The sequence below is a fragment of the Hippoglossus stenolepis genome, chromosome 22 (genome assembly GCF_022539355.2).
Source record: "Hippoglossus stenolepis isolate QCI-W04-F060 chromosome 22, HSTE1.2, whole genome shotgun sequence".
NCBI classification, from domain to species: Eukaryota; Metazoa; Chordata; class Actinopteri; order Pleuronectiformes; family Pleuronectidae; genus Hippoglossus; species Hippoglossus stenolepis.
In genome coordinates, this window is record NC_061504.1 from 3,081,904 (window position 1) to 3,151,497 (window position 69,594).

Below are 69,594 nucleotides of genomic sequence, written 5' to 3' on the forward strand. Positions count from 1 at the left end.
ACCTCACACAGGGGCGGGGGACGGGGGGGAGGGGTTCTTGTTATCTCCCAAGAGGAAACAAAAAGGAGAAACTATTTTTTTTTTTTGCAAAGTTGAACAGCTCAGAAAAGGCACCATAGGAGATTTCATTCTAAATAGATCCCACATGTCAAATATTGGTGCAGGGTACAGATAGGGATTAAATGTGATACCTGCATTAAAAGTTCCAGCAGTGCAAATTAAAACTTTGAGTAGCAAGACGAGAAGGTTAGCATTGATCTAAGTCTAGTTACAGGTGGATCCTTAACACGACAGTTAATTTTTTTGCCTCCACACTGGTCAATTCTTTCTTGTACAAAGCCCAGATATAAAAATGGACGAGATGGCTGCTTCACAAAAGTGAAGCCGAACCCTACCCCCTTCAAAGTAAAAGCAAAATGATCTTTTTCCCCAAAAGGTCTCTGTAATTTTAAGTAGTTATTATCACACTGATGGGCAGGGTTTGTGCATGCAGGCAGGTGAGTTAGTGACAGACAGGTACGCCAGCCAATCATGTAATTCTGTGCGAATTTCAACAAATACGACATAGTGTTTCAACAACTCACCAGCGTTACCTTTAATTTGTCATAGGATGCTATAAAAGGGGTGAAACGTCATGTGACACAGCTGAGACTGACTCACACGTGTATCGCCGGGACCTCGATACATCGGCCTCCACGATCACTAGAGCTTAGACTAAGGCTTCAACTGACGTTTAAAGTGCAAGATGGCAGCGCCCCCATTCAGGGTGCTTTGGGTTCGTTTTAGTCGGAAGAAGTGGAGATGAGTCGTCCATCTTTAATTACAGTCTATGGTCTTTTACAAGTGATTTGTTCCTGGTGCTGATGCTGGGGGACCCTGAACATCCACAGCAAATGTCACAGAAATCCAACCAATTTGAGATACTTGACATCCTCTGGCTTTTTCCATTGTAGATGTTATGTCAATATGGTCCAAAGCACCAGGTCATATTCTTGTACTGCAGAGTACCATTCAAAGTTCTGTATTCGACTTTGTCAAACCACCACCTACAGTTCGTAAGCGAGCATGGCCCCATTCCCAGCCCTTCCACCAGCACCCCGCAGCCAACCTTCTCCCAGGAGTTTTTCATCTAATCCCACGTTTTTCCCCCAAGCTGAGAGCTCACATCTCCTTCCTTCCACAATTAATTTACTCATTTATCCTCTGTTCCAGTCAAGGTCAAGGCCTGTGATTTCTTAATTAAAGAAGGAAAGCAAGAAGAAAGTTTTCCGTCTTCAAATGAAGCCTGAAAATTTGTGAGCTGTTCAATCAGATCTTTTAAACTCACTTAACCCCTGATTAATCCCCAGCGCTCCTCAGTTGGACGAGCTTCCTGCTCATGAAATTAAGAGCAAAGGAAGCCTCGATAACAGATTCAGCACACATTGCCGGTGATAGGTCGGAGACTTGACAAGTGTATGCAAAAATCCGACAGGCGGCGTGGACCAGAGGCTTCGCGGATGTGATCGAAGCTCTGCTGGCTTCTTTCCAGGGTTGAGGTACATGGGGAAAGGAAACACTTTGTGCAATCTCTAAGCAATCCAATGTGTCAATTAGTTTTTGTATTTGGAAGAACAAAAGGCGTGGGAGACACATGTCCACATATATTATCTTTTATTTCCAGGGCTGGAAGTTTACATTTCAAGACTTTAAGGAAATAAAAGACAAAATCAAATTGATAAACATTCTTTGAACTTGTTTTAAACGTCGACTGCATATGAAGATGGATGACGTGACAACAATGACTCCTCCTTGTAAGCAGATGGGACATGGACCCAACGAAAAAGTCAAAAAACATGTCAAATAAATGTTTCTAAAAGATGTTTTTTGTCATTTTAGGTAGTTCTTATCACGCTGAGGTTGACTCATGATTGGTTGAGCGTGTGTATCAGTGAGACCTTGAGACAGTAGATCCATCCCATGATCACTTCCATCCCATGATCACTATGCACAGACTCCGTTTTCAAGTGATTGAAGGAAGTGGAGACATTTCCATCTTGATTTACAGTCTATGGTGTCAATTTTTAATTGATGAGTCAGTGTGTTGCCTGGGCAACCACCAATAGGCTTGTGTGGCAGGTCTAAGGTTTTGATTGGTCATTGAAGAAGGAAGTCCACCGCTTCAGGCCATAGGCAGCTCGTGATAGGCTGCATACTGTCCAGACACGTGATGATAGATCTGCACAAACAAGAACAAATGTAGCATAACAAAGTTTCACAAGGTTCTATCTAAAATGTCAAATAGTAACTTATAATTCCACAGTCATAATTGAGGAAAAATAAGTAATGTGTGCTGTGCGTACGTCCTCACCTGTCTCTCAATATCAGCCAACAGGCTACTGGCTCCCAGGCGGAACAGGTGAGGACACAGCCAATCGTTGCCGAGCTCCTCTTTAATCAGACTGAACCACACCAGAGACTCCTGAGCCGTCCGGATCCCCCCTGCCGGCTTAAAGCCCACCTGAGAGAACACAAGGACACACACTTCACTTAAAGCTCGATTACACTCTAAACCTAAAGGGTTTAGTGGCTTTAATAGTTTAGCTGCTCTGTAGAAACGAGTCAAAACTCTAAAATGATTATTAAAATTAATGATCAAGTGTGTATGTGAAGTTTTTGTCGAGCCATGGGAAGAGAACAAGCTAAATGGCACAATTATGCACACAAATTGTTCCATGTAGTTTGCCAGAGAACAAAAACAATGATGTTCCTCTATAACGTGACAGAACAAAATACTCCCTGACAAACACTCTCCAATGCAACACTGTCAGATGTTAAACTGCAGCAGGAGGAGCCGTCACACTGTGTTCTCTACCAACTGGAACGGTTTGCTCAGACCAAATGCGGAGCAGGTTTATGCCTCAGTTACTCGGGTAAAGCCCAAGAGACTGTTTTCTGAGGAAAATTGTATTTAATTTCTAATAATGAAGGAAATTTATTAACAAAATAATTGGCAATAATTCCCAAGTTGTCATTAATCAAACCCTTAGGACATAATTAAGGCTTGAAACAGAACACAACCAAATAGAACATGAAGAAAATATTGTTTTATGTAAACATAAATACACACAACACACAGCAATGTCTTGTTCAAGTTAACACATTTTCAACTTGCTCAGATACCTGATTTATGTTTCGCTGCTGAAAATGAAGTATCAACACATTATCCTGTTTGATGAGGGGAAAACTTTCTGCGTCTGCCAACAAACACACAAGCCACTGTCTGGCTGGGAGTAAAGTGGAGTTCCTATTGTGTTAACAAGTAGAATACAACTGTGTGTGTTTATATCAAGCTGTATATGGTTATTATGGTTTTTGTCCCATCCATACCTCACATCCAATAATGGCTAATGGTGGAATTTTGCAGGGGGCACTTGCACAACGAGAGCAAAGTGTTTAGAATGTGTTTTAGCACAACATTAAATGTCCTTGTGTAAAGGCCTGAGTAGAGTTTTGGTCTTGGTCTCTTCCGATGTTGGCGTCTCCATTTACTGAAAATGATTTACAAGTTCCTGCTCCTATGTTATAGAATCCTAGGTTAATGGAAGTAATAAATTAGACAATGCTGCTGGTAGAGGCGCCAACGTTCACGCAGCTGATCTACAATGTGCGGAACCACTTTTCTCTTCACCTCATTAACCAGGAAATATTCACGACCCACAGAATGGCAGGAGTTAAGTACTGTACCTTGTGGCCTGTACACAAGAAGTAGTCACGGATGGCTCTCACCATCACTATGGCAACTGGGTAAGTAGCGTTGACAGACTCCTTTCCCGTGGACGTCTTGATGAAGTCCGAGCCTGTCGGATTTAAACAGGTGACATGTCGTCTTGTGATACAGTCCTGCAAATATTCACTCATCATTCATCCGTCAGCATGTTTTCTATTACGCTGCCTCACAGTCAAACCTGTAAAAGGAGGATTGAACATGTGATGAGCTGCTTAAAGTAGGCGAGCGGAGTCAGCAGCACAGTGTCGGTGTGAGGGCGCAGACAGAGGACGGACGGCGCATTACTCTGATAGTCTGGCCTGGCCAGGCAGGAACATATGCTGCTGCTGATGGCTAACAGAGGGCAGCTGCATGCTCATCAATAAAATCCCTTAATTTTTCCTTCCCTTCCTTCACAGCCAATTATGTTTTATCTGCTTTCCTGATAAAAATAGAAGATGAAATGATGCTCTTTAATAGATTATCCACAAACTGCAGGCTGCAGGAGAGAGAAGAAAAAAAAAAATCACCCCTTCTGCCTCCATGGTGTATAATGACTGTTCATTACTGAACAGAACAAGATGAACATTTTCCATTTCATTAAAGACATGTTCTATGTATTCTTCCAGTCAGGTCTTTTTTTCAGCCGCTCTCCTCTCCTCAAACTGGCATAATCCTTAAGATTCGTTATGGGGAGTCTTAATTACCAGATAATGGATAACGGTTATTAAATGCGGGTGGCGGTAATGAAGCTCTATTCATTTGCATGGGCAGGGGGATACTGGCGGGGAACAGCAGAGTAAAATAGCCTGCATCAGAGATTAATAGGTGAAATTATCATTCAATTTCAGGAATCTCATACGCAATTCATAGGAACAAGAGGAGATTAAGGAGCGAGTGTGGCGACAAAAGCAATGCATTTTAATAATGATCTCTATCAGAGCCCCTGACAATTTGGTTCTGTAATCGGCTTATTATGTGATGGCTAGTTAAGCATACCCTGTGTGTGTGTGCGCGTGCACACGTGTCTGCATGAGAGGGGGGGGGGCAGTGCTCGCCATTTGTAAGAGGTAAAAGAAAAAGCTGAGCAGCAGCGTCACAAACTGGAGGACAGCAGGAATTACACTCAGCCATCCAACTCCTCCGGACTATAGACCTCAGACTTTTTAAATCCTCTGTTACTGCTGCATGACATGAAACAGGTTTCAACAGACAGCAGCCTCTCTCTTCACACGGTACACGTTGGCAGAGCGGCAGCTTGTTGTGTAGCTGTGTCTCAATCTATGCGTGTGCGCGTAACCATATTTGTAAAAGAATCTGCAAAAGAGTGCAGAGATTTGCGGCTGCATAGAGGAATCTGCAAATGTGTATTCAGAATCTGTGTGTGTGTGATCAGATTTGCAGAGTGTATTGAGATTTGTACATGTGCAGACAAATTGACAAAAGTGTGCATTGAATGTGTTTACATCGCATTAAGGTACAGCCCAGAGTGTGGCTGACCCGTATTTCAGCAGCGTTCAGAGCCCAATGATACTGTAATGACTGTGTAGTAATTGCACAAATAGCATGATTAAAACATAAGGCGTTAGAACCTGTGTGGGCATCTTGACTGATTGAGATAGAAACTGTTCTGTCACACGGCCAGCTGAAAAAATACAGCTTAAATGCTTCTTGTGTAGACAAGCTGGGAGTATCTCAGTCATTATGCAGACCCTTTTTTTACCAGTTCTAAGTCTGTGTGCCTCAAAGCCTAAATGTGAAATCAGGTATGGTTATGCCTAAAATCTTTCATGGAGGCCATTTGTGTTTTAGGGGCTATAATAAACAACTAGAGAGCGACTTTAAGCTTTCTCGTGTTGAATGTTTTCGCATGTTAACAAGTTTCTCATCAGAAAGAAACAAAATAAACATATTTACTAAAATGTTGAAACGTTAATTGCCAAGAAATTAACAATTTCTGCATAAAGTGTGACTGTTAGACTGAAACATGCGAGAGCAGGTTGTGAGGACACTGACCAGCCATCATGGCGACCATGCTGGCCTTGTAGACGTTGGTGAAGGTGCCAAGCTCGCCAATAGCCAGGATGGATTTCATGTGGGCGTCGCCACAGGCCTCTCGAAACTGACGGATCTCATCGTACATGGCTGTGGAGGGAGACAGGAAACATGATGATGATCAAAAACTAAAAGTATTCAACCACCAAAGCACAACACACAGGACAGTAAAGTGAGGACAGTTTCTAAACAATTAAAGGAATACAGACATTTTTAAAAAGTTTCAGTTGTGATCATTTGAGAAATATGAAAAAAATAGTTAACTTCTATTTCACAGACACGTTTTATGAGCTGTTGCCCCCCCCCACCCCCCCACATGCTCTACCAGCTTGTGGTTTAACATCTCTCATGAGCACAGACGTAAAGGTCTTCTGATGGCCCCATCTGCCCCTGGTGGGCTCTTTGACTCACTCCTCCAGGAAGCAGTCATCCACCTTCCCTCAGACTTCTGATAACGGACACGGCGAGAACAGACAGTTCTGTGCGTCATCGCAGACTGCGTACCTTTCTTGCCAGCTACCTCCAGCAGCAGTCACTCAGCCTGTTCCACAACACCACCCCTCCCCAATAGCCGACATCCCCCCGTCTGTGCCTCAAGAAACCTGCCAGCTAAACCAACCAGCAAGCAGAAGCGGCAACGATGGGACGCGGTGGATGTGTGTTTCTCTGCATAAATTGCAGTGCACGACCGCACTTTCATGAGACAACCGCTTCACTAACAATTGGTTCTTTGGTGCTTTCCTCTTCTCTGAGTGTTTTGCAACGGTTTCTGCTAATGTACACGTTGGCTGCACAGCACTTGCACGCTCCGTCAACTGTCGAGTCAGTTTCCTCTCACTCCCACACTGTCACAAGCAAAACAGATTTTCAGACTCAAGAGTACACAACAAGCCTGTCCAAAGTCCCGACTGCTCAGCCGTCTGTACATGTTAGAGGTGGTTTCTCTCTTTGGCATGATTCAGATTCTGAAAATGATATCTTGACTGATGTGCATGCCCCCACCTCACCCCCTGACATAGGCTTTTAATCTCTGCCCTCCCATAGGGCTGCGTAGAGCAAACATTCAGCCCATGCAGCGGCACAGAGGGCTCCTCAGTGGCTGTCACTAACGTCCACACAGGTGCTTCAGATGTGTGCTCGCCCACTTACTCAGTGTGACAAAGTCTGCTCGCCATGAACAATTGGAGGGCCAAATTAATTTTTAAAAAAGGGCTACAGTCCTACCTCTCTCCCTCGGGTTCTGGTTTTCAAAAGAATGTTGGAATAAAATCCGTTCTTGATCTGTCCCTCTTCAACAAATCCTCGAGGAAAAGACAGTTTCACTTGCTCATCAACAGTCGGTTCACATCCATTCACCGACAAGGCCCTTACTTGCATGTGCCCATCATCCCTAAACACAGGAAATTCTTGTGTTGTATATTCAGCACAAGAGTCCAGTTTCAGTGAAACTGTTTGCCGTCAGTTGCCCTGTGGACATTCGCCAAATGTGAGGAAATGGCCCTGGAGCCATTACCCAGGAAGGACATCAGAGCTTTATTTCATCTGGACATCCGGATTCTGATGGCCTCCTCCAGAGAAACAGCTCGCCGCTGCCATTCTAAGTTGATAAATGAGAGCAAAACCGTCCCCCGTGAGACTGGAGGCCCATATCCCCTCACAAACTAGTGATGGGTCAGCCACTCTCATGGTTCCTCTGGGTCTTCTTCTCATGACAAATCTCCAGAGGTGATTTGGCATCTCTGTCAAGTGGGAAAACCCCACTTATCCTGTCAATGACGGTTCCCTATGGAAGAGCTACTTCACACATACCAGTATCTACATAGGTGCTGTTAAGGTGGTATGGTATGTGTCTACTGGAAACGGCCAGGAGACTCTTGCTGTGGGATCACGCAAATCTGTGCTCCATCAAAACAGGGTACATTGTTATTGTTGGGCGAGATGTGGCTACCCCCATGACGCAAAGTTGGTCCCCCCTGCGATAATTTGATCCAGCATTTCTACACTGATAGGCCGGCGCCAGGCCCCCGAACAGGAACACTTGGGAGGGCATAGGTTTGCCACCTGCAGCAAAATGAAAAACCCTTACGCAGCAAAATGGCCTGCCTTTCAGCACTATTGTGGTGGGGGTATGATATGGGATCCATGCCGTTATCTCAGGATCTGACTCTGCTCCAGCCGTTATCTGGCTCCGTCCATGATGGAAACCTTAGCTCAGCCATCTCATCCAGCATGAAGGTTTTGGACAAAGAAGTGTCTCCGAGCATCCACCATTTAAACATTTAAAACAGTAAGTACAAAAACCTGTGATGCAAAGTGGGAATTACCCCTGGTTCTCCCCCCTCCAGAGACTTTGGAGCCCAAAAAAGCAAATCACTCAAGTTTCTTCCTTTTTAAAAAAGCTGCTTCTCTTGGCCCCAAAACTCAGCTAAAGTAGTAAGTGAATTACAGTATACAACAAAACTGCCATTCTTTCTTTTTGTTTTCAACATTTTGAATGCCCATCCTTATTTTTGATCATACATTCGATCCTCCTGGGCATGGCTGATACCAGTTTTACACAAATCTGTGGAGAGATGTTCATTCTTCACAGATGATTCTTTTCAGCTCCTCTTTGCTGGAGGGGTTTTGTTACTTTCCCTTTAAAGTATTTCAATTGTGTTCTATTGGATTCAAGTCTGTCAAATTCTTCGCCGAGCCATAGTTTTCACTTTTTTCTTCTTTTTACAAACTCTTCAGTGGTTTTTTGTTTTTTTTGCAGTGTTTGGGAAAATAGTCAACTTAGAAAATTCCTTTTCTGTCATGCCTCTTGAGAATGAATTTTTTCTCACTCATGAAATCCCATATCAGCCCAATCATTGCTGTGGTGTCCTGACCGGGTCCACGCCAAACACTCTGGACTGCATCTGATTATTTTAGTTTTCATCCAACCCAAAGAAGTTCTGCCAATGTTCACCGGGCTTCTTTTCACGTTCTTTGGCAAAAGTTTAATCTTGTGCATGCTTTGTATGCAATGTTTTTCACGCACTGTCTCATTATGTGACACACGCACAGCAGCCTTCAGGCAGACCCAACAGCAGTCTGAGCATTACAGAGAGCATTCCCGAGGGAAGCCCCTGACAAAACAGCAGCTCTCTTTGGTTGTGCGAGAAAGGACCACCAACATGGCAGTCATGCTCACTCTACGAGAGCCTTGTCCTCCTCCACGGCTCTTTTCATCTGTGCAGCAGCATCACAGACTTCCCCGTCTCTTTTAATCCATCCCTACCTGTGTGACATGTCTGGGTTGTCTTTAACTCAGCCCGTGTTGAGTGAGCGAGACACTGTCAGCTCAAGGCACATCACAAACACACATTTTCATAGAGAGGTTAATATGTATGCATGCAGGCTGTCAGACTTGTTTGTGGGAGCTTCTGGTCTGTTACAGTGCCTGTTTGATAGACTGTATATAAAAAGACAGTTAACATGACAGCTCCCAAAAAAGTAGAGCCAAAACATCTGGATCTCCCCCTGGTGGCTGGCAGCTGTACAGGTCATTAACCCCTCCTCTGTGTCTTGGGACATGGACCAAATCAAAAGGTCACAGAGATGTATCCTATCATACATATTATCTCCAAGTGTTAATGTTTCTGATAAGTTTGGTTTAATTAGTTATTTGATGCCAAAAAACTGGTTAAAACATCATGATTGACAGCTGAGAGTGACTCGTGATTGAACATTTGTATCGCACCCACTCACCGTGTCATATCTCTCAGTTGCACACAACATCAAATGATCACATTAGTATTTGTTCTCTATTGCCGACTGGAGTTACACTGTGAGCACAAAATATATTTTTTGCTAATTAATCAAATTGATCACAGTGCTAGTTTATCACATTTGATTTTGCTTTTTGATAAGAAGCCAATTGTTTTCATTTGTAATGCTAAATTTGAACAAAAGCCCCCCAGGAGAGGCAGGAATGGTTTTGTCAGTAATGACGACCCAGTCACATAAAATTTAGTTTTTTTAACTACACTTTTTATCCTGAAGCAGATGTTTTTTCTTGTGCTTTACTTTCTGTGTCATTCTCGTCATGTGATCTCAGCGTACCTTCCCACTGTCCTGTAAGGGCGAGCGTCCTGTTGATGACAATGTCGATTTCGGCGGCACCGTCAGCCACTGCCAGACGGACTTCCTGCAGCCGGGTCACCAGTGGAGTTTGGCCAGCAGGGAAACCAGTGGCCACTGGAGGAGGAGGAAGAACATACCATCAGTGAGAATCAAGTCAAGTTTTACTCTGTTACTACTAAAGGTACACAGCACTCACACAGTCACACACCTGATCAACTCACCCATTCATTTCTTTCCTGCAGTAAAAAAAGTCATTTTCAGGAGACTTACCTGAAGCAACAGGGAGGCTGGAGTTGGCTGCCTTCAGTGATGCGACAGCGTCAGCCACACGGGACGGATACACACACACCGCTGCTGTGGTCACTCCTGACACACAACACAACACAGACAACAGAGCAGGGAAAAATAAACTGTCATAAACTGGTCTGTGTCGCCCTCTGCAGGTTGAATTCTGGTCTGAACAAATGTCTCAATGGGCTCCAGAGCTGCTGAAGAGGAAAGTTCACTGTTCACTTTCACCGTCTCACCTAAACAGATCCAGATTTCATCACTCATGCCAAAGCTACGTTTTACCATTCATCAAAGTGATTTTTTGTTTTGAAAGTTAAATATCACAGTATGTTGACAGTTGCAGTGACTGAACCCTGGTCTGTGTGTGGTGTTCCTGGCAGTAACTGGAGCAGACCTTTGTCGTGCATATCCATCTTCCGCAGCAGGTCAGGTCTGATTGGCTGGATGGCTTTCAGACACAGCCGGTGGACGTTGGACGGTGTGTCGTCTCCAGCCAGAGTCGTCAGGTCAATACATGTTACAGCCTTCAGCAGCCAGGCGGCCTGAACGACACACATAGGACAACAATGGCAAAATGAAGTGTGCAGAGAAAACACTTGTAGCTATTTAGGGACAATTAATTTGTTAATGATATGTAGCTTTTTAATTGGTTTTCCCCTGCCCTTATATTGTAATAATTGCATTTTGGAGGCCAACATATGTGCAAATAGTTGGTTCACATTGCTGAAGCTTTGTCAAACAGACAGTGTGGACATTAGTGTGAAATCTATATTCATGTCTGTGAAACTGTTGACAACTTCTTTACTCTTGTGGTATCATTTTCCAAGATAACATTGGCTGTGAGAGAAAATTGAGGGTAATGTTTCAAGTTTATGTGCTGGATCAGACAGAGATTAATCTGTCAAGACTTTCCAGAAAGCTTTATCAATCTTAATATACATGAGTAATACAATATTGTGATAGAGTATTAAGGCCGCAGATATCTGAGAGCGTATTTCAAGAATAAGGTCATACATTTACAAGAATACATTTGTTTTATGATAATAAAGTCATCATTTTAGGCTGTGTTATTTCAGAGAAGAAATATCAGAAGATCAGCCTGTCACCTGCATCTTGTTAAGATATACTTTAGCATTGGTTTCAAAAATAACAGTATCAGGACTTTGAAAAGATTGTGTAAGAAACTGTCTCTTCTGAAGAAAGAACCACAGGCTTGGAGGAAATTACCTCTTTTGTGGACGAGGAAATGTTTATTAGTGGTCGACTGAGGTTATCGTTGGTCACATCTGCGCAATATTCAAAAGGGTTTCGCAGTTTCTCAAAAAATTATAAGATTGGTCCAAGATTGTGGATCCACAAGATCCAGAAGGAGTGGAACTCCATTGAGCATGGGTTCTACTTGCTGATTATTTCCTAAGAAATATTTCTTTTCTTTATTCCTAAAGTATGACATTTCTCGTTAAATTACAACTTTATGCTCATGACATTATTCTCGAAATGTCTTCTTCAAAATGGCCCTAATTCTCCATTGTACAATATCTATTACATTCATTGTGTTGGAAGATTGTCTTTTGTCTTTCGACCATGTTTTCAGTGAATGGTTTTTGTTTTGGCGTTTTCCCAGTTGCACAGAATAGATACAACTAAACAGACAGCATTAATACATACAGGTAATAAAAGCACATTAAGGTAATCATTTGTTATCGTAGTGGGGGAAGGAAAGCTCTACCTGCCACTGTTTCTTGAGCAGCTTATGTCCTTGGATCTGCTGCGCTCTCTTCAGGACGGCCTGCGTGTTCACCCTCACTTTGGATACCCACTCCAGGTCTGCAGCCCGTTAGCAAAAAAAAACAAAACATCCATCATTGTGTTTATTTTAGATATTTTTGGAAGTTTTCTTTGCTTGCTCTCGTCTTGGTGTGAAAGTTTAGGCTAAAACATTTGTGACACCTTTAAACTTTCTGTCTTGCAACATCCAATAGAGACGCACCTTGACAGTGTTAGCCTAGCTTAGCACAAAGCCCAATAAAAAAAGAACCAGAGGGAGATGCATAATCTGTTTTAAGCACTGTATTTACCCCAATTGGACAATGCTAACTTTCATATTGCAATAACAACATTTCAAAATGACGCCATCATCTTCGTATGATAACAAATGTTTGATTAATCTAAATAAACAGTTGATCTAGTCTCTAATGTTATTGGAAGCAAAAGCTACACTATATGACGTCTTTCTTTTTTTTTAACATTATGATGAGGTCATTCCAAACTATGCGTCTATAGTCCAATAGAATGCGAAGATACCTGGACATGCATTTTCGAACTATGTGTGACGTCATTTTCATACTTCTTTATGATCTGTTCATGACGTCACTTATCATATGAGATCATGTGATGAGGAAACAGTTTCTGATCAATATGAGCATTAGAATGTCGCAGATATATCTTGGAAAATGTGTTAGGACCGTATTGTTGTTGACCTTCACCTTCGACAGGTTTGCTGCAAAAGTTAATCATTGGAGTTTGGTGAAACTCCATCCATGTGTTGTTGAGTAATTTCTCACACACACACACACACACACACACACACAATATCCTGCTCCTGGCTACACCGGCGTGTTGCATAAATATACAACATAGAGTATGTAAATGAATAGGAAGGAGGAGGAGTTGGCAGCTTGCGATGAGGCTGCAGATTTGTCTAGTATTGTGCTCTTTTCCTTTCTCTAGTATGATTTAGTTTTTTTTTTTTGTTTGCATCTCCCAGGGATATTTTTGTCTTTCTGTTGTTGTACCTTTTTGCTTCTTCAGTATTGCTTTTTTGTTGGACCTTAACATATAACCTGGCTGTAGATCGATGCTTTGTGAAGGTATTGATGTCTGCTACTCATCGGTGGTGATGGCTATTTTGATCTTTTATCTCTTATTATTATCATTTATGCACTTTTGTTTCCTTCTGTTGTACTCTACAAAATAAAGGTATACTTATTATTATTATGATATTGAAAGACACTGATGTGAGGAAAACAGTGTGGGATTACACGGTGTAATAACACAACGGACTCATGGTCAGTCAGTTTACAGAAATGAGCCCAGCTGCTGATGACATGTATGAACCACGTGTATGTCAGAGTTCGTTTGACTGAACTTAACCACCACTGCATCGTGGGAGAACCATGTTTACCAGGTCAGCTGAGCAGAGAGGGACGGACTGTCAGGAGTTCTCAATTACACTGAGTCTCTGACTGTACACAGCATCACATATAACACTATCTGTGGTGCAGTAGTTACTGAGAGAATATAACGTTGTATACAAGTTGTGTCTTTAACCCAGCAGAGCTAGTTTGTCATGTTGATTTGAGCTGATGATAAAGTGACGGTGCTCAGCAGGTCAGTTACCCTCCAACACGTTACTGATTAAACTGAGTTCAGACTCCACCGTCTCTCCTGGATCTACTTTACTGATACAGCGGTGTAAAGACACAGGTGGTGAAACACTAACTGCAGTTATTCATGAGTCACGTGATGTGAAAATGAAAAGTTGAGGTTAAAAACGTATTCGACTCTACACGTGTTGTTAATAACGAGCTGAGCCGCACACACACAGATACACATGTGACATGTTGTGACTCACCGAGCTTCATGCCGGGGTTCCTGGCAGACATGTTGAAGAGCAGAGTTTGATGCTGAGCACAAACTAACAGAGCAGCAGCAGCAGAGGATGCAGCGGACCTGTCAACACGGCACTTCCTGACTACAAGACGGAAACGTGTGCTGCGGGCGGAAGTGAGATCTCTCCGCAGTAAAAGCATTTTTTTAAACCTTCAATTTGATCACTTTGTTCACATATTATGATATGATATTATATGATATAATATCATAAACTTGTATATATTCTCAGTGGAAGTCTTTTTACCCTCAACGTTATCACTTTGTTATTATAATATATTAATCTTCTCAGTGGAAGTCTTTTTTACCCTCAACGTTATCACTTTGTTAACATATATCATGTCATATTGTAATATAATATTATAAAAAATATATAAATATATATCCCTTGGTGGAAATATATATATTTTGTCACCCTCACCTTTATCCCTTTGTTAACATACTGTATATCATATCATATATAAATTTCCTTCATTTTGTTGGGGGCAAACAATTCATTTTTTCAATATATTCCTTCTTTTGTTAGTAAACATTACTTCAGAGCAGAGCCCTGAAAAAACAGAGGAGCATACATTTTGTTCACCCTAGGTATTTCAACATAAGTTAGCAGTAAATACCAACTGCAGAGTAGAGCCGCAACAGAACAAATCATTTCTAATGTATTATTGAAGGGGAACACGTTTAAAGAATTGGCTCTAAAACTAGCATTAAAGCATGTTAGTGCACAACACATTCAGAAAATGTTGCTCGTTATAACAGAAATAGATTTTCTGAGACCTGAGTTTGTACAGAATTCCAAGGGAAACAGCCTCAGATTTGATTTACAGGGACCTGAAACCAAGGATTACTTTAAAGCACCATTCTTGATGTAAAATGGATCATCCAAAAAGAGGTTTGTCCTCAACTTTCACACACACCAACACTCAATATGAGCATGAGCAGAGAGTGGCAGAAGTTATATATTGCTATAGTGCTCTATCCGTTTATCCATTTTTACAAATATACTGACAAAGATAACTTTTTCTATCATCGAGAACTTCATCCTGGTACACCGTTAACAATGAGAAAATCATAGTGAGACATCTTCTGGTTTCAAGTTTCTTCTTGACCTCCTATGTATTTCTGAAGGAATGTGTGTGTGAATGGGTGAATAACAATAAACTGCACTGTAAAGTGCCTTGAGTGGAATGATGGGAGCTGTGCAGTGTATGAAATGCTTGACTGTTTGATTTGTTTCACATCATCTTTCAAATAGCTAAAGTGAGAACATTGAGCACTGACATTAAAAGCTACACATGCCCACAACGTAATATGCTCATCAGATTTTACAGTCTCAGTTTACAGTGGCCTTGTCAATATATAATTATTGTGCTGGCCTGCATTCCACTAATAATATAAGTTCGTCATTTTATTCAATCAATAATATCCACCTGTGCTTAACAATTAAAACTGTTTTGTGCCTTTGTACTGAGCACAAATCACTTAAGAGAAAATATAAAAAAGTACAAAAATCATCATGAACCAGCAACATCTGATCGAATCTGCTGATGTCTGCCTGTTTGAATTGGTGAGAGCGACTGTTGGCTGAGAAGCAGAGGCCCGTGTTTTTCAACTGTTCCTAAAACAGAGTGGAGAGAGATAAAAAGCTTGATAAAAGATTCATTGGTTTCGCAGCTTAACAAATCTAAATATTTTGAACACAGGATCCAAAATAGAGATGATATCCGAACCCGTCTCTAGACCCGACTGAGGTCCACATCTGCTTTCAGCCAAGCCCAGGTTGCATCATTTTGATCTAGTGCAGTTGTGCATTCAAAGTGGCGTGGAAATGGTATTCTGTTAGCATTAATGTCACTTACAATGAGTGTTGATATATGTGTTCGCAGACTGTCCAACTCAAGCAAGTGCCAAGTCCTCAAATGAGTAAAACTAATGTAAAACTCAGACATCATAATAAATACAGAAAACTCTGTCTCTCTGTCCGTCCGTCCGTCTGTCTGTCCTTCAACGACCGATCATGGGATTGGTGACGAAACACACTCGTCGGGTTTGTTGATGGAGGCCTGTAAAAGTACAGTGTTGGCAAATGGTGATGTCTGTAAGAGTTATAAAGATGTAATCATAATAATAATAATAATGAGAAGAAGAAGAAGACGGGAGAGGACTAAAACGGGAAAAGCGAGAGCTCTAAGGTTCAAGTTAAAGGGCCATGATGTACTGACAGGCTTCCTCCCTGCAGGACGGGACCACAGTGTACGTTCACATGTTTGAGTAATTGTTACATACCAGACTTATGCACAGGCACATATCGGATCTGCGGCAGGGAGAGGCCCGGCCTGAGCTGAATCCTGCCCCGTTACCATGGAGCTGCTGCATAATATTATGGAGACATATGTGAGGGAGGCCTTGCATTGTTGTGTAGTCCTTGTGAAGAAAAAACTTAAAGCAAGCTGCCACAGTATTTATTTTCAGATTTGCTTGGTGGTGACTGTGCCGGAGAGGAGGTGAAACAATCAGTGAAGAAAGCTTATGATTAACTGTGTGGTCGACATTTAACAGGCTGCAAGAAAACAGCATTTATTGTGAGTGTAGTCATTCACACATGAGCAGTCTTATAATATATTCAACAAGTCAAACATTAAAAACGTATATAATTTAAAATAAGTTTAATTTACATAATTAGCTACATTAGCTGTTTTTTAAGTATAAGCCTAAAAATAAGTTCCCTGTCTGACAGAAATGATTCACACAGGCACATGCGACGTTTCATCAACACATGTATTAACACAATAAAAGGACCCTTGATTCCAGAGAACTGATTTGTAATTGTGTTTGCATTGTTTACTGTCGTACCAATGATGATGTTCCTGACTCTCCACTAGATGTCAGTGCAGAGCTGGATTTTGGCAAATAGCTCTGCAGCTTTTAATGCTTTTAATGTTAGTTGTTCTGGATGATTTGAGAAATGAGACTCAAAAAACAGACTTATGTCCTGATTTACATTTTAATGCACAGCTATTTGACCATGCAACTAAAATGTGTTCCAAACACCTGCAGATAAATCCAGTGTGTCAGACTGAATTTAGGGGAAATCTGTCCAAAAATAAAGAACACTAACATTTCCAGCCTTAAAAACATGCTTGTTTTAAGTGATAAGGTGTGTGAATCTAAATTAACTTAAATGTGTTTTTATTACAAATCACCTTTTGGAGAATTTTCCCACAGTTTTTCTTCTCTGTTAGGTTTCAGAGTTTTTGACGATTCCCCAAAAAAACAAATCTCTAAGCACAAGACTGGGAGTGATTTATGAGTTATGCCTTGCAGAGGAATCGTTTTGCGGTGTAGATAAAGAGCTTCCCCGGTGAAAAGCAGTGAACACTTCCTGGTGTCCCGTGAGTTTGGTCATGACACTGCTGAGGTGGAATTCCCCCGAAAGCAGCTTCAGGTTACCACTGAAGTTTTTTTTTCTTGCCAACAGAAATCTTTGTCTACCGTCGCTGAACATCTTGGTGCAAACCAAACGCATTTTCCACGAATCCACAGAGAATGAGTTTTTCCTTTTTTGTCTTATTTGAACTGCAGCTGCCTGAGGATTTGCAGATGCAGAATCTGCATAGCTTTGATTCTCAGAGAATTGTGAATGGTGGGCCACTTAGGAGTGGTTCTGAGTGGCAAGTGGAAGGGGAGGGAGTGTGTGTGTGTGGGGGGGGTCTCTTCGCTGTTGTGGTTCGGTCAGCCTTCCGAGTCTGTGCTTCATTAAACTGAGGTCATGCTCAAAGGCGAGGGCAAGGGGGGAGGAGGAGGAGTAGGAGGAGGTCCACTGTAAGAAGTGAAGCAGGGGGCAACGTGAGGCCCAAATGAATCACAGGAGTGGGGAGAGAGGAGAGGAGGATGTGGGGGGGGCGCGGTTGTTCTTGGGCTGTGGTGAGAGTGACAGAGGACTGAGTCAGTGAGGGATGAGTGGAAGTGAGTCAGTGGGCTCCTGGTCTTATAGACGGAAACAATCTGACGCTGGATGAGGAGAAATATGTCTCATGCCCCTCCACACACACACACACACACACACACACACACACACACACACACACACACACACACACACACACACCCGACAGAAAAGTACCTCCTAGCATCGGACTGCTCTGTGGATCTTTCTACTGGCCTCTGATTGGCTGATTGAATAGAACCAAAGTGACCCATGCAGGAGACAATGATTAAGTCAAAAGGTTTCACCGGGTAAGGAGAGAATCTAGAACCGCTGTCAGACATGATCTCCAGAGGATGTGCAGAGGATTGGGTCCGGACTTTCTCCAGAGTTTGTCTTTCACACATGCACAACACAGTTAAAACAGTTCCTGGGTAACAGAAGCTACTGTTGGACAGAGGTTGAACCTACTCATCTATAATAATAAATAATAATCTATAATTTCAGTATGCAACTATCACGTGGAAGCAGGGAAATACTAATATCCTGCAGATCCAGGTCGGAAACTTCAGTTGATGTTCATATCAAACAGACTGAGGAAAAAAGTATGTGATCTTTGTGAAGTTGACTGATTTGAGTGTTTCTGAAACTGCTGATCTGGGATTTTCACAGTCTCCCATTTGTAATAGCCCACTTCACCATAAATCTATTGCACTCTGCAAGAAATGTTATCATTGATTTAGATCTGTGCTTTGATGCTCAAGTGAGACTTCTTCTTTCAACTCAATAAACCTCTAAAATCAGATCATTCACGTCTCCTACTGAATATCATGGATACATTTATTTTCTCTCATCATAATTATTGTAACGCATTTGTGTTGGCAGCAGTCAGAGCTCCCTCCACTGACAAGAACATATGTGTGTGTGTGTGTGTGTGTGTGTGTGTGTGTGTGTGTGTGTGTGTGTGTGTGTGTGTGTGTGTGTGTGTGTGTGTGTGTGTGTGTGTGTGTGTGTGTGTGTGTGTGTGTGTGTGTGTGTGTGTGATATTTCATTGTGAAAAAAGATTTTTTCCTCAAACAGTGTCTCTGTGGCAGCAAGGCGAAGGTCTTTATTTCTCCACAGTGCATTGTCGAATCGTCCCACGCTTGATCAGAGCCCCAACCTGAACAGGTCTATGTGTCTGTATTTAGTCATAGTTATAGCACCACCTACTGGTAACAGCAATCGAGAATAGTATGACAACTTTCATTCGTTTGCATTAAATCTTCATGGTGTGGTCTAAAGCCCAAAACCTTAGACTGTAGCTAAGCTAATAACACAACAACAAAGTTCAAGATTCATCTGCATGGTTACAAAAAAGAATAGAAATCAAAAATACTCACACATCAATGTTATGGATGCCATACATTTTATTGTGCTGAATAAAACACAGTGAATATCTATAAAGACTTTGTTTAGGAAGCAAGCAAAATCTGTAGTGAAGTCAAGACAGTAATATTAGGTGGATAGAGGAAGCGATAAAAGTTAGACACTGAAGAAGACGTTTGAAACGATACACAAGGAGCGAGGCAGACGGAGAGCTGGGACATCTCTCCACCCACCCCACAGGCTAACTACATAACATTGTATAAAGTAAGAAAATTCCTTTTCAAAGTGTAAATGTCCAGTCTTACCTAACGGTGACTGAGAGGCAGAGAAAAGCAGTCTTACAAAATGCATCCCCCACAAAAATAAACTATATATATATGTGTATATATATAGATATAAAACTTTAAGATGTTCTCAATACGCTCTCAGACACCTGAATTTTTAAACAGTATTTAAGGTTGAAAACGAGGTAAAAGCAGGCCTTTCTGGAGGTAGTAATGTGTATTTGATTGTACTAGAACATGATATCATGAAGAGAAAAAGATCGACTTCATTAAGACTCCCGGAGCTGGGAGCTCAACAACAGAGGCTTCTACAGTCATTCTGCCAGAGAACATGAGCTGGTGTTTTATACTCCACTGAAATCAAGTCCACATCTCTGAGGGAAATGAAGAGCTCAAAACCTGGAGCTGGTTGAGCTCCGTAGATGCCATTTACATCTGGTATTACCATGTGATCTGTATCTGGATACACTGCATTGTGAGCGCAGAAGAGAAACTACACCCCAAGTTGACATTTTTGAGCTGCACACATTATCGCACAAATCCTTGACGGCATAGGATGTCAGATTAGGTCATTTTTCGAGCAAAACCCTTTTTTTTTTTTCTTAAATGCTCAATATGAAAATTCAGTTCAGCTGAATTCTCTGGCCGCTTCCTGACCATGACGTAACTTAGTGATGTAAGACTCTGAGGAACAAGAGTACATACGGTGGTACCACAGCCCCGGTTTGCGCCGCTCACACATATTGTAACTGTTGGTGGCAGGTGGCAGTTAACACAGCTCGTGGGCCGACCACCTACATTCAAGGCTGAACCAGTTGCTCTCAAAGGGCCAGAAACAGCCTTGAGTTGCTCACCTTTGTTTGTCAGTAGGATTTTTGCAAAATCCTCAAAATGGATTTCCGCAAAACTTGGATGAGACATAGACCAAGAAAGAACCCGATACATTTCTGCACGAGTGGATCCAAGAATCTGTATCACTTTCTGTTGTTTCCTTTTAAAAAGCTTGACAATTATTTGTACTCACCCAGATACCTACAGATCACATAATGATACCATGTGCTATTTAATGATGAAATGTTAAAATGATGAAGCCTGTCTGTTTCAAAGCCATTTGTTAAAAGCCACTGATAAGCCTGCCTCAACAGGAGCGCACAGTTTAGCTCATTTAACATTTAGCAGCTTGGGATTCTCTCTATTTAGACTGTATGCGTAGTTAGAAACAGCGTCACCGGCACAGTGTTTGGATTCTGTAAGTTAGTTATTGAAGGCAACACAAATCTTTCTTGGTTTTGTCATTATTGATGCATTTGAAGTCCCTCCTAATTTACACAAGTTCAGTTTTTTCAAGCCTTATTTAGACTGTAAGTCCTACTCAGATACTGAGTCCTAACACTCACTGAACTGCTGCCACTTGTGTGCACTGCCAGCTCTATCTTTGTACTTCTTGGATAATGGCCATCAATAATACATTTATTATAATTTTATTATAAATGTAATTTATATCTTGGATCTTAAGAGGCAGCTACTCACTGTCTACTTTTTGTTCGGCCCTTTACTAATGAAAAATAGGGGGGACACCATGCCTGTTACATGCCGGCTGTGTGGCCGCTCTAACTTGTTTACATGGGTGGTAAAAAGAAAATGAAGAGGTCCCGCGGCCAACACACATGAGTGAGGTAAGCGGTGTGGCCCCGGGCCTCAGCCAATCAGCCTCTGACCATGGCCATGACAATTATTCAAGGAAAAACATGAAAGGAGCGGGATGAGGCCAGACGCTGTACTGTCACACTATCACAGACACACACTGTACTTACAGAGTGTCAGTAATGTTGCTATGTTGACTGTTTGTGATGAATAAGCACAAACAGGGCTCAAAGTGAAGTGAAATTTGACTGAAGGCTCCTTTACAGTCCACAACACTGTGCAGGTGGTTGGTTTAGAGAGAGTTCCCCACAGGCCGCAGCTCCTCTGAGGTTCTACCTCTGGCCACATTCAAAATACCATGTTAACGTTTCAAAAAGGTTGCCATGATGACAGGTGAAAATATAATCTATCACTAAGTGAAAAGCAATTCCGTATACATCTGGTTTAACCACATAACAAGACAAGAAAATCACATTTGTGTGAAGTACACAAAACAGCTAATCAAGTATATTGATATCTACTAATTAAAAACAAGAAAAACATATTCATGAATGAAATATACAGAATCCAAACGTATGTTATAAACCTGAAGGTCACTTTGAGGGTGAGAATCCAAATGTACTGAGATTGGAAACTTGAAAGATACGATACACAACTTGTTAAGTAAGGAGCTTCTGTAGTCCTGATATAGATCATATCACACGTCAAGGTAACTCACACTGAAAGTAAACCGGCATTATCGTTCCTTTTCAAGACTGGAGGTAGGTATTTGTCAACTGATGAGTCCATTTTTATCTGTCTATTTGAGGTACTGTACACATATAGGTAGTACACATAACTCAGGAGAGACAACTATTCAAACCCCCAAAAAAACAAAGACATCTGAAACTATATCATGAAGTGTCATACAAACACTTGATCCATATTAAACCACTGTGTAAATCAGTACAAAATAAATTCAAGTTAACACTTTGTCGAACAGAGGTCCCAGTTTGCAAAGTTTTGTTTCATTAAAATGTTTAGACACAAATTAACATTGAGGTGAGAGAGAAAAATAAAACAGTACTTATAGATCGGTTAGCTGCGTTCGTGTTTTCAGTATTTAAAAAAAAAAGAAAAAAGAAACTGACTACTGAATCTGTAGGCAGAAGGAAACGTCAGGTACGAGTGTGGATGAGACAAACTCTAAAGACTGCGTCTCCAAGTCACCTGTGAAGGTTAATTGAACTCATAGGTAAACATTACATTTATCATAAATTCAACAATAGATTTCATATTCAGAATTTTTGTATTAAACCAAAGCTGAAGCTAAAACTACAATAAAAACTGTGACTAAAATTTGAAGCATGATCTTAAAAAATATGGTCATATGGAAACTTTGAACATGATGGACAGCAGGCTTTAGAGTCTGTCAACAATTAAAGGAAAACATTTTCAACGTAAACTATCGTCACAGTTTTGACCATCACGCCAGAATTTTTATCAAATTATTGCTACGTGATCAGAATCTTCAGACTTTCTGCTCACTTCATGTGAAAACACTTGTCAAGCCGAATAAAAAAACAGAATGTTCCTTTAACGTTGACCCACATGACTCTGATGTATTTGACGTTTGCCTCTTTGTGGATTATGTAGTGTTTACCTGACTGAGTCAAACAAAAACAGTTGAAGACAAATTGCCGTTTCCCCTCGCGTTACAAGCACCACTGGCATGACCTCGCTTCAATGTACAGTATAATGTCACAACACGTTATCAAATATCGGAAACGCCCTCTGCCGCCCCGCTGGCGTCGTTTTTTTGTTTGTACTGAGCAACAGCGTTCATGAGCTGGTTGTGCTGAGTCAGAGGTAGTTTGAAGTCATGAGAAGATATTGCATATCAGTGACCAGAGAGCGCTGGCACGCCATCAGGTTTCCGCAAACCTGAGGCTCCCTGGGGTTACAGTGCGAGATGAGACGTTCAGTGTCACACTGCCGCTGAATCCAGGTATCAAGTGTGTCGAGAGGTAATGTGTGGTTTGTTCTTGTGGTTTTTCTTGAGGTTTTTTATTTTTCTCCAAGCCTGTGGATTTTCTTTGCAGTGTGACATCAATGATGGAATCAAGATTTTAAAGCTATGTTGTGCAAACAACAAACTGAGTGATGCTATGTACATAAGTGTGTTAATGTAAATCTGGAAAAAAAAAACAGTAGTCTGAGCTGGGTTAAGGGTGTTGACAGGATGTGAAGAGTCATTCTGTTATTTTCTAGACAAATAAAAGAGGCGTGTTGAGTCCACCAAGAACAGGGAAAACAAAGCAGGGCTCTTGTAGTGCTTGGATGTACTGGTCTACCAGGCTCAACTGAAAACTGACTCTTTCCTCTTGATGATCTCAATAGTTTGCAATCTTGGTTACCTCCTATAAAATGCAATGTTTACTTTTCAAATAAACAGTTTGGGAGACATAATGGGCTCTAGTTTATCGATTTAAACACGTGGTCTGAAGTGAGAGGGACATATGCTTTTAGGGTGTGTCCAAATCCGACAGGTGCATGTTTCAAAGGGGCTGTGCTCAGTCTCTTAGTTAACCATGGGCGTGTATTGGACGTAACATGCCATAAACCAATCGTGCCTTCTCCTATTCCCATACAAAGCCAGGTGTGGTTGCACCTTGGCGAGAAACTGTCAGTGGAATGAATCATATTTTGCTTTGTGCAAGATAAAAGGAGTAACAACCATTTGTTAGCCTCAAGGGGTTGTATTTTGTCACAACTATCATTTAAAGCTGCACTGATTAGAGGTATTGAGAGTTTTAGTTGACTGAAATGCCTGATGCAATACTAACCTGTGATCTAACACGGTCTGATGCTGAATACAGGTTATCTATGTTCGACCATCACTGCCGCTAGATGTCGCACTGGAGCAAACAAATGTTTACGTAGGTTACGGCATAGCAGTGCTAACACAGAGGGAGTGGGACTGCGAACTCCACCCAGGATGCCATTACTCCATTATATCTTTACATAGAAAAGACTGCAGTTATTCGCTGCTATATTGATGTGTAAGATCTTAAACTTTCCAGCGTGGACACAGCGTTTGTATTTTCGAGCAAATACATTAGTAGAATTCACCTGGACAGGATTAAGAATTTGTCCTTTTTTCTTAAATTAATCCGGGAATAAAAACTGGTTTAATTTCAGTAACAAATTGAAACAACTAGTCTAATAAAAATTAGAGACCAGAGCATTTCATCCCATGATGAACCTTTGTAGTGGGTGCTGCAGGAAACATACAGGAAGATGGTGTATTTGTGAGATATAAAGATGATATTTGGGGATCCTATGGGGATGTCAAGCTAAATCTGAGTTAATGCTAACAACTTGAGCAAACTTCTTTGTCGAAATGGCCTTAACCCAACAGGAGGGATAAGCCACTGCCCTGAGGACCCATCTCTGTGTCTCCCTGTCCTTGGTGGCTTAACACCATTTTGGTTTGGATGTTGAGAGGGAAGGTCGAGGTCGCTCCTTTGTTTTAGAGCCAACACTGAAATATTGGAACAGCAGACATTTGTTCTTTCATCCCATGTATGACAAAACCAGACTGCCCCAGTTTCTTTTCTACTGATGTCTGGAGAACCAGTCAACGCCGATGGGGGATGTGATGGGGTCTGCTAATGCTCATTGTCATTTGAAGATGATGATGATGTGTCTGAGGGACCGCAAACCCCAACTGTTGGGGTGAGGGCCACACTTACTCATCATGGAGGTTTCTGTTTGTTTTTTGATGATTCTGACTGAGGAGTGTAGGTTTGTTGTATCTGCTGATGATGTGTGTGTCTCTGCCTGACTGTTTCGACAGGCGGAATGTCTGGAGACGAGCTTCTGATGCTGCTGCGTTCTGAATGACCTGTGTGAAAGAAACGCATCAAAGGGATTTAAAGACGCAGACAAATACTGAGCATTTCCGCCTGTTCAGTGACCGATCAGTGTGGACACACGCAAAAGGCTGAAAACTGAAAGATTAACATTGGAAATTCTCTAATTGAAGTAGAATAATGTTGGGAAAAGGCAAAAGTAAGTGGTCAAGGCAGTCTTTCTCCTTTGAAAGACCTGACAGCTGATTGAGGTAGAGGTTTGACGTTGTGGAAGCTTAGTCGTTCTCTTCAGCCTCCTCTTCTTCTTCTTCCTCTTCTTCTTCTTCTTCTTCTTCTCTCTGTGGATGAACACAAAATGATCTATGTCATTTTAAACTCTTTTTTTTTTTTAAGTTGCTCACACTCTCACCTAAAGATGAGGCACGGCCATAACCGCATCTGCTCAGTGACTTGTTCACAGGGTTAATCGAGCAGCTAATTGCTCCATGGTCACAGAGTCAATGGTTAACCTCTGACAGGAAACGGTCGTGTGCATGACAAGACAGAGCCGTCCCTGATGGAGAACCACCAGACTGACGGGGCGGCCATTCACGGTCCATAATGCAAAGTTGCATTTCAGTCAGTTGATGCTGAAAATGCATTCATCAATATAAGAACACAGATGCAATCAATACTGCAGTCGAAGAACGCGTCATGAATCTGACGTAGTTTTTTTTGAAAACTTCTTAAGAACAAATTTAAGAAAATTCTAAAGAAGTTATTGGTGAATGAGGCCCAATCCTCCTAATTTATATTCTAAAGAACGGATTTCCTTTAACTTTAAATGTTATCCAACAAATCCATTATCCAATAAAATCAAATTATAAGAATTGTTGACATTATGGTAGTTATGTTTGGTTAATTACCCAGCCATGATGAAAAGTCAGTGTGATGTGTATGTGAAGGAACATAGCAAATCCTCAAGCACTCATTTTGTTTGCTTTTGTAATTCACTCAAGTATAAAAACTTTGTGACTCCTGCAGTGTGTTTGTTGTTTTACATTTCTTCATGTAAAAGATTTAAAATGTGTCTATAAAAAAACGGTGAATGTGAACAAACTCACTGCAACAAGTGTTAATGATGGATCCCTACATTTCCCCAGAGATAACGTTGCTTGATCTTTTTTTTTTTTCTTTTTCTAAGTGCACGGTGACCACTGTGACAACAAGCAGGGATGTTCCTCCTCCCTCCACTGACGAAATGGATTTCATTTTCCACATGGCTTCATTTTATGATGGGGAGGCTAACTGATACAATTTATAACCCACTTCCTTTCCCAGACCGTGGCGGTGCACCCATTCAGCAGACGCCCGCTGCCGAAGCCTGTCTGCATCCTGCAGCTCCAACTCCATTCATTAGTGCTCACACACTGCAGCCTTGAGTGCTCCGCTAAATGCTACCATGTGTGACGAGGGCAAATGAGAGCAGGGGGGGGAAAAGGTGGAGGTGGTTGGGGGTGGGAGATGCCCGTGGATAAAACACCAATTTATTCAACCTATAGCGAGGGTGTCTACTACCAGAATGATCCGTCAGAGCATCATCGAGATGTTTCCGACTCAATCGTCTCTGGAGCTCCTCTTTTAAGTTTGTTGTTTGTCAGTGGAAAAAGCAAGACCTTTAACCATCATTGTTACAAAAGAGTTTACACAAGGTCATAGACAAAAGTGTTGATACTTGTTGCAGGTGGCACTTGAGGGTGAGAAGGGTGAAAAGGCAAGAGGTGCACACACCTAATACGACGACGACTAAGAACAGGAACAGCCTGTCATAAACAACTTGGACTCTTGGTAGATCACACATTCACACGTTCTTGACCAATCCAGCCCCGACCTCCTCCAAACAAGGTTTTTGACTCCTGTATCTCTCTGTTGACTCTCCTTTCTCTCTGATCTCATTAAGTAGACTCACATAGACTCGACTCCTGTCGCCTGGAGCCAATTGGCATCACTTTGCCTCTATTTGCATATTTCCATTCCCTCTGTACCCACTCAGGGCTGCAACCTTTACTTAAGCATTGAATACAAATGGCCTCCTTCGTCATTCTCTAGCAATTCACTGATTTCTGGTCGATGACTTTGACCCCTTTCCTGATGACTGATATAAGCTGTGTCCTAATTCAGGGGCCGTGGTCTACGTGGTCCACGAAGGACGTGGTCTTTGTGCGCTGCTTAGACCGCAAAGGCTGAAATGAAGTGAGACAGTCTGATCTATAGAGGATCTCCATGATCACCGTCAACAGCATGTCCCAACCTAGGTAATGTCGCCTAGCAACAGAGCTGTATGGACACGACTAGAACGTTTTGATGCCCCTTGTATTTTTACATAAAGAATGGAAGAGGTTGGCTGTTCGGTTGAGTTGATGCCTTCATCGGACATCTCGTCTTGCCGGCGATTACATCTTTGAAACCAGGCGCAATGAATCGTGGGATAGGGTGGTCGAAGAAGGATCCGTCCATTGTATAGACTGTTTCTGTGGGATCAAAGGAAGCATTTGTCCTCCACATTTGTCGGAGCTTTTGAAATTGGGGAAGCCTTGTTGCAGTGTCCCACTGTCTGTCTTCAAATGCAGCCTCCAAAGAATGCAAATCCTGAATTGAGACACAGCTATAGTATTCCCCACAGCTGTCACATGCCATTTAGCTGTCTTACAGCACCATCATCTTGAAGTGTTGAACGGTTTGAGTGAGTGCTGAGCGCTGACTCCTTGAAGACTCGGGTTAGGTGTTCTGACAGTACAGCCGTGTTAGGGCATTGACTTCTTATCTTGGTGTATTAGCAGAAATGTATGGAAATGTGGCTTTTTGGACCCCATTGTGTTCCACAAGAGTTGTTGAATATTAAGTAAGGTTTCTAACAGGGAGGCAGCAAAAAGTTGCTTTTCATCCTCCATGGAGGGGAACTTTTATGCTAATTTCCTGCTCTATTCTTTTATTCTGGGACTCCACTAGAGCTTTGCATAGATCACAGTTTAAATAAAGTAATTCAAAGTCCTGTCAGTCCCTATACAAACAGAACAACTACCGCACATCAAACCTCATGTTTTAATAGTCAAATTCCACCAAATGGAAGGATGGGGTGTGGGTCAAGGAAGAAACAATTAATGTTTGGTGCAGACTTATTACTGATTACTTTTCACTGATTTCTCCAAGAATAATTAATGGACCTTGATTTTAAAATGTTCAGGAGGCTGATATTTACTGATATTTACTTTCTACTGAGTGTGAGCAATTTAGTGCTGATCTAAATAAATGAATTTGCACACAAATAGATCTGTGATCAGTTCCTGGCATTGATCTTTGGGATCAAACCTTTACTTTATAAAGAGAGAGGGCGCTCACTGTTGTTTTACATGCTCTGTGAATGGCTTTATGCTGAAAAACACCAGAAGATTTAAATGGACATGGTTCTGTTGAATAAAGACACTATTATTATCTCCTCCAATGCTGGAGAAGCACACCTCTTTCCTCTTATGAGCACTGGGGAGCATCTCTACTGAGTGGGTCCTGATGGCTCTGCCAGCCAAAGAGTGACCACTGTGCCACTCTGGGATGAGCGGAGCAGAAATGAGGGTGGAAACAAAAGGGGAGGGCTTTATGCTGTTCTCTTCATTTTGTCTATATCAATTTTTTGCTGACAATTGTGATTTTATAAGTTCCTTTGTGTGCACTGAAGAAATGACTGTGGATTAGACTGACAACATTAGGTTCATATCAGGGGCTTCGTGACTGTTTCTGACCATCGACATTAAGGAAGTATGCATAGTTTTTAGGTCATTCTTTTTAACTGTGGCACCATCTCTCAAGTACACATATACTAAACTATAAAAGACACTGCTGTGGTGCATGTCAGTGCTGATTGTGACCTTTTAAACAACATGTGGTGAACACTCCAGGTTCTTAACGCTCACTTCTGCCAATCACTTTGTTCATTAGCACAGTATTTTTAAGCAGAAAAGAACAAGTGCTCTGATAGCTACAGCAGTAGTTGTAACTTCATTAGGAGACTGGGCTGTGTGCATGTGCAAGGTTGTAGTTTCCGGCGGGGGTCATGCATTAACCCCACTGTGCACTGGAATGAGAGTGGTTTGAGGTTTAGTGCGGGGTGGTGGTGGTGGTGCTGCTGCTGCTGCTGGGGCCGATATAAAGCAGCCTATCAAAGCCGGAGAGAGCTAAATGACATTTTTATGGCTTGCAGCTCCCAGGGCCTCACAGCACCTCCCAACTACCTCAGCACTGTTCCCACACAGCCACAAATCAGAGGCGAGTTATGCATTCACACCAAGAGGTGGCCCGCCAGCCCCCCTCCTTTCGCTGGTGGATTCCTGGAGTGTGAGAGAATGCTGGGTGGTGGTGGGGGGGGGTGGAGGGCCCTGTGTCATGTTTCACTCACTTATTACCAATCTGCTTTCGCGGGCCCTCTGATGTGGGCGCTCGCACCAGTGACACAAAACGACATCTAATTATCTGCTCCATGTGAACGCGCAGACGTGGAAGAACTCCAGCCGGCCTCGGAATTTCTCACCGAGAGCACCAGAGATAACTCACGTCACGTTTCACCCCTCCTGTATTTACAAGACGTGACTTTTGCCACAGTTCTCATCGGGCCTGAAGTTTTCGTGAGTACCAGTGACAGCACTAGTGTGGTGCCGCTTCAGCAGCCATGCACACGGATGTTCCCGAGAAGCATCATTCCATCGTCTAAACCTACAACAAAGCCAGAACGAAAAACACAATAGAGACCGAAATGTGAGACCCACTTATAAAGGGAAAAAAGAAGCGGTAAAATAAGGACCTGTGGTGGTCGAGTCAGTTGTGACTCGTGTGTCAGGAGCAAAGCTGTAAAACCTCTTTTAAAGGGAAGAGCTTAGCACGGTGGTCAACAAAGCATGGAACTTTACTTTGACACAGGAGCCTGCTGGGTATTTTTTTTACTGTTTCCCACTGTCAGTTTGCCAACTTCATACTTTCCTTAATATAAATCAAGTTGGTTTCACATCTAAACCTAACCAAACCTTAACAATAACTCTGTAGATCATAAATCAAATGTCCAAATGTGACAAATGTCCTTTGTTATGGACCGAGAACGCACTGACAGGCAATGCTCGTGTCATTCTGCCGATAGTGGTGAAACATGACAAGATTCTAGTGTGTGTGTGTGTGTGTGTGTGTGTGCCTGTGTGAGATTTTGGAGGAGGTTTTTCCTAGGTTCCCAGCGTAACACAAAACACATCCACAGCAAAAAGCTAAGACATCTTTATCAGTATATGGCCTATAACCTTTAGCAAACACCATACATTTAAAGTAAAAACATCAAAAATATCGAAATAAAGAATAACACAGAGCAACATGTAATTCATCCTGTATGTGTGTGTGTGTTGCATTTGTGTGTAGTTGTCCATGCACAACCCATAGGGTGTCTTACCTGAGCAGGCTTTTTCTGGACGACTTGCTGTGGCTGTAAGAGAGCAGATGGTTCAAGGTTAGTGATGTTTCTCCACTTTCTGTCATCAAGGGCAAGAATAAGCTCCAGCATCAAATGTTTTATTTCACAGAAAATGTCACACAGTGGCTCAAAAAGAACGTCCTGAGAATTTAGGCCTGGCTGGTAAGAGAAAAGAAAGCCAGCACCAAAATAGCATCATACACACAATGTAGAATGCACAGTGTTTATAGGTCTGCTATAAAAAAAAACTATGTATAATTAATTGGATAATAATAATAATAAAATACAATAATACTATAAGGCCTTGTGCGTACTAATGCTTCATGTTTTCATGGTGACTAATAAATGAGATGTGTTGTAATGATATGTGAACAATGGAATATTTGCCCGGTTTAGATGGAATAAGCTTATATAGTGACATCATGTGACCTCCTGACCTGCAGCATCAGCAGAAGTGTTTGCAAAGGTGTTTGATTACGGTATTATAACACAATTTTGCCAAAAGTAAAGCATCTCTGCAAAGCAATGTCTTGTCCGTGTACTTTGTGTACTTTCAGTGAGGTCCATGGTACAACATGTTAGTCATGTTCACGTATCATGAGTGGAAAATTTGGGCATGTACATGTAGTGTATGTTGAACTTTAGTTTAGTAAACACTACTTTTCCTGTAGGTCATAGACTTTAAGCGATCAAGCTTCAAAGTCACGCTCAATATTTAGCTATGACAAATTGATAAGGTTACACTGATAAAGTCACATGCTGCCTGATCTCGTGACGGTCACTGAAAGATTACAATATCACATTCAAAATAAATACTGCAAATTTGTGATAGACTCCCATTGGTATTGAGTTGGATACAGGGCCTGTATATGAGAACGCAAACTGAGAATGGTCGGAAAAGCTCGAAATAGAAACTCCTAGAAAGTCATTTTACCATTTGATTTGGCCGGCACCTACTAGAGCCCTCCTCCTTCACTGGCACAGTGGTGATTCACCCAGTTCCCCCACCCAACCCTAACTGGCAAATGCACAAGATCCACAAATGCGCAAATGAGGATTTGTACTCACAATACTAACCATGTACTCGAGTGTGAATTTGTGCAAATAAACCTACAAAGGTACATTTAATTTAGTTGTGCACAAATATAATTTATAAATCCTATAAAAGTTATGTAACTAATATTTGCACAATACTTTTACGTTCAAATCTTTTAGATCCACCATCGATGTAGAACAACATGTCGATACAACCTGGATTTGTATTTGACTGAGGTCCTATTTCCCTTTTGGCCTTTGACAGCACGCACAGGAAGTAGCTCTGGACCGGAGCTGAACAGCTGAGCACTCCAGCAGCTCCGAGAATGTAATAGGGAAAATTTGGAGTCCCTGGTGCTTGTAAGCCCAACCAGCTGCTGGCCTTAAGAAGAGAGTTCCATGTCCCTAATCCCCCACGCCCACCAGATCAGTTCAAACAGCTGGTGTTTTCTTTGCCAGCTCTGGCTGGAATGTCAGAAGGCTCAAACACAGTAATGGAGTCCATGTCAACACCGGATGGGCCCTGCATTAGGAATGCAAGCAGCGGTGAAGGAAAGACTTGGAAAATCGTGCACACGGACAAGACGCTTCGGACCCTCTGAGCACTGTCAGTCACTGCATCGCTTTTAAACCCCCCCAAGAAAAAAACACAGTGGGCACTCCTCATTTGTTGTTGGGAAATTTGATGCCTGTGCACTTATTCCTAGAAGTATTTATTCCGAAGTACTCCTGTATACACACACATATTCATATATAATTTACATCAAAGCAATCATCAATAATCAAAGTTATGTCCCAATCAAACACAGAACATTCATTTCAATCAGTCCTAACTTGATATCAGTTTCTATTATTTTTATGGATGGATATGAGCTTCAATGCTTAAGCAGTTGGGGGAATCCCTTGCATATTTCCCTATTGCATTAGTGTGTTCACAGTGTGTGGCAATATGCAGAGCACAACAATGGACCCTTCTCCCCCTCCACAGTTGCATTTCTGACCAAATAGTGGAAGGGGAGTCACCACCAAGTTTGTGTAAATGGAGGCAAAGGAATGAGAACATGTCGTCCGTGCCAAGAGTGACGTACTTGTTGCCAATGCTGCCTGGCACGTTTTAATCATTGTTTCTGTTGAGTGCATAATGGCAATGTTGGATTCGGGAAGTCATTACCTTGTTGGAATTAATACACTACACCAGAGAGTATACTGTGTACACAGTGTACTCGAGTTGGGGAATGAAGTCTCAGATTTGAGAAAAAGTGTACGTAGATTCTATTTGTGAAATAAATAGTACAGATCGAAATTTTTAGATAAGAACCAATACAAATACAAGATAATGGCCATTGATGACCCTCTCTTCTACCTACACTGAATAAGGTTGGTTTACACTAAATCCCACGATGAAAAGAAGTCCTTTGGGTTGTCCTCAATATCTGATGTTGTATCTCCCCAATTTCCAATAAACCATTAACAATGAACCTAAATTTTGCTTTATTATTAATATCATGGTCACCTAAGTACCAGCACCAGTGAACAATCCCTTTTTGACACATTATGCAATATAACAAAACAAAAATGAGACAGCAGTCTGACCCAGACAGTGCTGGCTACAAAGTAAGTACGTAGGTGTTTAAGTCAATACTTCCAAAGTAACAACAGGTGTACGATGTGCTTTGAAGAGTCAAACCGAATGACCACGAAGACAAAGGGTGAAGAGTCATCAATGTTTGCAGTCTGTAAGTAATAAAATCTACAGCTGCAGTTGCGGTGCATCTGGGACCAAGTTTTCCAAAATAACAGTGAAACCTACTCTTTACGTACAGAAGCCACTCCTGCTAGTAAACCTCCCATCCCACCAGCCCGGACCCCTCTTCGTCTGCTACACAAAAGGAAAAGCGTTGTCTTTCAGAGTTTCTGGCAGATCTTTGATGTTGCTGGTTCTAGTGTGGGCAGCTTCAACCACTTCAATATATAAAACAAAATTGGGAGCACTACGGTGGAAGCCAGCTGAAAGCCAATCCCTCCGTGGCTCCAAGAATGCAGCGCTGCAGGCTCTCAGCTCTGCTACCACACAGCAGCCTCCTTCCAGAAGTCTTCCTCTGATTAAAGAGAGAAAATTGCCTCCGCTCCGCTGAGCACCTTGTACAGACCACCATTCACAAAAGCCCCACCCATCACGGGAGGTGGGCCCCCTCACCCTGCTCCCTCTCCGTCACCACAGTAGCTGTCCACAACACGTTCCACTGTGGCTGCAGGTGACTGGCTTACTTTATGCGTTCCCCAAACTAGTCATATGCTGCAGTGGTGTCATCACAGCTTCCCATAGACCAGTACAATCCACAATTCAAAAGTAATGGATTTAAAAGTACTGGATGAACAAACAACTTGGTCAATAGGATCCATGGATGCTTTTGTAATTGGACGGCTGTTGATGTCTTCCACATCACAAAGAACTGTGTGAAGGCCCTCTTCGTACAAGTGCACATTCAAAGACCCAGGACTTTACCACGTTTCCTGAAAGTGCCACTTCACTGTGGACTGCTCGAATGGGCAGGCGGGTCAAAAGAAGACCCTGTACCTCACCACTTCACTTCCTCTGCTCCTCACTTCAAATCCTAAAACAATCAGCATCTTCCATTGGTGGCCCCATCTGGTGAAATGGAGTAGTTTCACCACTTTCCAGATCTTACCAGTTAATCAGACCAAACGATGAACTGGTCAGATCCAAGCCCTTTAGGAGCTGAGCATTAAGAGATCTTTATAATAATAATAATTCCTGGTCATTTGCTTGTGATTTCACATGGTCCATAGTTTCGTTAACTTTGAAACATCCATCCCTACCCACAGCTACATCTTTGCATCAATCTCAGGCAAAAAAATCATGTTTCAAATGAGGCTATACCCAAACACCCCTTTGTCTTGGAATGTTCCCCCTGCCCACTTGCGTATTTAAGCCTTGGGAAGTTCTGTTCTCTTCTTTTTCGGGTCAAGTTTCGTTGATTTGTGCCTCGCCATCAATGGTCAGCCTCGGATTTAAAATGAGCGGAAGTACTAGAGGCAGCAGACTTTCTCCCTGACAGAGTTTTGTGATCAGGTTGCCATGTTTTCCACGTTTGACAAATTTATTTTGATTTCTCAACATCTTGCACGTCATCTGTCATGACTATGGAAGCAGTCTGCGTTGGTGCTTGAGGTTTATCTGCTGAATGTAAATCTTCATTCACTGCAGCAGCACAAGCTTGAACTGATTGTCGTTGTTGAGCAATTCCTCTTGTTCACCCAACCACTGTTTAACATCCTCCTCAAATGTGTGGCGGTATTCCACAACGCTGGCAAACCAGTCATTTTGTTAGATGGTTAACATATTATTTGACATGGTGGCATTTTCACTAAAGTGATCATTTTATCCACCGAGATTTTGAGTTCTTGTTGAAGCTGTTCGACTACAGTATATTTTATTATTCTATGGACAGGCAGTCTATGCGTGCAATCACCTTTCTTAGTAGAGCCTAGACTTGAAGGACACCTGGAAGTATTACACAAAAATTACTGACAATAAATAACAAAGTTTATGAAGCAATATTAAGTTGCATAAATCAAATAACCTGCCACTTTTTCTGCACACACACAAGCTTATGTTGATAGAAAATGCAATGATTAAAACAATTAGCAAGTTACATCATCCTATGAGTTTCATGCACCACAAGTTCCTAGGTTCAACTTATCTGTTTGTTCATTCTCAATGTGAAATATAACCAGTCCATTCAGCCTCTCGCTCGCGTCACTCCTCAAAGTTCAAGTTTCAGGTTCCTGAGGTGAATGACTGCTCTGCAGTCACAAGTGGGGTTTTCAAAAACAACACAAAGGTCGTTCAGACATTAATGACGATAGAACTTCCTGAATGAACATATTACAACCAACCACGAGCATTTATCATTTAGCATTTAGCCGGACCATGCATGTTGATCACACAATATTGTGGATGTGTGTGATTTGGTGGTGCATCAAATCAGTTGTGCAACTGCTCGGCCTTTTTCAGTGAGTGAAAGTAAACATTTAACCTTCCAGCAGCTGCAGACTCACCAGAAGCTTCTCCTCCGCTGCAGCTGCTGATTTGGCTCCTTCCTTTTTCTCCATTCACATCTGGTTTATCATGACTGCATCATTTTATTTCAGATTTTGCTAAAATTATGACTTTGAATGCAGCAAATACATTATTTGAGATAATAAAATGATTCTGATTTCCCGTTAGTTGTACAGTCACAACTATGGTTTATATGTTGTGATAGAAACTACTCCACTGTGCAGCCAATAACGAAAAACTAAAAGACTTAGTTTCGTCAAGGCTGGTGACTAAGCCTTAAACTTGTAGTGCCGACCAAGGAAACAGACCAAGACTGTTTGGGTCTCAGGGACCTGATGTCAGGGACTAGAATTTGATTTGGGTTCGGATGATGGTTCTCCAGGATGTAGGTTGATTCCACCAAAGCTGTCCAGTAACCTGTCAGTCGGTGTAACTTTGTGTTTACTCCTTGTGGTTTGTTTGTAAAAAGTCAGTCGAAAACCGGACCAGAACTAAAAGGCAACAAAGTCAAATAAACAAATGAACTAAGTGCTGTGGACGACAGTCTGCACAGGAGGCGTTTCAGCCAAGTCTCAAGTGTCAAGCTCTTCTGACGGAACAGATTCCTGTTTTAAACAACCCTGCTGTCTACACAGGCCTTGTAATGGCTCATGTTTAATTCACACTCAAAGCACATAAACATGATCTTAAGTGTATTTTCACACTTCAACTTCAACTTTTATTCCCTTGCACACTCATAACTACATAGAGGGTTTACGGTCCATTCTTGTTGTCTGTGCTATCAGCTTATCTGTGCAGTATCTGCTCTTTTAAGTCGCTTCCGGATGTAGACAATGTTTGCAAACCTCACATCTCCAAAGTACTTGTCATTACAATGTCAATGTGCATGTTGTTTATTCTATTCTATTGTATTCTATTTTTCAAATGCTCATGTTGCTGTGTCGACACCTTCCATTGCATGTATAACAAAGACAAAGTATTTGATCAATCCACACGTGCACCTGACTGTGTAGACTATGTGCAGCAAACATATGTAAGTGTCCCTGCTCTGCTGTCCTTGCAGTCTGAGCATTAATTAGCCCATAAAATAGGCGCTGCTGCTGTTTGCTCTGGTTAACCGTTAGCGGGCCGGCCAACCTTTGGACCTCCTTTGAAGCCAAACGGATCATTTGACCCACTAAGTTCAACCTCCCATCCACAAACACAGGGCTGCGGGGAAGGAACGCCTGGCTGCAGATGAAATGCCGTGTAGAGGACGAGGCAGTTAAAACCATGGAATGCTTTTAACACTGAAATTGTTAAAATGTAACAACTTTGCCTTATAGAGCACTTAGGTGGGTAAACACAAGGTTTGTAAAAACATCTGGGAATTCAGCTTCTGCTGCAGTGAACTGTTAGTCTGCGAAAACCAGGATGATTGAATTTTTAATGGCGGCTACATTGTGCCAAAAGAATCATTTTTAATTGGTTAATAATATCACGGCAATTATAATTACATAACTGATACATTTATAGCACCAACCTATGAAAGGATTAGAAACATTTATATTTAAATTACACTATTTAGAACTAATTGTTAGTAAGGCCAACCACATGGACCAATAATTGAATGTATTGATTATTATAAAAGGAGCTGTGCAAAAAAGGAGCAGGGTTATACATTGTCAAAGGGGGGCAGAGGGAACAAGTAAGAGTCTTCATACTGTGTAATATAAAGTATTGTGATCTATTATTAAAGGAGTAATGTACAAAGAGCAACTGATTATTGATTAAAGTTAAGTTCTTCTTACTGAAGAATTAACAATGTGATTACATTTTAAAGGTTTAACAAATAAAGAGCAACTAATTACTGATTATAACAAGAAAAAATAATAATTCTTTGTAATGACTAATCAGAAAAACAATGTGATTCATTTTTAAGGATTAATAAGTGAAGAGTCACTGAATAAAAGTGACGATCATAGTAAAGAGTAAAGTAAAGTGATTACTTTTTAGAGAGGGACATTCACTACTGACACAAACTAAACACATGAAATGTGTGTTGAATTCTGAAGACCGCGTAAGACCGACTCTAACTTCAACTTTTTTTACACATAATATCTAAATTCTAAAGGGCCACGACATTCACTGAGCAAATGTATCCTCCCCACAGAAAGAACCTTGGCCTCCAGCCAAACCTATGGGAGTTTTTGCACCACAATCATACGGATCATAAGTTGTCTCCTTCCTTCTCGCACACATACACCCACTCCTTCACTCCTCACATGTGCATGCGTTCTATTTCTCTAGTTCTCTCTTTCTCTTTCTTATTCTTCAAAGAGGGTCATTGGCCCATCAAGTCTTCTTCTACCCCTGATTGAAACAGCATTGAGGAGGTGGCGGTAGCTGACGTACTTTGACCCATTCATACAAACAGGGAAAACAGCACACACCTTCAGACAAAGGCATTGGTCGTGTTGTGATGGAGGTAGTGAAAATGTAGAGGCTGAGAGAGAAGTTCAACATCTGCCTACTTTTACACACTGAACTCACCCCCCATCTCCAGAGAGAGGCCACAGTCGCCAAGTGTTTGCTCATTGTTGGAACCTTTGGATTTCTCGACAATTTTGTAAGGTCTCGACCTCACAATGTAAAGTTGAGGTAGTGATTTGGCGCTATACGAATAAAACTGAATTGAATCTGTTCTAGGGAACAGGGTTTTAGATGTTGTCAGAGAGTCCAACAACAACTTCGACCTTGAGAGATTTTTGGTGCGTGAGTGGTCACTCATGACGTTGGCCTCAAGAAAGCAGCAACAATTATTATGTGCCAAAACTTCGGTGGTCACTTCACTGATGGACACACATCTTCTGTTGGGAGTCTCGTCAGAGCCTGTGGTTGTCTGAGTGTCAACCGATCAGACACCCAACTTGTTCATACACTCAGGTCTTCCTCTGAAGTTTCTAGTATTGATATCAAAAGGTTATGTAAAGGTTATGTGTTAATTTGGGGGATTTATGTTGACTCACACGCTGCTTAACCCCAGAGAGCACACAGAGGAAAAACAATCCAGGAGAAAAGAGCAAACATTCAGTGCGGTGGAAACTACACCTAAGCACCACTACTGTGAAGAAGAACTGGGCCACCCAGTCGCTGTCCTCTGCAGCTAACCACAGTAGCACTGGCCTCATTATCTTCCTGAAATGATTTTTGCTATGTTCCTCGATGGAAGTTGCCCTTCTTCCACGTTGTCCACTGTGCAACACCCCTAACCCTCTCCATTCTCAGACTCTAACACCCCCAACCCCCAGCCAATGCCCCACCGGAGTTATGAATTGCACCTATCAGGGTCCAACTAAATCCTGTGATTAGGGGGAATTTGCCGAAGGGAAAAATGTCTGTCGTTGCAAAGAATGTGGAAAATTCCTAGCAGACAAGCAGCCTTTTGTTGGGAGGGTTTTGGGGAGAAGGGGGGGGCTGCTCTGAAAAGAAAGAAAGGCGCAGACAAATTGGATCGGCTCCATTTAGGGAGTCTCTGCTGTTTGAAGTGAAATCTGTTCCCAAGTATCTCAAAGGAAAAGCGGAAGAAAAGTTGAGGGGAAAAAATGGCAATGTCTGTTCAGACTTCACAAATCCTTCGTTGCATCTTGGTTATTGAACTTTGCATTTACAGAGTTGAAGCACAAAAAAACACAAACATTCTTTTGTTTCGTTCAGTGTGTGTTATGAGCTCAGAAGTCTTCAGTGTCTTGGAACCATTTAATCCAAATGCATGGGGCTGGTTCTCAGTGTGCATGTGTGGCTGCTTTGGAACAGGAAGGACTCTATCCATGGCACTCAGCTCTGCCTTGTTTTAACAGAGCGTCGCAGATGTTATGAATTAACCTGTAGTGTCTGGAACAGCTCACTTCCTGCCTCATAATAGTGGTAGCAGAAATACTATAATGCCGTAAATATCCACATCTATTTCAGGAATTTGAAAGAACTGCATTGTGAAAGGAAGAGGGGGAAAACTCACAAGCTACACAAGCTGCCAGGACAACACGGGACAGCCGTGAACCTTCCTGTGTAAAACAAACAGTGAATCCAGGGGTGCTTTAAGTAAGTGCTCTCCTGCTTTAACTACACTGCAATGTTTATTTTTAGAGTTTGTGAGCAAGTTTGCTCATTTCACTACAATGTACCTGCAGTCACTCGGATTATAATTAGTTTTGTCAGTTGCTTTTATTGGGCTCCACCAATTTTTTCGACCAAAAACCAGTTCACCTCCTGTTCCACAAATAATTTCTCACCCACATATGATTGTGTCTGACATATGAGTGTTAAACCCACAGTGGTGGTGGCCTGCAGCTCCTCCACAGGGGGATTCCTTTTTTTTTTCTCCACACGGTTATCTCGCATTTTGTGTTTAAATTAAAGAACATCTTGTACAAAATAAATGTTTATTTGTGTCCGTTGAGAACATGAGGCTACTGTACGCAAATAGTGAATGGACTGCTCGACCGCAGCGCTTTCTAGTCGACCATTCAAAGTGTTCCACTACTTGCCTTTCACCCATTTACACACACAAACATTCATACGCACTCACACAACAGTACAACCATCAGGGGCCACTTGGTCTTCATTATCTTGCCCAAGGACACTTTGACATGTGGTCTGGGGGAGGATAAACCGCCAACCTTCCGATTAGTGTCGGAACCACAGCCGCTCATACAAAGCCCCATGTGTGCATGGAAATCTTCTCCCTAGGTATTAAAACTAGAGATTCTAGAGGAATTGTGTCACACTGTATCACTGTAAAGAAAACCGCTAAAGTGTTTTTTACTAATTGGTGTTGTTGAATATGACAAGTGAATCTCCCGCTCTTTACATCCCCACCAGCTCCCTGCCATGTAATTGTAGATGAGGACTCAGAGTGAAATGATTAAACACAGGCTGCAGTCGAAAAAAAGGGGGTGGGGGCTGGGGGAGGGAGGCGTAGGTGACCTGTAGACATCCGCTAACTTCCCCGAGAACTCCTGATGTTTGTCGTTTGTTGAGGCCCGGTCTGAACAGAGGCCTCTGGTGGCAGGAATTCATCCCTTCTGCCTGGCAGCAGTCGTGGCTGGAGGAAGGTGGGGGGTTGAGAATGTAGGGAATGAGGCAAAGATGCTGCCCACCCCGCAAGCCCCTAACTTTGTGGTCTCTCTTACAACTAGCCTTAGTGGAGGAGAACAGAGCAGCAGCAGCAGCAGCCTAAAAATAAATAAAGTCCAGTAGAACACAGACACAAAAACCAAGTCATTCCAATGTACTGAACCACGGTCTGAATACTCATCATCTACCTCACTCAAGATCATATGAATGTCTGTTTGATGTAAAACACGGCACAAATATGAAGTAAAGACTGTCAGATCAACTTGAATGCCAACTTGCCACTAAGAGACATTAGTCTGTCCACTATGTGAACGACACACTAATACAATATCATAATAACAAACTTGTTCTATTTCTATAACCCAACAACAAGGTAACAAAGCGCCTCACAACACACACAACACAACAAACTCAATAAATGGCAGTCAGTAGAGTGCATACCGCCACCAAGATTTCAATTTAAATGAACTAGATCTAGATCTGCAGCAAATTGCATGAACTCGTAAATATCAGTCCCATTAACATGCCTGATTCTTTTTTCACAAATTATTATTAGAGAAATCTAAATCTTGCAATGCTAAAGAAAGTGAGAAATAAATTCCTGGACCCATCTCCTGGTCTGGATCTACACCAAAATGTGTTGGTTTCTTCTGTGACATATATCGCATCCCTTCACCAAATGTTGTGGTAATCCATCTCAATGTTTTTGTGTAATGCTTCTAATAATCTTACAAACAGACAGACAAAAGGCAACATGAGGCACTAAAATGTGAGACAAGCACCACCAAGGTCTACGTCTGTCTAGTGGACGTCCTGAATACTTTACTTTGCAGATTATACTACAAACTGGACTCAAACATCACTAACCTCTTTTACCAGCTACAGAAGAATCATTACAGAGAGTCTTAGGAGGAGAGCAACAAAATTACAGTCGAGTGCTCAAAACGGACTTTTCAAGAGGTATGCCAAGCAATCATGAAGATGGAAGGAGGTAAGAGGTCCTGTTACAGCATCCGAAAAGACATAGACCAAATTAACACAGTCGAGAAGAGGTTTGAGTATGTATCGTGATGTGGATATTAAATTATCACTCATAGAATACAAGCTTTTTCTCACAGGTCTATATCCTAGTGGGACATCTTGCACGTAACAAGGAGTCGTGGGCAAATCCTCGATCGCTGGTGTCAGTGGATGACCGATGAAAGCTCAAGATGGATCCGGTTTTAAAAGTTGTTACATGAACAAGATTCATCTTTGTCAAACGTATTCAGAGGTCAAGCTTTCATACTCTTAAGGACTGTACAAACAAATTCAGATTACGCCTTGTCTCGTTGGTGCACCACAGCCCTGATTCATCTCCTGACTCACCTAGAAACCCTTGAGCTCGAAGTTCCATATTTTCCTTGTGACGCATGCCAGGCCTATAAAAAGCTTTTTAATGCGTGACGATGATCACAATATCACAATTACGCCCTGCCTTACACACGGACATATTTATCCTGCCACCCGTTTCTGAAAAGACTTCCCAGGACCCCTCACCACTCTTTTAAAACTGCTGGACAAAGTCTGAATTAAGGTGCCTTCTTCCCGGAGCTCTGATTCCAATGCTTGGCACCTGTCTTCACTCTGACACGAAGCCAAGAGCAGCAAAGCCTTGAGAGATGGGAGCAAACCTCTCCCCTTCACACTACATCAACTCCCCCGAACACATGCTCACGCTGCAGCACTTGCGCTTCCTCGCCCATTCACTTAGTCATTTCCGCACATCTAATGCGGAGGGCATTAGTCTCACAGTGGACTCCATTTAACACCAGGGTTTGCGCTGACACAGAAAGGGGAGATGGGTATAGCGTGTCCTGGATGTGAGTTTCTTTCGGATGTGACGGCGGAGAATCCAACACAAAGAGGCAGCTGTGTGGAGGGCAGGCGGACGGCCCGAGGGCGGCGAAACAGTTTGGCTTCCAAACCCTGGCGGGGAGGAAGTGTCCAGTGGAAAGGGCAAGGCACAAATAGAGGAGGGTGATGCAGAGAAGAATATATTCTCCTCTTTCCTGTCTCCTTCATTCTATGATGGAATTCCTGTTTGGCATTTGTTGGAACATATATCATCCTTGTTTCCTTTGAGCTTTCCTAGATTTCCTACATATTCAGTCAGCTGCAATGGACAATAACCATCCCAATGTGACTTTAATATTAACCATTTGCATTTAAAATGCTTGGTTGTATTTAATTATTCATGTGTTTATTTATGATATACTGTAAGTTGTACTTGGGTGTCTAGAAAGGCACTATGACACAAAATATGTTAATTATTATAATTATTATTATTACTAAACAAATCTTGATTAAATCACGACTAAATTATCTTGACACATAAAGTTAAATAATTTAGGGCAATTTAATGTTTCTAGTAAGTACTATACAGTACAAAGCATGTGGTGGAGGTGAGGGGGCTGGGAGAGCACCTTCACCTGCACCACAGAGGATCGATCAGCACAGGGGAGAGCTGTTAGCTGATGGATCCTGAGGTTTAAAAGGCAGCCTCAGGAGAACACTCAGGACTCAGAGACACGCACAGGAGAGACACTGGTGCTGAGCTGCAACGCTAACACGCCAGCAGAAACTGCTGGCCTCTTTATGTTGAGTGTTACCTTTATGTTTGCACCTGGTCTCTGAATAAAGAAAGTGAAAATGTTAAAGCCTGAGTGGTTTGACCCTGGCTGCTGTGGTGAGAGCCCCGTGGCATGGTCACCTGCCACAGATGTATAATGAAAAGTAAAGCAAGTATTTGCATCATTAGACAGTTGAGTCTTGTGTTAACTTACAGAATACAATAATATTAGCAAATGCAGTATTAAGACATGAATGTTAGAATGTTCTAAAAGACATTATGGAATATACTGCCTTGTGTGTGTGTCCGTCTGCTTATTTGAACAGGAAATTTGCCCTTTTGGGTGGCGAAGCTCTCAATAACCCTATTAGTGAAATGAGGAATGTCCCTGATAAGTCTCTGGTCCACGGAGAGCGTAGCCAGAGCATTAAGGCGATCATGTGTCATGGTGTTCCTCAGTAAAGTCTTGATCCTCTCTCCTCAAGTAGAGAAACACCTCCCCTGATTCTGCCTTTGTCCCTAGTGTGGCGATGGGAATCTGGAGAAGATTGTCCGTCTCAGTAATTGTGGCCTGAAGGTTGTTCTTCGTGAAAAAGCACCACAGAGACAGCTTACTGCTGCACACCTTGAACTTTTGATCATGGCCTTGTTCAAAACGGCGTTAAGCCTCCATTGAGGTTTTCAAGTGCTGCGTCTCGATCGAGCACAGTGATTCGCTTAAATAACTGGGAGAATATCTCAGAAAACCCGGCCAATGTCTGATCCTGTGATATCCTTATGATATTTCCTGCGAGACGGGCTTCAACCATTGCACATAGCAGTGGACGAGCAACACTTTCTGTAGATATCCCTACGCCTCATGCTGCGTTCCACCTGTGGTTCCACGCATCTCCTCCGCACATGTTTGAGCCATGAGGGGAAAGTGCTTAGCCTCTCCTAAAGCACTAAAATGGTTGTGTTGGCATTTGCTTGCTGAATTGGGATGAACTTGGGAAAATACATTCTAGGACATTGACATAGACGTCAATAGCAATTCCCATGGAGGACAAAGAACTATATTTCATTTCATATATCACATTTAACTGTTCTATTTATTCATACTAAAGCACAATATTTTAAAACACCTGCTTGGGATCCTTACTGAACTTTGTACTTTAATCCTTGGGACTTTCACCAGTCTGAGAGCTGATGTCCAATTCTCTGCAGAGTAAGAATTTAGCTTTTTAGTAGAATGTTAAATATATACCAAGCAAGAGGGGGAAATATATTAGGTCATATTTGACAGTTTATGTACATGGCAGAAACTCTGCACAGTATTATAATAGATAAGAAAAACCCGGCCTAGTGGTGAGGAGGAACTAGATCCTGTACGATAGATCAACCCGGTCAACATGTGCTTATCACAGATGTACTGGTATTGGCGTACGTCCTCGTAGCTGGCACGGTCAGCTACAACAAAGGTGGCACTAGGAATTTGTGCGAACGGACCTTTCAACATTTGCTTTTAGGTTCCTCAGATCCAGAGAAAGATTGCTTTGACTGCTGGAACTGGAGGGGAAATGATAAGAGCTGGATTCATTGAAATGGAGGAAACACTTATCCCGCGGTTGCACAAATGTGGAAGTGTCCCCCTGTGCAGGACAAGGCCGCTATTTCCAGCAGTGAGATCTCTCCTGGGCCTGATTTTGTTCCATGTTTTGCATTCACAGTCGATCCTAATTGAGTTTATACTGTGCACAGTCCTCTATAACATACACCCTTTGTTATTCCATCACTGACGGGGCACAGATGTTGGGGCAGTGACACTTTGACCAACGGAAGAATGAATGGAGGAGATGTTTACTGTGTTCATCTAAAAGCAAGCACAAGAAAACTCAACAGGGCACCTTTAATTGGAGCAAGCTCGGTCCAGTTAAGGGTCAAAGAGCAAATTGACCTCAATTATTACGAAACACAAAAGGTTGTTTTCCCCTGCTACTAATTCATCAAGACTTGACACTATAAAAGCATCTTTTGTCGTGGAAACAACAGGTTTTCATTGTTGCTTCCATGCAAAGAGGGACAAGCTTGCCTGTAAAGGAACCAACACATAAAATTCAATGGACAGCGGCCATTTGGCAGCAGAGAAGCGGAACTGTTGTGCACAACCGATGAATGCCATCTATTGGAGGGCAGAGTTACCCTTCAAGCTTTTACTAGCAGAGGAAGCTGCTCAGCTGGTCGGCATCTCAGCACCTGCACATATAGAGGACAGGACCCTGCAGCCAAACACTGGAGGTGCCAGAGGACATACCAATGAGGCACTGACCCTGGATCAGCCAGGTCTGACCAATCGGAGCAGTCCCTGCCAGTGTGGTTGTGGTGGCAGCGGGGTTGATACTGTGCATGACTTTTAATAAGGTCTATTGTATCTAAATCCAGCATTAAATGTAACCATAGATGGAAGAATGTTTGCCTGCCCTTCAAATTTCTTGAATCCGTTTGACTGGGCACACAACATGGAACTATCTGAGATCAAAAAGCAGATGTCAATGTAACTTTAATTTACTGTGTCAAACTCTATTTGGAATCGGGTTCCCAACATCATATGGGTGATTCAAACAGAAGGAATAACGTTGCTATGGAGACAGAACTTAGATGGCTATAATGCAAGAGCTGAGGGTTAAAGGTCAGTTTGTCACTCTCAACTAAAATAATTGCTCTTTGCCATTTATAGTGAATTTCAGACTCATGTTCCCGTTGCATTGCTGCTCTGTCCCTCAATGAGTAGTTGTGTTTAAACTACACATCAGGAAAAGCAGCAAAAGAGACAAATTCTCCTGCTGACGGATCAATGTGCTAGTTAAACATTTCCTTCAGACATAGCCGAGAGCAGCTGTAAAGCAGCACCTGTGATGGTCATAGGGGTGTCAGCCAATGCATTCAATCATTAGCGGTGTGGCCTGTGTGTAGTTCTGCCAGAGGGGCTGACATAAAGCAATGGAGGCTTAGTGTGTAGGTGAGTGTACCTGGGACGTGCAGGCACTGGCAGGCAGCACTAAAAAGGAAACGCTGCAGTAAATCTGAACTTGTTTTATTAGTTTGAGTCTGAGGGTTCAGTGGCGGCCTGCAGCTGATTTGACCAACTGACTTGGTGTTGCTCTATATCGAGCACTTTATTAGGAACACTTGAATCTAGAGTTTTTACTCAGAAAAGCATCTGATGATAAACAACTTGTTAAACCACATGGCTACAACAGCAGAAAACCAGGTTCCACTGCCGTCAGCCAAAAGCATAAAAGTTAAATGACGTGCAACATTACGTTACCACTACAACAGCAATGTATAGTTATTTGCTCCGCCTGTTAATAATCCTAATATGTCATGTGTGATTGGAGGAAAAAGCAAACAAAACAATGCAGCCCTGCTGTTGCATCTTAAAAAGCCAGAGATACATTCACTACAAGTACTGCAACACCTCCGATGATCCCGAGCAGGTATTTTGAGCAGGCGCCTGTAACAGTGCCTAGGGTGTCTATATAATTTTTTTTTGAGTTTATTATTCTTTTCGTTCTACTGGCTCTGATTTTATTCATGTCTTTCATACTGTATGATGTATTTTGAGTATGTTTATCTTTTTTTTTCCAATTCCAATCAACTTTTAACATGGTTAATTGAATCTTGAATCTTGACACTTGTCTTGTGAGCTACACTCATCATGCTACACTGATCCACTGGAAGTTCCTCCATCCTGGCAACTGTAGGCCTGTTGTTGCAGAAGGCCGTGGAGGCGGAGGATTCACTTGCCCTGCATGTGAACCCAGCAGCTAATTTACTTGCTTTAGATTTTAAAGCCGCCGCGTGGAGCTAACAAGCCTCAGCATGAGCTCGTACCAGCAAACCAGCAGAGTGTTAACATTGGTGGAGATAGTAAATATGCACAGTTGATTCTTGGAATACACCATTCCTTCCAGGAAACTGGATATAAAGCACACACTTTATGACCCTCCACCTCTGTTCTTGCAGGCTTTCGCCTCTTTGTTCCCCCCCTGTGACACATAAAAACGCAGAAACGATATATGCAGGAGAAAGCTTGTGTTCCCTGCGTCCCTCCTCGCCCTTCCTGGTGGCACTTTGAAATGCCAGCTGCTTTTCCCCCGCGTTATCAATCAGCTCTGTTGCGTTTGGAGCTGATAAACACTGAGGCCTTCAAGCTGTCAGAGGAATTGTTTAAGTATTCCTGCGCTCAGCGTGGAGAGTAAACATTTTCTTTGACTGATAACGCAAACATTTTTGAACACACACACACACACACACACACACACACAGACACACACACCAGCAGCATAATCGGGCCAGGAAATGTTAGGACAGTGAAAAAGAAAACAAAAAGATAGGGAAATAGTGTGTCTTCATAAAATCACTTGTTCCTTTTCTCTTCACATGCACATTTTTCTTCTCTTGCCACAAACTGATTTGGATCAACTGACACAGAAACCCTTGTGCTGAGTGTAACATGTGCTCCAGTGTCCGGCATGCCAGACGCAGACACACACTCAGACCTGAAGAGATACTCAGACTCACCCATTTCCTGGGTCGTCCTCTGGGTCTTTTCACCCCGGTTGCCTCGGCTTTCTGTGAAGACATAGATCATAGATTCATGAGTCCATGACATACACGACATTTAATATAAAACACCTTGTCAGGCAAAATAAAAGAAAAAGAACACATGTACTCATTTCCCATGTTAGGGGGCCATACCAGTAGTATAAACATGAATGTGTGATTATGAACAAAGTATCGTTTTAGGTACATTAGAACATGAACGGAACAAAAAGTATTTCACGATACAGCTTTTTTTAACAACTCCTGATTGTAAATTTCACTTCAATTTTGTGAGGCTCAGAAATACGTATTCATCATTTTACAGCTTATCTATTACTGATGAACATGTGATGAAAAAAATACTGTGTCAACATCCCGGGGGCCGCACTTTTTCTGAAGGCTTCATTTTCTGTGGCTCGGGTTAATCTTGACATATTGTAACTTGGGTCTTTTCTTCATGGCTTTGGCTGTTGTTTTTTATCACTTAGAATAACAGTGTACTCACCAAATTAATTACTGAGGTGTGGGAACACGGTGAGTTCGCCGCAACTAAGTCCATTGGGTCAAGAAGCATGAGCAGTCACACGACCAGACAGGTTGGACACCAACCAACAGCTGACGGATGTGCACCTTTGACTTCTGCTGCAAATACGTCTGCCAAACCTGGTACTCTGTTTCAAGTCTGATTGTCGCACTCCTGTGTCGTCTTTCCTGTCTTTGTCTGACTCCTCTTTTAATGATATCACTGTGTTCTCGTGGCTCGGGCCCAATGTTGAACTGACAGATTGTCCAAAACTAAAAAAACATGATCCAGCAAGATTTTGACCAACCAGAACTATCCTTTGGGTATAAGAAGAAAGCATTTAAGTAAATAATATGATTTACTTCACCAAGGGCTCTATAATGACCTATCCGTCCTTTACAGTGACCTGCAGTTACTGAGTTTTAAATAAATGTTAAATGTTCTGTATTTATATAGAGCTTTTCTACTCTTGATGAACTCAAAGCGCTTCACAATACAGAAGACTGGGATCGAACCACCGACCCTCTGGTTAATGGACAACCCGCTCTACCTCAAGAATCAACACAATTTAAAAGCATGTTTGACCTTTTTTTTTATTCACCCCATCAGCAGGTGCCTCCATGTATGGGAAGCCTGATACTGTTCATCTTATTCCTCTGAGCCATAGAGCATTCACAGCATTAAATGTGGATTCATCTACAGCTGAATTAGTTCAGTTAACACGTGTGCCACTTCTTTCTGCTGGACTTATGTTTGCCTCAATGTACAGCACCCACTGTTCCAGGAAAATCACTGAGCCTTTTGTTAAAAAAATGTTAAAATGTAAATAAAAGTATTTTCCTTAGAAAACCCACAGATTTTGACAAAGTGACACAATGGTTGTATGGAAATGCAGCACAAACACAAAGCAATCTAGCATTGCCATGCAACAATAGCCTAACCAAAACCCTAACCACAATGGCAACCACTCTATTTTATTTATTCAATGTAGACTTTGTGAGTATATGTTTGGTCTCAGGGCCGTATGTGCATTTGTATTTTCCTGTGCTTGCTATTTGATGTTATGTCCCGTTATACAAATGTGTCAATACAATGGACTTCTGTTACAAATGTAATCAGACATTATCCTGTATTTTTAAATGTTAACACAGCCCATGAAATGATCAAGATAAGAATGTGTTAGCTAATATCTAAATACTGTGGGGGACAAAATGCATTATATATTAAATATTAAAACATAAGAGAATAGAAATCTTGGGGTTTTTTTATAAAAAGGGCTTAGTAATTCTCAGAAACCCATGGAGTAAACATGCCAGACTAGGCTCTGCAGAATTTTATGGTAAGAAAACCCCAGAGAATGTAACAAAAGTCCCAACCAATGAAGCTTTCAGATGAGATCTGCTTGACAAATTCGGTCCCATCAGCTTTGACATTGAGGTGCCAGCATTGAGGAGACGCTGCATGATATAATGTGACCAAAGTACTTATGTCTGGACTCACTCTGGACTGCATGTATGGAAATGATAAAAGTTTGCAAAGCAACAAGTGTGTACGTTCCTCTACTATCAAAAAAACGATATCCTCCAATAGGAATGTCCCTGTTTGTTTGGCCCGAGGCGACTGAATTACCTTTCTGACTGAGATAACAGACCAATTTAAGGGAATCGAGAGAGGCTGGACCTGAGTCTGTCCTGCACAGCCAGAAGTGAAGCCCTGCAGTCATCCACCATTAACACGACCAGACGAGTGTCAATAATTCATGGGATATATCCAGGTTCCCCCGGTTCTTGGCTGGGAGTCAGGTGAAATCTTAGTCAAATTGATGAGCTGCAATGAATTTTGCAGACGATGACGAGCCAAAGGCCTGTATCAGTGATATGTTGGTGTTTGGGAACGAGTGTAGCTTTGTTGCAGTAAACAACACCAGCTCCTTTGTCAGACTGAAACTGAAGCACAAAGCCTGGTCACATGGCCCGCAGGTGGAGTCTGTCAATGCCTCACCAGCACTGTCTTATATGGCTTTATTCACAGAGCCAACTCCCGGCATCTCCGACAGTCTTTCTTCCCAAGGTGCACATGTGGCCATGTAAGCAGCCCATAGTTACATTTTGTTGCTAAACGACCTGTGTATAAAGCGACACAGTCTGTTTAGTTATCGTCAATGTTGTTTCCATTATTCATGACCATTCCACAAACATAACCACATATTTATCAATGTAACCATGACAACAGAGGTCCTCTAACCTGAAGGAAGTACTTATATTAGCCACCAGCCACAATCTTTCTCCAAACCAAACCAGATCAACCCTGACCACCTGTTTACTAGTGTTACTATCACGACAAAGGTCCAGTGCACCTGGCATTGGTACGCTCCTGTTGCTTTTATTTGAAGGTATAGGGACACGCAATCTCTAAGGTTGTTAAAATTGAAGGACTCATGAAATGCATTGGTGTCGACCTGAGGCCTCTACTATGTCGCAGGATTGATGGATATCAAGGGGATTTCAGCTTTAATCCTGGGTTTTAAAGTTTTACGAAGGTAACTCCCTTCTTACTCGGATAGGCTGTCATAATTCATGGTTAACTACTGACCAGTCAAACCGCTGGACAACCAGAATCATCGATCAACAAATCCTGATTGGCACAAAAGACTGTAGAGTGAGTAAAATCCCTTTGTTGTTCCAGAACTTTCCGTGTGTCCACTCTGGTTTGTAAGCAGAGCTTCTAATAACCAGGGGGAGAATTTATCACACTACATTAATGTTTCACAACAATTATAGCTTCATTTAAATTGACCAAAATTTCTTTTGAACAATAATTTACCAGCAGGGATCAGCATTGCTCTTCATGACATATGAAGTACTGTCTTCAACAATTCTGCCTCTTTCACATAAAGTAGGAAAACTGAACCAGTTGAAAACCAGCTTCAGAGTACATGGTTATCCTCTGTGGCTAATGTTTGGCTCAGTGAGGCCAGATATTGAAAAGATGGATATGTTGAACTCACTTTACAGTACAGCCCCCAGCTTGTATAGGTAAACGAAGCACTTTGATTGTTATTGTGTATGTCCAATATTCTTTAAATGTTCTTTAAATGAACATTATCAATTTAAAATGTACTTATACCTGCAACACTACAGAATAAAATCCTTATTATGTGCCAAAATAAAAAATGTTGGGCCCTGAAAAAGGCCATATACCTTGACCAGTCTGGTCTCACAATTCTTGCTGATACGTTAAATTAACCTTTAATCTGAAATACCTGCTACTTTTGTCATCAAATAAAAGACACCATCAGGTTATGTCAAGCCAGGACAGGTGATGAATAGGCGCCTCCAATTTTAGAGAAGCTAAGTATCCTAGGATACAACAAAAAGATGTTTAGTCACGATGTCCATTATCAGCTCTTCATCATGACACATGACATTGTTGGCTCGCCAATCAGTGCACTGTAATCCCAGTTCTCCTTTTGGGATCCTGCATTTTTAATGTGGAGGCTTAATGGTCTGAAAGACAACACCCTGTTCAATTAATCATCATTGTGTTTAATACGTCTGAGCAGGGAGACACCGATTGTCTGCAGGAGCCCAGAACTCTTAGGGATCAGAGGGAACCTGCCATGAATCCCCTTTTCTTTTTTTTTTACATAAAACGACCTTTTTCTCTTTTTCACCAAACTACTCTTGGTTCACGTTCTTAAAAAGCCAATTAAAATATGTTCTTAATTAGAGAACCAAACTACAACGACTGAATGAGGTCATTTGGAACTGCTTTCGTAAAAATGACGCATGTGAGCCTTTTCTCGTCAGTTGTCCCGCTCGGCAGGATCACCTTTGAAAACCACTCTATAAGTGACTATTACAAGAAGATTGATGTGGCTGTTTTCTGATGTGCCGCCGCTGTGGTTTTGGTTTGGTCAGGTTTAGGATGAAAAATGACTTGTCCAGGGTAAGAGAGGGTTTGTGGTTTGGATTATAAAAAAAGCTTTGCTAAGGTTGGAAAAACCTCTTACATCAGCGTTAGGAGTCAAAGTCTGTGTAAAGGAAATAAGTTTCTAAATGTGAAAATACTATGAGCTACTGGCGTCCAAACTTCTCCGGAGTTTAAAATGTTTACAAGTTTCAGTTGTTCTCTCTGTAACAGTTCTAAATTTTCACCATTGCTTTTTCACGGTCATTGTATTTTCTGTAACTAAGCAACCAACGGCAGAGTAGATAATCTGCTTCCTGTTTACACCGACACGCAGATTCCCAGTATACGTGAGTGGTCACGGTGTAAAATAAACATTGGCACCTGCCACCCACTAAATCCAAGTGCTTTTGTATTTCATTTTAATGCTTAAAGCTAGGGTTGGTAATCCTGGAACAGGCTTTTCCGTGACTCGCTCACTAACTCCTGACCATCTTCTCTGCTTCAGCGGTGTGTGTCGGGGACGTGAAGAGGCTTTCAACAAATAAGTGTGTTTCAAAAATAAATGACCAACCTTTTTTAGGTTTAGGGTTACAATAACTTAGCCTCCCAGCCAGTTCGGTTAAAACAATTTCAAATCCCTTTGCTTAATTTGTAAAGTTCGTTCATTTGGGTTATTTCAAAAGGTGTCAATCAAACCCTGGTGTGGACCAAACAACCGAATGGCGGCCACCTGAAAGTATTTAGGCTTTAGGCTACTGTAGGTTTTATTTCTCAATATTGAAACCTTATTTGATATACTCTTAATAATCCAAATTTGGCTTGGCTGGTTAATAACACGTGTTCACATGTATAATTAAGTGCAACAGCATGAACGGCTGCAAAGTGCGACTGTCGGACAGTGTAAGCCTTTATTTCCATTTGTACGATTCATCAGGTTGGGACTGCTTGCTTTTTTGTTCTGCCTTCTGAGTGTGGCCATTCAGAACAGGTCAGAGCCCACTTTGTAGGACTCTGTTTGCTTTAGGCCGAGTGAAGTTCATCAATCCATCCACCTCCGCACCCTAATGGAAGCAATGACACAACTGTCTTGCCTTGTCGGGAGGTTATTTCTAAACAACCAACCAATCCTGCGACTGTCTGCTGAGGACGGCCGCAGAGTTTGGTGAGAAGTTTTCTTTAAATGACACCTTACTTTTTTTTTCTCGTGGTAAAAAGGTCAGTAATATCCCATCGAGGTGTGCAGCAAAATCCTTTCTTCTTACAAGCTGCTGCGATATCTGTCAGAGATTGCCGAAGTGACTGATATGGGAAGGGGAAATGAACTTTTAAAGAGTATATGTTAAAGGTGTGGGCTGACCCTGGACCCCTTTCATCCGAGCAGACCGATATCGTCAGTGTTTATTATAACAGTGTCAGATGAGATTCGACTGGATTATGGCGAGAGCAGAGTGGTTCACTTTTCAAAGAAGTGCTGAGAATGTTTACAGTGGTGCGCCGCGGCAAGGGAGCACTAAGGCTGCTGTCAACGTGAGCCTATCACAGCTTTATCTGTCTCGTGAATGAAGACACTGGGGGGGGGACTGGTAACAGAAAGCCGAAAGTATGGCGGGCTATTGCTGCAAAACGTCAAAGCTTTACTCTGGATCAGTTTTCCTTTGCCACTTTAACCTTTTTTCATCCATCAACTTTATCTCTCATGCACGCTGTCTCCCTCTTGCTGTGGAGATGTGTACACAAGTGTGGGAAGGTGCAGCTGAGTTATGGCTGCATGTGTGTATCAGCACAGACGCACACAAATACGTCGGCCTGTCCCTGTTTTCATGGGTTTGCGTTTTCACAGCCAAAGTGAGTGAGTTACGATGCTCTGTTGGCTGCACACACACAAAACTGCACAAGGGTCAATTAGAGACGTTCTCTTGGCCGCTTCTTTTATACTTGTAATGAACGTGAACAGATTATTGACATCAACATTAACATAGGGTCAGGTCACAGTAATGTTTGTGCTTTTTCAATATCGGTGCCAACAAGATACATGAGTGTCAGCACTGATATAAAACAGAACTTTTTAGATACCTTTTAAGAATATGGACGTGTTTTTCTTCATAGTTATTTTTTCTAATTAACAAAAGGAGCCAAATTCTAAGTGAAATTTAAACACAAGCGGCTCTATAAAAACCTTAAAATAAAACGGTTTAACAAATCCGAAACTGTCGGATCAAAGAAAAAGCAAACATGTCGACAAACGTCCAGACATTCCATGCCAGTCGGAGCTGGAGCCGATAAATACCCGTGACTACAGCACAGTCGTTTGACCTGGGAATGAATGCTGATTGTAGTGTTTCCCAACCAAGACAAAAGCCAGATGTGTGTGGGTGGTTGTTGGTGGGGGGTTCGTCCAGTGTGAAAGATGCTTTAGTGATTGTTTTGTGCATCACAGCTCTTATCTATGTTACTTTTACAGGAATGACACTGCGACAGAAGTGGAGGTAAAGTTTGCAGCTCATGCAAAATGCTAACCAAAAGTCATAGCGTGAATAGTTAAAGGTTCAGTGAGTGGGATTTAGTGGCCTCTAGTGGTGAGGTTGCAGACTGCAATCTACCAAACACCCCCATGCCTCAACCTTCCTCTAAAGCAATTTTCAGAAAATGAACCCCGGAGATGGTCCACAGAACGGGGCCCGCACTTTTACCGGAGTTTGCCTTTTCACACTTAAAAAACGCAGCAGGAGATTCTCTGCTCAGATGCGTTCAGGCGAGGGGTGGAGCCGGAGGCAGGACGTAACGTATTAATTCTGCACGCGTTTTGTTTAAAGCACATCGACACCGGGACCGGCCCTTATCACCACAAACTCTCGTGACATCTTGGTCGGTGTCTTCTACTTATATGGCGCCACTTTTTTCATCCCGACATATTTGTATTCCTTTTAGTTTTTTTCAGTTTTGCGTCTGTCACGTGTTAAAAACATCGTCGCTCACGGTGAATCCTGCTGAGGATCTCCCGCTGTTTTCTTACATACGTTTATACCAGTGGGCTGGTCGGAGAAACTCGGACATTTGTGTTGACCAGAGATTAAAAACAGCTCAAGTGTGTATGGTCAACTTCAGGTAACACAAAAATGTTAAAAAAAAATAAATAAATAAAAGGTCCTTCTAGAGCCAGTGGTTGCTTTGTCTGTTCTGGGCTAGAAACATGGCGGACTCTGCAGAGAAGGACCCACTCCATATGTTGATATGAGGGGCTCATACTTAAATAACAAAACACAGCAATTCTTAATTTAAAATATAAATATGAATAATATATTCAGTGTCTTCCAATAGATCCCCCTAAATCGTATACACTGGACCTTTAATGACTTTCATTCAAATAACAGAATCAGGAATAAATGTAAATGAAAATAAAGATATCGAGAGACTCTTCTGAAACATAAGACCAAAGAGCAGGGAATCTACTCAAACTATCAAAGTTTTAAAAGTTGCTTTAACAATTAAAAGTCCCCACACGTGTCCACTCTAAACGCCATGTGTTGGCTGTAGGGGACGTAATGAATGTCCTCCACAGTGACATGAGTGGTGGTGTCTGTGTGTCATTCACGTTCCCGAGGCTCCTCACCTTCTGCGCTGCCTTGGAGGGGCCCTTGTTCTTACTTCCTTTGGGACGGCCCCTTGGTCGCTTGGGGACAGGCTCTCCACTTGGCTCCTGAAAGGGAGGGAGGACATGACATGGGTGTCAAGGATGGGAAACAAAGCCTTGAACTCCCCCCTTTGGCCACCGCATGTTGTGGGGACGCACTGTAAATCTGTTTACACAGCCACAACATGGGGAACATCAATCCTCACGCCTTTAAAGGAAGACTTGGTTTGAGGGTTAGGAAACGGTTTGGGTGAAGGTTAGGGGTTCCAGCCAGGGAGGTGGCCGTGATAGAGGGAATGTTTCACAGTTTAATTACATTCATATGTTTCTATATTTCTATTTATTTTAGTATTAGTATTGCATGTTACTTATTACTTGCTGCTGTAACACTGCAAATGTCCCCATTGTGGGACTAATAAAGGACTTCTTGTGAATGCAGGGGATTTATTATTGAACCTGCTTCCACATTTTAAGACTTAACTTTCTGATGCAAATATTTCTATCTTCAAAAGAACCTGGTGGTGCAACTTCACACTGTTTCAACATGTTGTACATCAGCAATCTGAGAGGAGGCTCCTTCACCAACACTGCAGCCCTGACGTGGTGGTTCTGCTGTGAACCTCGGGTGATCCTTCGCTTCAACCCTGTATAAAAAGCCCTTAGTTGTCTCTGAATCAGAGTTACACTCATCCCCATACTTTCCTTCTTACTCATGTTGTCATTTAAAACCAGTGGCACGGAGCCAGGCCTGCAGACAGGCGCATTCCTCCTTATTTGTAGGAAATACTGGAGCTCCCTGGGTCCTGTGCAGACAGAGACCTGCATGGAGGAGTCATGGGGGGCTGCATCGCTGCTTCGGTGTCAAAACACAGCGATCGATATCAAAATCAGGTCAATCAATATCAAGTACTTATGTCGAACTGATCCAAATCAGAGCCACACTTCTGCAGGACTTGTATCAACTCTGCAGCCCGAGTTGGACGCAGCTCCACACGCTGACCACCGTGCAGCTCTCTGCTCTGTAACTCTCCTCCCTGGGTGGATTAAAGTCTTTAGAATTCACCATACACCATCTGCACTTACTTTCGGGGGCTTCCTCGGTCTCCCCGGCCTCCTCTTCTGGGGCTCCGCGGCCCCGGCGGGCTCCTGGGAGCCGGAGCTCTCCCCGGCCTCGTCCCCGCGACCGCTCATGGTTCCTACCGTCCTCCAGGTGAACGGAAAACACTTCTTTTAAAAAATTAAAAAAGAATAAAAAAAGAAAAGCACCAGTAAAAAAACAAAAAAAGTTAAACGAGGGGCCAGTTATTTCAGCGGGACTTTTTACGCGTGTGTAGTCCACTTGGAGGAGTCCCGCGGGCTGGACGACCTGTGGCGCTGGAGGAGGAGTGAGCCCGCAGGCAGCAGCTGGAGGGTTTGGCTCGGCGAGCAGGAGACAGGAGGACACCGCCGGGACATCGGACTCTGGAGACGCCGAGCAGCAGCGGCCGGAACTCGGCTACAGCGCAGCAGCAGCACCGCGGCACCGGGCAGGACCATGCGGCGGCGGCGGCGGAGGAGGAGGAGGGAGGAGGAGGAGGAGGAGGCGGCGAGGCGTGACAGCTCAGTGGGCTGCGGATCGTGTGAGGAGCGCGGGCACAACAACCACATCCACACTCCCCGAGAACCGGGCTCCACTCAGCGAGGAGGGGGAGGGGGGAGGAGGAGGAGGAGGAGGAGGGGGGTCTGAAAAAAAAAAGAAAAGAAGGAGAAGAAGAAGAAAAAGAAGAGGAGGAAGAAAAAAAAAGAGAGAAATCACCTCTCCTCCCGTGGGTGGATAATGCGGGGCGGGGGCGTGGGGGGGTGCAGGGGAGGGGGTTGTGACTGCGGGCCAGAAACAACAGAGAGGAGCCGGAGCTGCAGGTCAGACATGGCAGCACGGATTTATGAATTAAACTCACATTTTCAATGGGTTTCAATGGGTTTCACAGGGGGTGGAGGTGGAGGTGGGGGGGGTTGTGAATGAAAGGAGTGAATGTGTTTAAACACCAGACAGTTTCACCTCAACTCTGCAATAAAGAGTGGAGCCGCTCCCAAGACCTGCACTGACCTCCGGACATTCTCCGGAGGGGCTGAAAGGGAGAAACGCAAACTTTTCTTTTCTGCTCCGGAGCTTCTCCTGCAAGCCCCAAACTCCGGATAATGTCCGGATGAGCAAATGAGAGAAAACAGCAGGAGGATTCACCACTAAGCCGTTTTCAGACATGACCTGAGGGTAAAGTACGGAGAACTGGATACGGACTTTAATAATCATCAACTTTATTTATATAGCATTTATCTGAACAAGGTTACAAAGTGCTTCACAGTACATGGGAAAAAAATACGAAATTAAAACGCAGTTTGCTTTTCACACATGAACAACACAACTGGAGGTTCTCTGCACAGACACGTTCACAACAAACAACAAACAGTGAATCCACACATCGGATTCTCCCGACTTTCTACGGACTTTATATGAGGAGGCCAGGCGGAGAAAGTCCGCAGATAATCCGGAGGTTCTCCCTCGGACTTTTGCGTTCACACAAGGTGAAACAAAAACTTGTACCTGTGAGGTCAATAACAAAAACGTGAAATTACAGATCAGTATTTATTTATTGGGGTGTGTGGCGGCTTTTGTCAATAAATACTATGAAATATCCACATCCCGCTAATAAAAAACAAGAGGTTTCTCATAGAAGAAAGATGTGTCTGTATGTGGAGGTAAACAAAATTTTAAAATATACATTTGAAAAGTACTTTTTTATGAAGACAAACTTTTCAGTTGTCTTTCATTTGTTTGTGTAAAACGTCGACACTCCTCTAACGCTCCCCTGTTTGCTTCCTGTCTGTTAATGTTTCTTTGACCTTCACGAAATTATTTGCTGAGTACCTGCACATGTGCTCCCTCCCTCCCCCCCCCTCATTGTACAGCACACACAGCGGCACACAAAGAAACACACATATCACAGCTTTATTAGGAATTCGTGTGGGTTCCCCAAAGATGTACATACCCAGAAAAATGTCAGGCTGAACTTTTGGTAAAGTGATGCACAAAGACATGTCGAATAATTCCACTTGATGTCACGGTGCAGGCGTAAGAAAAGAAAGTTGCGGGGCCTTTGAAGTAGTCCGCCGTGGACGTGGAGTGAGATCAATTACACAAGAACAACAAACACAAAGAATAAAGTGCCTTACGTGGAGGACCTTTCCCACGATCCTGCAGCCTGCTCCTCTCCCCTGCTACACGGTGAGCGAAGCGGCTCAATGCTCACTGAACATCTGAGCTTTGGGGAATCTACCGTCGTCATATAGTGCACATTGTCGCACAAAACATTTATTTTCATGCCTGCATAACTTCCTCCCACAGAGGCAGTCAATTTACTCGGTGTGTGGTTAATTTGTCGCCGGTATTCACTTCATTCATAAGCCCCATTCACAGCCCTCGGACCCCCAAAGAAGGGGTTTCTGTGCAGACCCCTCCCTTTCAGACAGAGCGGCGTCAGCATCAAACCAATACAATCAATGGCTGCACAGATCCATTACCTAAGGGTGGTTTCATGCGCACGTCTCTGCCGGGCATGCAGCTCTGTTCGAGCCCGCGGAGGCACAAAGAAACAGGAAATAAATGTGTTATTGCACTGAAATGGAACGCTTTGTGTGTGCGTGTGTGTGTGCGTGTGTGTCGTGTGTGTGTGTGCGTGCGTGTGTGTGTGTGTGTGTGACAGGGTGAATATTCATTTCAGCAGCACAGACACACAGACTGTGGTTCTTCTGGTTTTATTGCTCGAGCCTGTGACCTTTCACCTCATTTGGCTGCAGCTCCACTCTGGACCAAACAGACACGTCAGACACAGACAAGTAACGTTTTTATAGTTGTTGTTGCCAATATTTAGAATAATAATTATCGAAACTAATCTTTATCCTGTTCCAAAAGAGAGGGGGGGGGGGGTACTCAGTGCCACCATTCATCCTTTTAGAGACTGAGATGAGAGGAACTCTTTTTCTTTCCTCCTTGAACAGTTCCTTCTGTTTCCTTCAGGGCCGTGTAGCGTTTATTAACTTGGTTTGTACCTGTTGGTAAACATATGTTCTTAATGGTTCATTCTTGGCCAAGATAATGATAATTCGATTTTTCAAAAAAGTTAAAAACTAAATTCTATAATTTTGTATTTGTCTATTTGATTTATACCCGAGCTTCTCTATTGAAACATATAGTAAGTAAGAAAGAAAGATATTTTTAATTAATATTTGTTTAAAGTGCACAAACACTAACTACTACACTAATGAACTGTTAACATTCCTGCTGTAAATCATTTATTAATAGTTCGTGTGCTACTTATACAAAGTAAACAAGGAAGTTAATTATAAAAAGTTACCCCAGTTGGTAACATTAGTAAGAATCTGTCCCGTAGAACAGACAGACGTGTTGCTCCATGTGGTCACATATCACATTCATATTCATTTTATTTCATTAAATTGAATATTTTTCTTCGCTGTGTCCCATCTTCTATATCAGCCTGTTACAGGGGCAAATTTTCCACAGCCGCTAAATGATAAACGATATTCTAAAGCAACTTCTGATGGAATATAAATGCAATCACAGGCTTTAGTCTTACATGCATCATCCAAAAGAGAAATGAATGCATACGTCTCATCATATATAATGATATATGTTGTTTTATTCTTAACTATTCTCATGAAAACACCCATCATTGCTGATTTAAATTTTAAAAATGAAGAGCAAACCTATTTGTGAGCATTTTGTGAAGATATACGTCTCCTGCAGGAGCCTGTGGAGCTGAGGGCCACAGACAGGTAAAGTCAGGAGTGTGTTGTCTGATAGAAAAAAACAGAGCAACGCCAGACTTATCCTTTAATTTTAGAATCACCTCCAGATATGTTCCTCCTGGTCTCCGTCAAAGCAGCGGCGGCACATATGTGATGCATTTATGGTGCCGAGAGGCCATCTGCCAAACACTTTTAAAGACTGTTTAAAGATTTCTATTTCTATCTGCTCTCGGATTACTTTATTTTTTCCAAAATATTTTCGGGGGGGGCCATCGCACGTGTCCGATTAAATACAGCAGACACACACACACACGGCTCGTCTCTCTGCTCAAGCTCCGGCTTGCTCTCCGGCCTGGACGCCGCTCAGCTCCTGCAACCTGCTCAGGTCCTGCATGTGTGAGGTTACAGAGGAGCTGTCTCTGCCTCTCATCCCCACTCCCAGAGAGGAAATGAACAAATTAAATATAGAAGCTGGAGGGAGATCCACATGGCAGGCTGTCTGACACCAAGTGTGTGTGTGTGTGTGTGTGTGTGTGTGTGTGTGTGTGTGTGTGTGTGTGTGAGAGCTTTGTTTCCATCTCTTTGCCAAAGTGCTGCACACAGATGCACCCTATGAATGTGTGAATGGCAAAACTGTGTGGTAAAGTGGGCATCACAACCAGAATGAACACAAACCATTTTCAGTTTGTTTTCATGACCAAATAATTGTGGTGTGAAAAGGGTATAAAGGGCTTTTGATGGATAAAGGACTTATGTTGGGTGGAGGGCAAACTGGTGCCACACCACCCCTCCATCCTGTGGGCGCACTGAATACAACCCTGTCTCCTCCATATGACATTTCAATAAAACGTTGACGCAAGAGCCGATCTGTTTTGCAGGAAACATGAATGCGACTGTGTCACAGACAACGTGTTTGTTTTCAACTCAAACGTTTCATATATCTGCACAACATCCGCTGACGGCGACTCCAGCGTATATTAATGCTAATGTTATGTTGGTGAGGCTCATGGAAAGATTGCGGTTTTGGATTAAAACTGAAAAGAAAAAAAAAAGAGACTTCACTCACAACATTTTTTTTTATTTGCATTAAACTGAAAACCACAATCTTTCGCTGACGCTCGCCAAAAGGGGGGGCTGTTGTTGCCTGAAGTGACCCCCGGACAGGACTCGCACAGGATGTGAACCCCAAGCAGTCTCTGGTGTGATTGTGAGTCATTCGGTTTGAACGCGCGCCATCCCCCCCAGCCGGCTCTTAGCGACTCCACTGCCGTTAATAAACGCAGCCTCTGAACGCGCTCCAGCCGGCGACCGCGTTTCATACGAAACACATGTTGCCGTCGCAGCGCGGTTTGGTACAGAAACATCAGCTGGAGAGGCCCTTTGTGTCCTCTGTGGAGGTGAAGGGGGATGGGCGAGGATCAATCAGCTCAGGTGAGAGCTGTTAGCTGATGGGTCCTCAGGTTTAAAAGGCAGCCTCAGCAGAACACTCGGGCCTCAGAGACACGCACAGGAGAGACACCGGTGCTGAGCTGCAACGCGGCCACACGCTTTATGTTGAGTTTTACGTTTATGTTTGCGACCTGGTCTCTGAATAATGAAAGTGAAAATGTCGTCTCCGTTTACAATTCATTACTTGGTGTGTGTGTGCTCCGCTCAAGTGGCCTCAATTGCTTCCATGTTATTCAAATTTGGCCTCCTATGAAAAGGCTGCTGTCTGCTCGCAGTCCCGACCTTTGACCTATTCGGGGGCCGTGTGCAAAGTCAATGCTTTGACTGAGGCTCCATGCAACTAGCTCGGTTTGGGAGCGCTGTCACGTGGGGGGAGGTTACGCGTTTGTTTGTATTTCTAATTGGTGAAACACATTTCTCTACACTGACACATGTCTCCTCTCAACCCGACCGATTGAGGCCCATGCAACCTCATCTCAGGCTTGACTCAGAACACTGACATACATACAGCTACTAATGAAGTGTCTGTTAATTTATGTATTTATTTATTTTGAAGATACAATTTTACAGGAACCTATACCTCAAGCTGCACCAAATTGCACACACTCATGGATATGAGAACCCCTAAATGTGCCTGACAAATTTTCATCAAGATCCATGAGTTACATTTCTGCGAAGTTGGTGAAAATGTAAAGAAAATAAAAAATCCCCATTGTCCAGGCCAGCACCAGAATTGAATGGGTTCTTTCTTGGCCCACGCCCCATCCATTCATGAAATCCATGAAAATCTGTCCAGTAGTTTTTGTCTAAATCTGCCGACAAACAAACTAACAGACAGGGATAGAAACACAACCTCCTTGTGGTTATGAAAAGGTATCAAATAAGAAACACTACAATATGCTACAGTTGAAAAAAATTGTAATTTCAATTGAAAAAAACTAAACAAGTTGATCCAGGAATCCCTGAATACAAAATAAAGCTACATTGTGTTCACTCATACATGTATAGAATAGTTACATATAAATAAATACAACGAGGTGTCACTGAAATCCCACCATACGCTGCACCTGAGAAGGAATCCTCTTGCACGCCTGATCCAGTCGTCTGCAGATATGTCTAGACATCCCGCGGTAATTGTGTCCAGGAGAGACGTCTGATCATGTGGCTGGAGGTCACAAACTTTCCACCTCCGCGAGGAAAAGAATTCCTCTGTGAGGCTGAGGAATGGAGGGTAAGGTGGAAGGAAACGAAACACCATCCTCTAGGAAGGGCTGTAAAACCGCCAGTGAATTGGAGGAAAACTGTTCGGTGGCCGTGGTATTTCATGGGGTTTGAAATTTGCGGTCAATGAACAACAGATCTGTAATTTAGTCTATGTTGTGATGACTGTGTGAAGAGTTAGGAAAAAGGTGATCTTAAAGGGGAAAAATGCAGGTTAGTGATTGTAAAAGAAAAAAGAAAACAATACCCAGGAGGAGATGACAAGAGTTCATGCAGTAAAACCTGTGCACACAGACATGGTTCTGATCTCGAGGCGCACCGGGGGGGGTGATTCTCTCCCAGCAGTGCCGACGCTGCAAAGTGTGTTTTCTGTCACAAAGTGGTGTGTTTACTTCCTGTGGGAGATACCAGGGAAACTGATAGAAGGAAGAAAAAAAAAACAGTGGCCTTTAGAAAGGGGTGCAGTTGAACTGCAGTGGAATCCAGCCTCCACACCCACAGAGGTCAGAGGTCACATTGCAACACACAAGTCTCTCCCAAGGGCTCTTTGTCAGGACCCTACTGGGATTTCGGCCTAAAGGTAAAACCAGTTTTCATCTAGATCCTAAAGTGGTTTTAGAAACTGTTTAGATACCAACCAGATATTTTTTACTTCTGTGAGTGACGTAGTGACCTTCTGTCGCTGTGATGGAGCACTGCTGACACAGTATCAGCTCTCACTTTCAGATCACTTTGAAACATCTTTAAATTGGCTCTGAGCAGGACTTGTTTTTTATTTGGGGGGGGTGGGGGTTCTCCTTTTATTGTCAGTAACAGAGAAGCCATCCCTCATGTCTCAGCTTCACCGCCAGCAGGGCAAAGGCTCCACCTGCTGGCCTCCACGCTGCCAGACTGTCTCCAAGTTCTTTTTTTCAGGCTTTGCATTTTGTACATCCTATTTAAAAAGATGTTCTATTCCCTATTTTATCGTATTTAAATTATTTTATGTTTCTCTGTGCTTACGGGGGAATTGTGTGCATTTTAATCACAGTTTACAAATGGTGAAATAAGACGTACACAGACAGCAGTCTATTAAGAGACTGTAAAGGCTGCTTTGTTTTGTCACAGTAAGAAAACTCTTGAGGAAACTCTCGTCAGTTTTCTGTCATATTTTGTTCCTATGGGGGCAGAAAAGACGACAGAGGCCAGGGACGATACTTGTTCTGTGGGGCAGACAGGCAGATGTGGCCGCGGCAGCTGGTAGGACACAGTTCACTTCAAAGCCGACACGCTAAGTGTCTTTCTGTTCACATGCTCCAGGCCTGTCTCAGCCAGAGGATGTTTAAATTCTCACTAATCCACATAAAGAGTGTTCAGGTCATTTGTATCACTTTGGAACAACTTCCTAAACACACACACACACACACACACACACACACACACACACACACACACACACACACACACACACACACACCACACCACACACACCACACACACACACACACACACACACACACACAACCCATGACCTGTAGGATATAGTTATTTTTGCAGTGTTGCACAACACACCATATATTTTCCACATACTGTATGATTATTCATTGCTATAGTGATATACTAACAGCTATATGTCAATCTTTACATTGTTAAATATGAAAAAGTGATAAATAAATGTAATAAATGAAGGAAACTATTTTAAGCACAAAAGAGGACAGTGAATGTTGCCTTTTAAACTGACCTACACTTTATAAAGTGGGGTTGGAAAGTATTCAGACTCCTACACTTGTTGGATATTTCATTTTTATCTTAAAGTGATTAAACTTAAAATTTTCGTATCACCACCAATTCAAAACGTGTTTTTAGAAATTTACGCAAATTTGTCAAAACTAAGGACCCGGAATGTCTCGTTTACAAAAGTATTCCTACAAAGTTCAAGTTCAAAGCAAAACCTTAATTCTAATCAAAGACTACCTGGCATGTAATAATGATCACATTGACAACACAAAATCCTACACTTTACACACACCACAACAGAATCTTTGCAGTAAATAAATTAAGACTACTTAAGATGACATTTAAATACGGGGGAATCAGTTTTTTTTTTCAATAAATTCTTTTTACGTAAAAAAATTGACTTTCATTAAAAAAGGACAGTCCAAACCTCTGAGACATGTCTTCAAGATGATAGAGAAACGAGAGGATAATAACTAGAAGTTGTTTTATTAGCGCAGTTATATTTGAGTTATTTGGGCACCTCGGTTTTGCTTTAGTAAAAATGCTCTGTTGTGAATAACTGTCGTATGTGAGCAAAATGAAAATTGCCAGGATGGTCAGACAGTGCATGTAGGATTTCGAAGGGGTTTGGGTTTCCATGCATTATCACCTCATTTGCCAAGAGGAAACCAGTTTGTTTTCTTAGAGTTGCTGTGAAGAACTTCCAGCGAGTCCCTCGATTTCCTGTGGAACTCTCTGCCAAACACATAAAGCCAGTGAATGGACTGAGCTATGGAGAGCACAGAATTACCATGGTCTTATTTTTGGCAGGCTCCACGGCAGCAGCATGCAATAAACCACAGGCCTGTGAGTTCTTCCTCGTAGAGTGTTTTTCCAAGAGAAGAAATGTTTCCAGAAAGGCTGAGATGTTTCCCAACATGCTCACACACACACGGGCGTTCTCTCCCTGTCCGTGTCGCTCTCACAGTTTATCCTAAAACCGCCGATGGTCATGTCAGACGGAGGAGGCCTTGTTTAGCCTGCGGAGACGTCTGCTCTGTTCCACTGAGCGGCACATGGAGGTCGTCCCTCTCACAACCAATTGTCCACGAGAGCTTGAAGGCTTGTTGCACATTCCTGACCACCCAAAACTCTTCAAGCCACACACACACACACACACACACACACACCCGCTCACACACCTCCATCTAACCACAACCCTCTGGAAATGTATTTGTCCAAAGCAAAATGACAAATGTCCTATTTTCCTTCTGCCAACTTGTTTACTGCACTGCTTCCATTATTCACCCGATAACATAAATTACTTCACAATTTACTATCCTCTTGCTCATATTCATCGTAACAGTAGCTACAGGGTTTTGCTGCAAACGTTTTAACCGAACAACCACAGCTTTTAAAGACCAAGGGCCATATTCACAAAAAGCCTCTTATTGCTACAGTATCGAATAAGTGGAACTCTTAAAAATATAGGATGTGTCAATCCTTATTTTAGGTCTAAGAATAATTCAAAAAGTATTTTACAGCGACAACTTCTGAGAGAAGAGGCAGTAGAGGCCGTCGAGAGGACTTTCACATGAACTTTTAAAAAAAAGTATTAAATGCATATTGTGGTGGCAAATCAACTCTCCAACAAATCCAAATAACCCAGAAATACTTTCACAACTCAATGATTAAATGTTTTTACTTCGTGCACCAGGCGGCACGGTGGTGCAGTGGTTTACACTGTCACAGAAGGTTGTGGGTTCGGATGCAGATCAATAACAACACAATTTAATCATACAACCCATTTTCCAAATATTATCTTCTAAAGAGCCTCTGACTGAAACTGGACGCTTTGTCTTGAGAGACATTTTACTGTGTCTTCTCTGTTTTGCTAATGACTATATTGTATCAGGTAAGGCAGTTTTATTTATAAAGCATGTTTCATACACAGAGGTAGAGCCAAGGTGCTGTACAGAGACGTTTAACAACAACACAGAGATTTAATTAAAAGAAAACAAATTAAAATCAGAAAGCACAGTTTGAAACTATTTTAAAGCAAAATAAAAGATTTTAAAAAGCATAGCGTAAAACAGGTAAAAAGATTTTTTTTAAAAAGAGGTAAAAGAAATAAAAAAGGATAAATCTGTCTGAAAATTTTAAAATACGTTGAAAGAGAAAAATAATACAAATAAAGTAGAAACAAAAATAGAATAGAATACAATGATGGTAGGACCTTGTAAAATAGCTTAGTTAAAGGTACTTTAACCTTTTCAACCTGGTTTTAAAAACTTAGCATTCCTAAGACAAGAATAAATCTTTTAATCTCGCAGCTTCTCCAAGTCTGCTAACTTGTTGTGTTTTACAAACATGTGTCTGATTGATATCGGCAGATCTCGTATCCACGTCCATAGTGTGTGCTCCAGTCGAGGAGCAGCAGTCACTACGTCCGCTGCACCATGGCGTCCTCACTTACCTACAGGAAGCTGGAGCAAGCGCCTTGAGCAGCATGAAAGAAGATGGACGAAGGCGTTCAGGCTCAGCTACAGGCCTCGCTGACTGCCTGCCTGCCACCTTTGCGAACCTGCACCCCTGGGATATCAAGTTGTGCTACCTGAGAATACCGAGGACTACCTGGCATGAGATGAGAGACCGCTGTGTCTTTGTCTTTACGGAGACATTCTGGTTACCACCATTCTTCTACGTGGACTGTCTGAGTAGATAATGGACTGAATAACGTCTCTGTCTGGTGAGAGGGGGTGGCCTGTGTGTCTGTATCAACAAAGCATGGTGTCAGGATGCCGTAGCTGTCTGGAAGCGCTGCACAGGACTCGTGGAGCTCATGTTTCTAAATGGCCGACCATGCTATCTGCCGAGGGAACTCGCAGCCATTAACACAAATGCCAAGGGTCTGTTTTAGGACCCAGGTGATACAGTCCCTTGTAAAATGCTTCTGCTTGAGATGACATGAGTGGGGGGGTGATCAAGCCAACTGAGGGTTTCTAGGTGGGGGCCATGATGGTATTTGAGGTGGGGTGTAGAGGGGTAAAGGCTTCATTGGGGTCGTCAGGTGGGCACCCTGCTTCATAAGGGTTTCGATGACACCTCCAATGGGCTCATCGGCAGCGTCCAAGGTGCGGCTGTTGAGGCCCAGGTGGGGTTCTCCTCTTGATCCAGAGCCACGGACTAGCCCTTCCATTGGGCTCGACCTCGATCTCTCATGTCCTTAAGCCAAACAGGCCGGTGGTTAACTTGTCCACAAAACCTGTGCAACTGACCTCAACTGGGCAGACCCTCACTTTCCAGCCACTTTGCTCATTATCGGCCGTCAACCCTAACCCCCATAGGATCGTCCCAGTTTGAATGAACTGTACAATGTAATCAGTGAACAGAAAACAACACATCCTGATGGCTACTTTATCGTATTCATAAAATTCGAACATTGCCAACCTGAGGGCAGTGTTACCAGAAGATAAACTTCACGACCAGTAGAAACAACAAACTGCACATATCTGCAATTGTGACCTCTCCCACCAAAACCAGCCAAATACATCTTATACCAGCTTTAAAGTCTTGAAAACACCTGCCCTGGAAGCCCCTCCACAGCCCAACAGGCAGGCTCTGTGTCACACCTTAGCCGGCGTGAAGAGAGAGCCCCGTCCAGGATCAGCCCCTGCAGGATAACATACATGGACACTTACACAAGATCTGTGCGGAGTGCGCCGAGCTGTTGTTCCCAAGTGCCTCAAGTCTGCCGCCGTCTAAATCTCCAGAAATAGATTCTGCATGTGTGTATATATAGAATCTGTACGAAGATGCTGGGCTATCTATTTGATTTTATTTTGCTGCGTGTGTCTGTAATTGAGGAAAACGTCAGGTTTGAACACAAAAAAAACAGAATGCCTGTCGGGTTTGGGTCGGGCTTGGGTTAGTTTTCTCTCTGGCCTGGTTGGGTTCGGACAGAAATCTGTACAGATGCATTGATTTGGAACAACTCGATAAAAGAAACTCCTGCGTTGAGATACAAATACATGATGTATTTATCCCTTTGGTGTCGACCCGAAACCTTGAATCTGAATCATTTCAATCAGAATGGGGAAAAAAGGTGTGCACACAACCACAGCTGTTTTTACGGACGTATGCATGTTTGTCTTATTTTTGTCTTTTTTGTATTTGAAGCTCAACAAACCGTCCCTGTTAACAGTTCAGCGAAGCTACAGACAAACCTGTTTACAGCTTCAGCCGAGGTTTCGTGACATGTTACCTGTTCTTTACAGAGTAGCCGAGCTGAAAACATCTTCTATACCACCCAGGTTATGCGTGTGTGTCCAGCTCTACCTCTCTGGAAAGTGGGGGGTGGTAGTATGGGTCTGGGTCTGTGGGGAATGTGAGGAATGTGAGAGCAGACTTCTTGGAGTCAACGAGGTCACAACCCAAACAGTAGTAACACTCACCAGCCCAGACAGACATTATCAATACGCTGCTCGGAGCTGCTTCAAAG

General features: G+C 42.5%; 2 protein-coding genes across 3 annotated transcripts; both read right to left on the bottom strand.

Moving 5' to 3' along the window:
- Nucleotides 1-1,636: 1,636 nt before the first annotated feature.
- Nucleotides 1,637-13,989, bottom strand: dera (deoxyribose-phosphate aldolase (putative)). Its single transcript, XM_035147873.2, has 9 exons — nt 13,839-13,989; nt 11,934-12,031; nt 10,599-10,746; nt 10,184-10,279; nt 9,893-10,027; nt 5,765-5,893; nt 3,727-3,839; nt 2,351-2,500; nt 1,637-2,218 (listed from the first exon to the last, which is right to left on the bottom strand). The coding sequence occupies exons 1-9, from the start codon at nt 13,867-13,869 to the stop codon at nt 2,162-2,164; spliced, it is 957 nt and encodes a 318-aa protein (XP_035003764.2). The 5' UTR covers nt 13,870-13,989; the 3' UTR covers nt 1,637-2,161.
- Nucleotides 13,990-19,192: 5,203 nt separating this feature from the next.
- Nucleotides 19,193-57,541, bottom strand: hmga2 (high mobility group AT-hook 2). Of its 2 annotated transcripts, XM_035147496.2 has the most exons (5): nt 57,009-57,541; nt 55,905-55,991; nt 47,839-47,889; nt 30,410-30,442; nt 19,193-25,286 (listed from the first exon to the last, which is right to left on the bottom strand). In XM_035147496.2, exons 1-5 carry the CDS (start codon nt 57,114-57,116, stop codon nt 25,224-25,226), a joined length of 342 nt encoding a protein of 113 aa, XP_035003387.1. In that variant the 5' UTR covers nt 57,117-57,541; the 3' UTR covers nt 19,193-25,223. The 2 variants fall into 2 exon arrangements, with proteins under 2 accessions (XP_035003387.1, XP_035003386.1); XM_035147495.2 differs by lacking the exon at nt 19,193-25,286 and having other exon boundaries at nt 30,341-30,442.
- Nucleotides 57,542-69,594: the final 12,053 nt, after the last annotated feature.

Bases quoted from the DNA above. Each gene is read 5' to 3' on its own strand.
- dera (XM_035147873.2), bottom strand. From the start codon at position 13,869: ATGTCTGCCAGGAACCCCGGCATGAAGCTCG. The intron at 10,280-10,598 runs GTCTGCTCCAGT...GTTGTGTGTCAG, and splicing joins GATGGATATGCACGACAAAG to GAGTGACCACAGCAGCGGTG. The intron at 2,219-2,350 runs GTGAGGACGTAC...TTGTTTGTGCAG, and splicing joins TGGCTGATATTGAGAGACAG to ATCTATCATCACGTGTCTGG.
- hmga2 (XM_035147495.2), bottom strand. From the start codon at position 57,116: ATGAGCGGTCGCGGGGACGAGGCCGGGGAGAGCTCCGGCTCCCAGGAG. The intron at 55,992-57,008 runs GTAAGTGCAGAT...CCTCCCTTTCAG, and splicing joins GACCGAGGAAGCCCCCGAAA to GAGCCAAGTGGAGAGCCTGT. The intron at 47,890-55,904 runs GTGAGGAGCCTC...ATGTCTTCACAG, and splicing joins CCTCCAAGGCAGCGCAGAAG to AAAGCCGAGGCAACCGGGGT.